The sequence below is a fragment of the Cibotium barometz genome, chromosome 64 (genome assembly GCF_041138505.1).
Source record: "Cibotium barometz isolate CiBa-2024 chromosome 64, ASM4113850v1, whole genome shotgun sequence".
Classification (NCBI taxonomy): domain Eukaryota; kingdom Viridiplantae; phylum Streptophyta; class Polypodiopsida; order Cyatheales; family Cibotiaceae; genus Cibotium; species Cibotium barometz.
In genome coordinates, this window is record NC_141109.1 from 10,793,357 (window position 1) to 10,865,445 (window position 72,089).

The 72,089-nt window shown below is 37.4% G+C and overlaps 1 protein-coding gene across 2 annotated transcripts; it reads right to left on the bottom strand.

Annotated features, from left to right (window-relative positions):
• Positions 1–49,569: 49,569 nt before the first annotated feature.
• Positions 49,570–52,318, bottom strand: LOC147603306 (uncharacterized). 2 transcript variants are annotated; one of them, XR_015265613.1, is made up of 3 exons: positions 51,094–52,296; positions 50,749–50,803; positions 49,570–49,815 (listed from the first exon to the last, which is right to left on the bottom strand). XR_015265613.1 is itself a non-coding variant. In XM_086796564.1 (2 exons), exon 1 carries the CDS (start codon positions 51,781–51,783, stop codon positions 51,142–51,144), a length of 642 nt encoding a protein of 213 aa, XP_086652690.1. In that variant the 5' UTR covers positions 51,784–52,318; the 3' UTR covers positions 49,570–49,815; positions 51,094–51,141. The 2 variants fall into 2 exon arrangements, 1 of the variants encoding a protein (XP_086652690.1); XM_086796564.1 differs by lacking the exon at positions 50,749–50,803 and having other exon boundaries at positions 51,094–52,318.
• Positions 52,319–72,089: the final 19,771 nt, after the last annotated feature.

A 72,089-nucleotide genomic window follows, 5' to 3' on the forward strand; every position in this document is an offset into this window, starting at 1 on the left:
CAGTAATACTATGCTTTCATTAAAAGATTGTTTTAAAGACAACTGAATCTGTGAAAAAGGCAATTTCGTATTGGGTGCATAAGTGGTGTGACTATTTGGAATTTTGCTTGAAGCGTGAGCTAGGGGGCCTGGGAACTCTTTTCCTTCGTACTCGGGGCAACACATAACCAAATTTCTAAATGGATCCTAAGGCTGGACTGATGGATCCCTAAAATAAGACTCAATTCTATTAAGTTGCGATAGTTGAAGTAAATCACGGATATTTCTTATTCTATGGAAAAGAATCAACGGCGGCTGTGCCTCTTAACGGGGAAAGAAGCGTTGGTCTCTATGATCCAAGTGCAAGTTCTTCCTTGACCCGCCTCCTTGACCCGGCCATGTAACATGCGGGTTTGATCGAAATGAAAAAGGGTAATTTAAGGCTCCTGACTACGTTAGAATAAGTTTTCCTGGAGGAATCACCTATGCCTTCTGGGCGAGGAAAGTTTTTCCGGGTTTGGTTTTGAAAGAACCGAGAGATTAGTCTCTTGTCCAGATATTCGTGGGGGTGAGGCCCCGAGTGGGAGACTCTAACTTATGCAAGAAGTGCTACTTCCGCTACCAGCACTCCAAAATTCAATGCATAGAGGGGGCATGGATCTTTTAGCATATATAGGATGCCAACTAAGGAGGCATGGGATACCTTCGTGAAATTGTGTGAAACTAACACCAAGGCACGAAAGATTCAGTTGAGGAATGAGCTTCATCAGTGGAGAAGAAAAACATGTCTATGAATGATTATGCCTTGAAGATCAAGGGCATTGTGTAATCCCTTGCATCTATTGGTGTTTCTGTTGTTGATGATGATAAGGTGGAAGTATGTGTGTACGTGGTATCACGCCACAATACAAGGCATTCAAGACGTCTATTTAGACTCGGGAGAACATTCCCAACTTACAGATTTGGTGTGAATTATGATCATTGACGAAAAGAGTTTGGGTGAAGACCAGTCTGCACAAAACAAAGGCAATTGAAATTATGGTCAACAACAATAGTTCCATGAATCACAACAACAACACACAGGTAGAAGAGGCTAGTTCAGAGGCAAGGAGTCAAAGAGGTCGTGGAAATTGGCAAAGGTAGCAAAATGATACACGAGGCTATTTTTACTGTGGCGAATCTGGGCATGTGTAGGCAGATTGCTATAGGAAGCAAAATGACATGAGAAGTGGAAAAGTGCAAAAAAATAATTATGTGTCCTCTAGCCGAAGTAATGAGGACAATGAAAGGTTGTTTGTTATGCGACATGTGCTTAATGTTGTGTCGAAAAATGATACATCTGCATGCAATGATGATGTATGGTATGTGGATTCATCAAACCACATGACCAGTATGATGAGTCATTTAACGATATGAAAAATCCTCAAATTGTTGAAAAAGGGGATGATACTACTCATCCAATTTCATTTTCAGAATTTCAGAGTGATGTGGCTGAAAAGCAAACAGGAAAGCATGTGAAGTCCCTAAGGTCAGGGAGAGTACTTCTCCAATGAGTTCTCTATTTTTTTTTGCAAAAGAATAGTATTCAGAGACAATTTACATGTAGATACACTCTGCAGCAAAATGGAGTTTCTAAGCGGAAAAACAAGCACATTGCAGAGGTAGCACGAGCATTGATGATAGAGAAGAATATGCCGCATAGCTATTGGATTGAAGCTGTTTCTATAACAGTTCATATCATGAACAAGACTCCTACTCTAACCATACATGATGTAATGACAGAGGAGAAGTTCAATGGAAAGAAACCTAATTTGTCTCACTTGGATGCATAGCTTATGTGCATGTGCGAGATGAGTTGTGTACGAAGTTGAATCCAAAGGTAGAAAAATGTGTGTTTATTGGATATTCCCTTGAGAAAAAGGGATATAGATGCTATTACCCTACTACATGTGAGTTGAGGGTAAGCAGAGATCTTGTGTTTGATGAAATGAGTAGCTGGTATTTTGTTGAAAAAGATGCTATTGGGGTTGATGTAACTGGAAATGTGATTCCACAGAATGTAAGTAAGCAATCATAGTCATTGAGGGGACCTGGAGAGGCCTCTTGTGTTGGGTCTGTTGTTTTTGATAGACCATGGAGTGGCAGGCTACATCAAACTACCAGTCCTGAGAATGCAGTTGGTAGATTACAAAAAGGCAAAGAGAAGGTTGGTGAGCCTCTTGGTGTGCCTGACATTTCTGTAGGGCATTCTTATGTTGATGGAGAATCTAGTGGCTTGGATTAGAGCCTTGATAATGAACTTGGGATTCGAGCTTTTAGAACACCTAGTGTAAGAAAGGCAAGAGAAGCTACAAAAATACCAGGTAATGACCATGGACAGCACAGGTTAGGGAGATTCAGAAAACCTCTTGACATACAATGGTTATGTTGCTTATCATTATGCATATATGGCTAAAGTTGTGCAAGATGTTGAACCCACATGTTTGAAGAAGATGTTGGGAATTTAGATTCGGAGAAAGCCATGGATGAAGAAATGGTTGCATTGGGGATGCAAAAACACCATTTTAGATAATTTGGGAAAATCTCATTTTCCACTAGATAGATAAATTGACCTTTTAAAAAGAAGTGTTAATTTGCATGTTTTTTAGCATGAATTGTCCTTATTTTAGCTAGTTTCACCTTCCTTGTTGCTTTTCACTATGTAAGCAAAAGGTGAAAACCCTCAACATAAGTACTACTCCATAACATTGTATGAAAATATCCACAATCATATTGTACAATGGATAAAATATATCTTTGCAAGCATAGTGGTATTAAAAAAAAAACTTCAGTGACTATAGATTGTGAATATTATTTTAATAAAAATCCCATACTTGTGCCTATAGGAGTATGGTATTTAAGAACATGGTTTAAAAATTCAACATTACAAACTCTTAGAACCACTAAAAGCATGTCATAGTAGACTCATTATAGGCCCCTATTAGATACCTCCATATTTCACGATTGTACAGAGATTTTGGGAGTTGTGCAATCAATATTTGTAGCTTTGGTTAATATTGTTCCTTGGGGGATTCACTATATGTAAACTCTTTATATCACGTGCATTCAAGGCCAAATTAAAAAACCCCATATCTATAAATTTTTCATAATTTAACCACACCCTTTTTCTATTCAATCTGTAAATACCTCCTTTAAATGGTACCCTTATGCATGTAAAAAATGTGTAAAAAAGGGATTCAATCTATTCAATCTGTAAATACCTCCTTTAAATGGTACCCTTATGTATGTAAAAAAGGGATTTAAAAAACCCCTTCTGTTGAACCCACATGCTACGCTTACATATTTATGAGTGACCTCCCCTGAGATATTGTTTTTGTGACCGGAAACCTTTTCGAAATTGTGGTTTGGTGACCGGAACTAAGGGTTCCAATTTCTTCCAAATTCTAGTGCTCCCCTATTTTTATTGTGGCGTGGGGCTAGTAGTTAGTTAAATACTCCTATTTTTTCAATGTGGATGCCTCTTTGTTGCTTTCAACATTTGACATCTAATGTCATTTGATGTAGTTGCTAGGGCTCCAAGATCATTGATGGATTGGAAAGATGCTTGTACCATTTTTTGAATCACTTGTTTGTAACTTTGGCAACCTTCGATTGTAGCTTGGGTAGACTCTAGCACTAACCTGATTTTGCTTGCTCTGCAATATCCATCTTTGTATCCCCATTGTCATCTTTTGCTATCAGTCTATTCTTGTAATCTTGCTTTTCTTTTTCAAATGCCCTCTCTTGCAACCTTCTCCATGCCCTTCTAGCTTTCTTTATTTTGTGCTCAATCAAAGTTTGCATCTTCTTCTTCATTGGAGTTTGCTTCAGCTTTGGACATCCTAAGTCGAAGTGTTTATGCTCTCAAGTGAAAGAGAAAAGTAAGAAGAGGTTTTGAACTTGCACTAAGTTAGCCTAGGCTTGTGATTTCTAAAATTTTCTAAGTCTAGAAATTTGCAAAAATTTTGGCAGAGTTTCCCTAGCAAATCATTCTTACTTGACAGTCCACGACCAGTGCCTCAAGTCCCTAAACTCCATAGTCCTTGACACTCTCTCTCTCTATGTGTCCAAGGCTACTATAAGTGCCCGCGACCTTGACTAAAGTGCTCACACATACATCTACCACGTGGCCTACATCATCGGTGGCTCAGAGGTGGTTTTACTTTGCTGGGGCAGGTTACATTGGGTTGTGGGGTCTCTCTCTCTCTCTCTCTCTCTCTCTCTCTCTCTCTCTCTCTCTCTCTGAGATTTTCACATGGCTCCTCACTCTTTGGAGCCTCACATCTTCTCTTTTCTTCAGTCTTCTTGTCGTAGCAGCTTCTCTCCACGCGTCCATCTTTTCTTTCAATCTTCTTGGGGCAGCTTCTCTTCTTGTGGCAGCTTCTCTTCTCATGTCCATGTCTTCCTTTAGATCTTCTTGGTGTGGATCTTCCTCTTGGAAGGAGATCTTCTTCTTCTTTCATGGCTGGGGCCATGAGCTTGTCCCCGTCAGGTCTTTTTGCTCCATGTGAGCAACATGTTTCAATGTTTTGCTGACAGTTCCTTTGGGTTTTTGATGTTTATCTTGTGTCATTATGCAATGCAAACCCAAATTTATGCGGGAGGTCTTACCTCTTGCCTTATTCTGGACAAGGGCAGTGTCTGTTCCCATTTTTACACTGATGCAATGTGCCCAATACATAATGCGTATAGCATTCATTCTTATGTACATTCCCAAATGCAACTCTGGCTATGAATAATCTTCAATTTAAGTGAGATTTATAGGCATTAACCAAGGGTTAAATGCAAAATGATGATTATCACAATTTTATCAACACAATTTTACCAGAAATTACATTAAATCAAGGGTAACCAATTTGTACGGAATGGTTGGAGTATCAAACCAACTCCGAATTGCAATCTGAAGTTATAGGGATCTGTATCAGATACCTAATGGTTAATTTGAACCCTCAATTGCACCAAAATACAGTGATTAGCATTGATTAATCACTGATTAGCAAATTAATTCACTGTTTTGTGTGCAGAAAACAGAGTATGCGGGGAGTCCAGATCTGGTGCCTTAGACTTCAAATGAGCTCAAATGCTTTCAAAGGCATCAATAGCAATGAGTCTAGTAGAGGATTAAGCCAAGAAACACAAGATTCGACCAAATATTGAAAGCTTAATCTCTGTTTTACCAAAGTCACCTGCAGATTTGATGAAGAGCTTGGATCTCACTGTAGACTTGATGAAATTGAATTCTGTCTTCACCAGCTTGTAGAGCATGCTTGAATACACCTTGGGCTAAGAGGAATTAGAGACATTTGAACTAAGCAAGCAGAAATCTCAATTCTCCTTCAAAAAAATGGCGCCTGCTAAAATCGTAAATCCGGCTGCATCCGTCTCGGCGGTTTGCTGCGTGGAGTTGATGGGCTTGAAGAGCCTTGAGATGGCTAGCTATGGCTAGAAGCACTAGGGCTAATTTTGACCCAAAGAGAATGGAGTCCTCCACTGGCTGGGGGTGAAGGAGAGAAGTGAAAAATAACTAAAAATTGGATTATTTTCTAATTATCTACTAATCTTGATTAATTAACTAATGGGCTCATAAACCTGATGGATTCTAGGCATGGCTCTGATACCATGTTGAAATTTGAGCATAATGATGAGCTATGGTGGATCAAACACTAGAATCAACATCATTAACAAAGTGATTAGTAAATAATTAAGATGTAATTAGTGGGTAATTAGCAAATAGATTAATGTAGGCATGGATACTCAAAAACCAACAAATTCTCATTAGGGCTATGCCTCAATTTATAGAGTTTACATCAAGCATCAAATCCCATTGATTTCTCCATGATTCACTCCCAGAATATCTCCACATTTTGCCTGATTCTCTCCACCTCTTCTCTTTTCCCTGAATATCTCCCAGAATAACTCCACACTTCCCAGAATATCTCCACACTTCCTAAATCTTCTCATGCTACCCTTTATTCTCTCCCAGTAGATTCTTCTCACCTTTTCACAGGTTCTTTCACATTTACATCTTCTCTTTTACAACCTCTATCCAAGAGCTTGTTCCCACACACACCCTATTCACTTGTATATTTCAACAGATAGGATCCATTTAGAAATTTGGTTATGTTTTACCTCGGGTACCAGGGAAAAGAGTTCCCAGGCCCCCTAGCTGACGCTTCAAACAGAATTCAAGATAGTCATACCACTTACACACCCAACATGAAATTGCCTTTTTCACAGATTCAACTGTCTTTAAAATAATCTTTTAATAAAACCATAGTATCACTGATCATAATCCTCCAAAATATCTAGCTTGAATTCCATTTTCCAATTATTCCTTCATCGGTGTACTTATGGCATCATTGGCAAACCAGAACACTCACCACCTGCTCACTCAGGGGTCTTTTCAATAGTTCCTAGCTCATAGTACCCGGAAATATAATCATATAAAAATCCAAATGGGCTCTCCGTTGAAGATCATCTAGATCAATCAACAAGATCCATATAAAAGGGTCATGAACTCATCGGTTTTGAAGACCAGCAAGGTCAATCAACCAGTTCCATATAAAAGGGTCATGAACTCATCCGTTTTGAAGACCAGCAAGGTCAATCAACCAGATCCATGCCCATGATCAAAAAACAACTCCAATCCATTTTTATTCCCCGCCGCATGTGTGGGTATCTTCGGCGACCCCAGAGCCCGAGCACCGTATGGTTAGCAGGCTCCTTCACAGGTCACCTAGCGCTTCACTCATAGGCCGCTTCCTTGGTCCCTCATCCACCATACCAGAAGCTCACCATTTTAATCAAACCGACGTTGATCAAGACCTCGGTCGACCTTGCCACATGAGATATCCTTCATTGTCTCTCCGTCAGCTATTGCAACCTTTTCACTTAGGTCACATGACCTTAATCGACAAGATAGTCAAAATGCTTTCCAGCATTCTTGACATAAAACAGTCTTTTAAAAACAGGTTTCGTAAATACAGTTTCCAACAAACTCTCATCTTTCCACATCGTTCCACATCATTTCTCATTATTCCACATTCTTCCTCATCAATTCACATCGCTTATTCCTCATCCACTCATATCTATCCCTCATCCATTCATATCTATTCCCATCGTCCTTCATCCATTCACATCATATTACATCTCATCACATTTATCCACATCTATCAACATCACATCACATTACCTCACATCCATTTGCATCCATTTAAATCCACATCACATCCATCCACATCACATCACATCCATTTACATCCACTCAGATCCACATCACATCTCATCGCATCCATTTACATCCACTCAGATCCACATCACATCTCATCGCATCCATCCATATCACATCACATCCATTTACATTCATTCAGATCCACATCACATCTCATCGCATCCATCCACATCACATCACATCCATTTACATTCATTCAGATCCACATCATATCTCATCGCATCCATCCACATCACATCACATCCATTTACATTCATTTAGATCTACATCACATCACATCACATCCATTTACATTCATTTAGATCTACATCACATCACATCTATTTACATCACATCCATCCACATCACAACACATCACATCACATTATATCTATTTACATCACATCCATCCATCCACATCACATCACATCACATCCATCCACATCCACATCACATCACATCACATCATATCTATTTACATCTATTCAGATCCTCACCACATCACATCTTTTTAGTACAGTTACTCTACTTTCGATACTGATAGAACTTTTCTAAGTTTCTGCCAATTGCTTGGCTTAGGTAAAGGCAACTTTTCCTCGATCCCATTAAAACTAAGTATCAGAGTATTGTTGAAGGTTTAAAAAGGAAAAATGAACTTTATCAAAAATTTATAGTAAAAACTTAGAAAGAGCATTTACGTATTGTGTTTTCATTCCTTAAGCTTCATTAATGAGGACTAAATCTAAACTTCCGTTTACTTATTGGATCCTTGATCCTCTCAGGATTCCAGATTCCCTTTTCGAATTAAGAATTATTCAAGTTTTCTCGATGGATATTTTCACATTCTTTCTCAAATTTCTCAAAATAAGATATACTCAATATTCTTCTTTTTGAATGAAAGATTCATGGGATTACAAAATCAATTCTACCCATATTTCTTAATAAAAATGATAATACTCAGAATTCCACTTTGGATAAATACTCATATTTTGAATCATGCCAAAAATTCCTCTTTTAACATTTAATTGTTTGGATCTCTAATATCATAGGAATTCCTCTTTTAACATTTAATTGTTTGGATCTCAAATATCATGGGAATTCCTCTTTTTACATCAAAATTCTTATGCATAAAAATAAATTTATCAAAAATTTCTCTTTTCTCTTAATTAAATAATTATGCATAAATACTAAAAAGTATTTTCTATGAATATGATAAAAATCATTCTTTTTGCATAAAATATCTAAACCTAAAATATGATAGGAATTCCTCTTTTAGCATTATGCATAAAAATAAGAGAGAGATATATATATATTTTTCTAAATTATTTGCCATAGCTTCGCTGCTATTACTGATAATTTTTAATTTTCTAATTGAATGAAAACTTGTAATGAAAATATGATAGAAACTCTTCTTTTAAGATTTAAATTAAATTATGTATACTTAGCATAATTATAACTATAATTATAAGCATAATTATGATTATTCTCCTTGATTAAACCAAATTAAACATTCCTCATTTCCAAAATTGTTAGTATAATCCTCTTCCCATTTAGAATGAGTTCAAGTAATTTTTTCCTACTCGTAATCAATCTAAAAAGAATTAACCTTTTACTAGTTTAAAATCATGAAAATATCAATTCTCATTCTCTAGCTCATCAAACCTAGAGTTTAGATTGAAACAAGAGATTATCATTGAAAAACATCCTTTTACTAAGGATCTAGCCAAAAAGATTATTAATCTTATCAAGAGAGAGATTTCCTTAAAGAAAATATTATAATAAAGCATAAATATTAACATAATTCTATTTAGACATTATGAATCTTTGGAAAGCGTGATTTGAAGAAAGAACCATTACTTTGAAAGCTTCTCAAGCTTTAGAGGGGTTGAGAAGAAGAAAATCGTTGAGATAATTGAATAAAACCCATACCTCTAAATTTGGCTAGATTCTTTAATTTGAAGTGAATCCCCCAATCAATCCTTTGGCCACCAAGAGGAGAAGAGCAATCTTCACTTGCTGAAGAGTAGAGAAGCCCCAAGCTCCCAAGAGAAGAGGCAAAATAAGGGATAATAGAAATATGCTTATTTTTAGGATAATACTGGCATGGTATAGCTCAAAGATTAAAATACAAAGGAATGAGGGTTTATTTATAGGTGAGGGAGGCCACTAACCAAGTCCAACTGGGTTCTAGAGCCTTCCAAGTTCAGTATGACCCGATTTGGACAAGATTTAGATCAATTTGCCTTCCTTTTTGATCTAGTTTTCTCCAGAAGAGAGAGGAGAGATAAAAATATTAAAATTTTTTGAATTAAAAAACCCAAACTTTCATGAAGAAAAAGGAGCCTACCTCAAGAGTCTCCCTCTCCTTACCAAGCTGTCAAAAATGCATCATTTCTCCAAAATATCTCATTTTTTACTAATATACCTTAGTTTTTACTAATAAACCTTGTACTCAGTCAACTCTTCATCTTACGTGAGCATTTACTCATTTTTGGGTATTTTCTCGGCCCAAAAATAATAAATTGTGGAACAAGTTAAAATGTGTAATGGAACATTTGTGCAAATGGGAAAATTGCTTAAAAATGAGTAAAAGCCTTTGAAAAAATAAATTTTGGTGGGAACCTTGAATTTTATAACGTTCACATGGCCAAAAATAAATAAAGGTAGACTTGTGCACATGTGCACACGTGCATGTGTATATGTGTATCCCTATGAAAAAACACTTAGATCTCAAAAGAAATTCAAAAAATCTAAGTCCATAATTAAATCTAGAATGTGGGGTTTACCCTAGGACCAAGATCATGGGATGAAATGTTGGAAATATGGTTGTAGGAATGCACACACACACACACACACAATGGAGAAGCTCAAGGGAGAATCTCAAGGGAGCACACAATGAGATGAAAGATAGATAATGAATGTGTGCTGTACAAAAGTATACCCCAAGATGAGTGCATACTAGCACAGGAAAAAAACCTCCTAAAGAGGGGAAAAGTGCCCCGACTGGTCCTACTATGTTCACGCACATCACTACCGAATACAGCTCCAAATCCCCCCTAGGAGTGATGATGTGAATTCGAGAAGAGTCTGAAGAAGGATCTCAAGGAAACCTTATGTCAAGAATGTTTGAGGAGGTTGAGTAGGATGTGTCCATTCATTCATTCCCTAGGGATGGATATGAGACGCACACGTGGAAGGAACCCTCACTTGCCAGAGAGCCTAGAGACATAGGCAATCTCATAGCTATACTACCCAGTTCTGTACAAATGACATTGTGGGACAACTGCTACGGAGTTCACCAACATTGTGGGCAAACATAAAAGAATGGGTAGAGGGCGGATTCATTAGGAACTCAATGGAGTCTTTTTGGGCCCTTTAATTTGCCATGAGATTATGGAAACGTTTAACTTTTTGACAAATAGGAGCCCGCCATGTAAGCAAAAACCAATGGTTTGTAAGAGAGGTGTAAGAGTGGTCAAAGGGTGCACTTTTTCCCCCAAAAAGGGGAGGGGGCAATTTTACAATTTTTGGACCTCCATAACTTCTACATACAAGCTCCGATTTGAGCGGAGATTACAGATCCGTGATCTACGCATCAAGAGCTTTCCATAGATATGTCACATGATATGGTTTTATCCGCTAGATTTTAAATTCCATTTTCCCCCCAAAATTCAAATTCGAATAAAGTAGCCGTTTTGAAGCTTCAAATTAGAAAACGTTTCTTCTTAAGAGAAAAGGTTTGACTCCCTTAAACTGCCAAATAAAAGGGCCCAAGAAGACTCCATTGAGTTCCTAATGAAAGCCATCAGCCACTATAGAGGAGATCGAGTCACCTCTAGTAGAAAGAAACTTAAAACATGCAGGGGAAAGAATGCTTAGATTCATCAAGATACCGTTTAATCAATTGGGACAGTATTACGAAAGTCACGACACTAATGCTACAATCCCAATTCATCATAAAATGGATACCAAGAATTGACTACAATGATTTTATATTTACGTGATCACATTTTTTTGATAATAACATGTGTTAACATGTTATTAACATGTTCATGTTCCCAAAAAAGCCGGTGGGAGGTTCCCTCGTAACCGGCTAAAATCCCGCCAGGATTTTTGCAATACCCGACGGTCCCGCCGGGATTTTTAAAACCCCGACGGGCCCGCCGGGGTCGTCATTTAGCCCGGCGGGCTACATTTTTGTATATATACGGGCCCGGGGGACCCTTTGGGAGTTCATTGCTGACAGTATACACAGGTAATGACAGTTGTGGGTGTGTGGGTGTGTGTGGGTGTGTGTGTGTTCGTGCGGGCAGCCGCCCATGGTCGCAATGCGCAGCAGGATGTGGGTGGTCCGCCACACGAGGTGTGTGTGTGTGTGTGTGTAAGGCCATTCTTCGGAATGGTGCTTATCGTGGGGCACATAGTCGGTAACGCGGCCGGTTTGTGTCCTATGGTATGGCATGCCGTAGCGGTACTAGTTGGTAATGCAGCAAGCATAGTATCGTTATGGTGATGTCACCTTCCCTTCCCTTCCCTTTGTCAAATGCGGGCATATGGTCGGTAACGCGGCCAGTGTATGTCCGTATCCTATTCGTATTCCCATAGATTCGGGCAGCATTTCGTCGTTAACGCGGCAAGTTGGTGTCGTCCGCTAGTGCATATATTGTTTTTTGCATATTGCGGCATTTGATCGTTCACGCGGTCGGAAAAATATCGTAAATTTGCTTGATGTGGCTTGTATTGTTTTTATTGTGTGTGATCCATGCAATACTTGGTTGGTAACGCGGCATGAGTATTTCATGGATCAAAGTTTACATCATATTGCCTTTAAGTTTAATTTCATGATGTCGTGACTCGTAAAAATGAATATCTCTCTCTCTCTCTCTTCCTCCCCCCCCTCTCTCTCTCTCTCATGATACACTTCACAACTCTCTCTCTCTCTCTCTCTCTCTCTCTCTCTCTCGATACACTTCACAACTCTCTCTCTCTCTCTCTCTCTCTCTCTCTCTCTCTCTCTCTCTCTCTCTCTCACGATAGGTGTGTAGATGAGGAGTTCTTTTTTTTTCTCTTAAAATATACATAATCCCTAATAAATTACCTTTTCTCCCTTTATTTTCTTAAAATATAAAACAATACTAAACATTATTTTCCTCTCTTTAGGAACTCACAAAACTATTAAAAATGTCATCTAATGTTCCCTCTCTCTCTATCTGTCACGACTCTCTCTCTCTTCCTCCCCCCCTCTCTCTCTCTCTCTCATGATACACTTCACAACTCTCTCTCTCTCTCTCTCTCTCTCTCTCTCTCTCTCTCTCTCTCTCTCTCTCTCTCTCGATACACTTCACAACTCTCTCTCTCTCTCTCTCTCTCTCTCTCTCTCTCTCTCTCTCTCTCTCTCTCTCGATACACTTCACAACTCTCTCTCTCTCTCTCTCTCTCTCTCTCTCTCTCTCTCTCTCTCTCTCTCTCTTTGTCACAATAGGTGTGTAGATGAGGAGTGCTTTTTTTTTCTCTTAAAATATACATAATCCCTAATAAATTACCTTTTCTCCCTCTATTTTCTTAAAATATAAAATAATACTAAACATTATTTTCCTCTCTTTAGGAACTCACAAAACTATTAAAAATGTCATCTAATGTTTCCTCTCTCTCTATCTGCACGACTCTCTCTCTCTCTCTCTTTCTCCCCCCTCTCTCTCTCTGTCTCTCATGATACACTTCACAACTCTCTCTCTCTCTCTCTCTCTCTCTCTCTCTCTCTCTCTCTCTCTCTCTCTCTCTCTGTGTGTCACGGTAGGTGTGTAGATGAGGAGTGCAACATGTATAAGACACTCCAAAATCTAACGATAGCTTTTATTATGTAAGTGTAGGTTTTTGGGTATGGCACTTTCTTGTCAAAAATAGACTTTTTAGATACATAGCAGATGTTTACAAAGTAAAATGACTGTAGTAGAAAGAGAGAGGAGCAGGCACACGAAAAGAAGATAGAGAGAGGGAGTTGGGTAAAGTGCGTGCCACTCACTCTAGCAAGATCCTCTTTTAAACACTTTTACAACTTGTCTTAATGTATACTATTAGTTGCATTAACTTTGGCTTTATCATCTCTCTCTCTCTAGTCACTCAATGTTGGCTCTCTCATCTGCACACCTATCGATACACACGACTCCACAACTCTCTCTCTCTCTCTCTCTCTCGATTCTAGTAATGAAGCTCATGTATGATGCTCTCTAGTGATTATGTATAGAAGCTTATGTCTGATGCACTTGTTTGATCATTGATAAGTAATGATACACTTGTTGCGATTGTCTCACATTCGATGAACATTGATAAGTAATGATGCACTTGTTGCGGTTGTCTCACGTTCGATAATGTATTGCATGATGTTGAGTTCAGTAATATTGTTTGATATTCCGTTTTTGTTTGATCATTGATAAGTAATGATACACTTGTTGCGGTTGTCTCACGTTTGATGATGTATTGCATGATGTTGATTTCAGTAATATTATTTGATATTCCGTTTTTGTTTGATCATTGATAAGTAATGATACACTTGTTGTGGTTCTCTCACGTTCGATGATGTATTGCTTGATGTTGATTTCAGTAATGTTGTTTGATATTCCGTTTTTGTTGTGTTCAGTGATATTTGCTTGATTTGCGAAGACGACCACCATACTTTCCCGTGAAGAGCATAAAATCGTTCTACGAGCAATTCGCATTGAAGCAATCATCGCAGTGTCACAATGTTCAGAAGACATCGTCAAAAAGATCAATGAGTCTGAGATACTCATGCAAGATCTATTAGAGCAGATATGGAAAAATGCACAGCGTCGACTTCAAAGCGGAGGCAACACTGAGTTGCTTGATAGATAAAAGATAGCAGACTTCAACCATCAACATATAACACGAACTATTTTGGGGAGCATGTGTGTAGCATGCAATGATCTTAGAGATGCTGCCCCGCCTGCTGAAGCTAATATGCATCGTCTACAGTTATGGGACGTTGTATGCAGAGTCACTCCCCAAAAGTGTGCGCATTGCCCAGGACGTCACTGCAACGTTCAGCCAGCCAGATGCGAGTGGGACGGGTGCCATTAATCGCACAATCTACAATTCTATGTGCACACACCTCATTGGCGTCCCGCACGAGGCTCTGGTCGAAGGGCGAACAATAGGCTCTGGTGTTTTTGGCACAGTAAAAGAGTATACTATTAGAGGTATATTATTTTTGCCAGAGCACATTACTTTTTGCGGAAAGCACTACAAAGGAGAAGGCAACGCCAAGTTTGAGAGCTTCTAGGCAGAGCAGGGCATGCAGGTTCTACACCCATCAATTGTTAGGTGTATTGCCTTCACAAAAGAATCTCCTTGGATCACTATTTTCCCATACTATAATGGCGGCTCGCTTGGTGATACTCTTCTGAAGGTCCCCTTCAGATTCAGTGAGTTCACCAGAGCAATTTTTCGTTTGGATCGAAGATGGAGAAAACCCCCGCCCGATAATATTCCTTTAAGTCATCTAGAACTTTCTAAAATAAAACAAATAGTAATAATCATGCCACATATTATGCATGCCCTGGTGGAAGGCCTAGCGGCAGCACATTTGGTAAGAATTGTACATACGGACCTACATACATTCAATGTAGTGTTGGATTTTACAAAAGAGTTGAAGCCACGCATAGGTATTATCGATTGGGGGTTACTGCTGAGAGTGCCCAAAAAATGGATGTCTCTCAATTTTGTATTTGAAGCAGACAAGAACCCTGAGAAGGTAGCAGAGGCGGTCTCTTACGCAGATAGAGAGCGAAATAAACGGCCATGGATAGCCCCAGAAATTTTTGATCCGTTTTTGGCAGATGCATACACTCCTGCATATCTTATGTTTTTGCTTTAGGGTATTTATTACAAATTTTATATGACTTTTGGCAGAAAGTACAAGAGTTGTGGATGGACAATAGTTCCTACGACAAAGTTACCATGGATACTATTATTCATAGAGTCAAAAATTGGATGTGTCTACCTAATCGCGACGAGCAAAAATCTGTTTTGCAAGTAGCGGAATTTTTTAGATCACTAAATACTGACCCGCTGACGAGGGCACAACGTCCTCTTGTAGAGCTATCGGTGTCATTCACCCCAATTTTGTAATTTAACAGTATCAGGAGATTTAGTTTCAAGAATGGCTCTTTGTTTGTCTCTCTTCAAAATTTGATATGTGCGCACTGTTTGAAATATTTTCTCATTGAGTCTTTGCAATCTCTCTCTCCTCTTGTGGTGTTTAAGTTTATGTTTCTCTTCAAAATTTGATGTGTGCGCATTGTTTGAAATATTCTTTGAGTCAAGTGGATATTTCTCATTGAGTCTTTCCAATTCATATCTCATCTCGTGGTGTTAAACTTTAAGTTTTTGAGGGTAATGGTCAATTTATCTTACGTTGATCTTTATAGTTCATTAAAATCCTAAAGTCATTTACATTCATGCAGATATGGCAGAAGCACAAGCATACGAACATCAAGAGTTAGCCAAGAAGGCATATGAGCGAATGAAGGCCCTTGCACATGGACTGACAACCCGCGAAGCTACGAGAACAGCATGCAGGTTGTTGAAATGGACAAATCCTACTTATGCCCAATGGAAAGACATAAATAAATGCGTAACCACAGAGATGATCAAGGAAATATGGCCATGTCCAGATGGCGAGATTAAGAAGGGAAGATGGAAGGTTTCGCGTTGCACTCATAATGATATCAAAATTAATGCCGAGCGCATTTTCTTGGAGGTGTACGGTTGTCCTCTCCATAACGCCAGCGCTCCACTCTATTTTGCTAAGATGCTATATGCACAATTTATCCTAGAAACTCCAGTGGACTTCGCCTCCAAAGAGGCCACTGTCAGCACCCACGACATACGTGAAGAGACAGTGACATTCACAAGGGAGGAACTTGCTCTCATGGTGGAGGGCGCTGGATTGGAGTTAAACAATGTCAAAGAAACCTTAGGGGCACAGCTAGGAGAGAAGGAGAAAGAAGCTGTACGATTATCTCAAGCGTCAACTCCTCCTCCGACCAATAGAGGGATTCAAGAGCAACTCACAAAGATCAGCCAAGATGTATAGACCCTCTCTTCGCGTATAGCTCCTGTGCGCCAAGGGAACCACATCTCTCATTTTTTGATACATCCTGATCTTGTGGGAGTTTCTACTGAGGCTACTAGTTCCTCCACCCCCCAATGTCCTATATGTTACAAAGTATTCGATGGGTGGAGCGGCCAGTATATACTGCCCTGTGGACACTACTACCACTTAATATGTTTAGTGAGGCACATGCAAAGTATTTCCACATGTGCATTGTGTAGTGTCCCAATAAATCAAGGTATTTATACAGTGTTTGGCATGGCTAGTGAATATAAACCACCAAGACCTTTAGATGCAACTCCTAGTGCAATTCGCAATTTATTTCAAGATGAAAGCTAAGAAAGACATAAATCCTACTTTTGTAATGATAATTTCTCCAAATACAATCATTTGTACAAGTATTTTTTATGAAATTAATGAAATGGCTTCTTCCTCTATGTCAGTATCTTGCTCCAAAATTCTTTCACCGTTTACTCTCTCGTCTGCTAAATTAAGCTCATCTAAGTCAATGTCCAAATTATCTCAAGGCTAGTGCACGATGTACGTCCAACATCAAAGTTCTCATCTACTACATCATCACAATCATACATCCATCTGGGCATATCTTCTTCATACTCTTCGCTTTCAATGTCTCGCAAGATCTTTTCATTGCAATACATGTAAACAAGTTTATCTGCTCGATCTACAATCGATCTGCAAGAAGTCGATTGCGAATAGTACTGTGAATATATTTGTACATGCTCCAGTTTCTTTCTGAGCCTGAGTTTGAAGAGCACTGACTTAGAACCTTCATCGCAAAGTTGCGCAATAAAGCATAGTGCTCACCACCATTCATCATCCACCACTTCCATGCAGGCTACTCTTTAGCCATTTGTTCAACAAGGGAGTTGGAAAATAAACCCTCTTTCAATCGAAATGAGGTTATCTCCTTTATGCACTTTACACGATCATCAACATTATCATAAAAAGTGTTTACCACTTTATAAAAATCTTGAACCACCTCAACGTTGGACATCAAATCCATATTTGAGTATTCAGGATCTAGCATGTAAGCAGCACTGTGTAGTGGTGAATGCGCTCCAATCCATCTAGCATGGAAGTACTTCCATCTAGCATGGAAGTACTTCAATAGGACTTTTCTTTGTCTACTGGAGAATGGTACACGCCATTGCTTTTCCACCACTGAATGCTCTAATTTCTCAGGACACTCCAAACTCCGCTGGACAGTCCACCATTGCATCCATGCTTTCTCGAGATTAGGCGCTCTTTGATCAAGATTTCGTATGGCATACAGAACAGGCATCATTACATGGTATGCATCCATCACACTGTTCCACCAACTTCTTCTCGTAAGCGCTGCCTTCAAGACTTTGATTTTCTCTTTCACCTTTTTAGGTTGAGTGCTCTCCCAGTCATGAAATGTCATGCATGTAAATGTTTTGCAAACTGCATCTTTATTTCGAAGAAGAGACTCAAAAGTGTAAAAGTGAGTGCAAAACCTAGTCTCCGCTGGAAGCTTTAACATAACTGACATGCGAGGTCGAAAAATATCTAACACTCTCTGTCTCTTGAGCATGAATCTCACAAGCTGGAGTAGTGTCGATGATTGAGGCAAACCATTTGGTATCATCACTTTTATACCAATCTTTTAATACAAGATTCAAACTATGAGTATTACAGCCTACGGGAAAAACATGTGGATAGTGCCGCTTTAGGATTTTGGATGCATTCTTGCAATTCTTTGCATTGTCCATGACGATTTGGACTACATTTTTGGCACCCACTTCCTCTATCACAGAGCCAATGACTTGAGCAATGTAAGCCCCAGTTTTGATTGAACCAGCAGAATCCACGACACGGATGAAAGTCTCACCTCTAGGTGAAATAACCATTATATTAATTAATGGTTTTCTTTGTACATTGGACCATCCATCACTTACTATACTACATCCAGAAAGCCCTCTATTGCTAAGAATTATTCTTTGTACACGTTCTTTTACTTGTGCATAACATTTCTCTAATAGATCATTTCGCATAGCATGGTACGTAGGCGGTGAAAACCCTGGTCCAAACTCACCAATTTTCTTCCATGCTCTCTTCCAATGCTCACTGTCCACCATCATCATAGCACTCCTAGAAAAGTAAATGGCTTCAGTAAGGGCGAGTTGTGCATCATCAAGCCGACCTTGACGTAGGCTTTCTTGCAATGAAGTTTAACGCATGGGTATATTTCCTACGTCAAAGTTCCGCTTGCAGGAAGATGCACTGGGTAGATTACTTTCTGGTTGCACATTGATGTTCAAAGTACAAGTAGGCGATGTAGCCGAAGTTTGATGATTAGAACAACAGTGTTCTTGCTGCCTTGATACATTAACGGTAGGAGTGTAATGTTTTCTTGCATCTTTCTTTTGAATTTCTTCTCTTATGCGTTTGGCCACTACAGGTGCAAAGGGGTGGGTACATGACTTTTTCTTCGCTCCGCCTAAAAAGTGTTCTCTTAGTCGAGGCGCCCCACCTGATTTTATTGCATGGCATAGCTTACACTCCCAATCTATGAATCGATCACCGACGTTAATTGCATATTGCCACTCTATCCTAGGTGCCTTTTTTTTCTACTATTTGAAATTTGGACTCTATTGGAGGTATCACTAGATCCAACATTGTCCTCCATCTCAAATAACCTATTTAAGTAAGCATATAACAATGAATACACAAATGAAAAAATAAAAAAGTCACTCACGTATTACAAAACATACATCAGCAGACAAACTACTTCGAAACTATCTTGACAAACACAAAAGATCATCACATAACATAAAACTACTTCGAAACTATCTTGCAAGGTCTGACTACAAAAACAATGAGGCTTTCAATCATAACTATGGACGAAACTCTCCATATATGAATGCTAACATTGGAAATAACAACTATGGTAATGCCCGCAATTAGAGTTTGTATGGTCACGGTCGAGTTGGGCAATGGGTAGAATTAGGATGTCAATTCAAAATCCTAGTGAGCCAGATATTGCGGTCAAAGCAGATGCAGTAGATATGCACGTCATCCACTTTGATGCTTATGAGAACATACCAGTGGAGGTGAAAGGAGAAAATGTGCCAACACCATTAAGCTTCGTAGGACCAAGATTTGACATGCTCATTCTGTCTACCTTCTCAGAGATTGCACCCACAGTTCTACTGTCTAGACCAATTTGACATCTCTACAACTTCATCGGGCGTGATCTTTCATGCACTTTGATTTCGGACATTACCATAGCTGTTGTTATTTCCAATGTCAGCATTCGTATATGGAGAATTTCATCCACAGTTCTAATATGTAGGGTAATTTGTACAATCAGTTTTTACAATGAGAAAGGATTTCATTAACGTGTTCACAAACTCAAAAGATCATCATATACGTAGTTTATTGTTTTAACTTTAGAAAATAAAGATATCCATGACAATTCATGCTAAATGCAAAGGATGACTGAAAGTTTTTAAACCATGAATTATTTTATTTGGATACTTACATAACCATAAATATTAATCCTTGCTAAACCTTTAGCATCACGACAAGATGAATGCATGAATGTGTATTCTAAGATTAAGATACATATAATTGATAGCATGCATACAATGCACATTGCACCCCCAATGAAGGATGATCATCATATACGTAGTTTATTGTTTTAACTTTAGAAAATAAAGATATCCATGACGATTCATGCTAAATGCAAAGGATGACTCAAAGTTTTTAGACCATGAATTATTTTATTTGGATACTTACATAACCATAAATATAAATCCTTGCTAAACCTTTAGCATCACGACAAGACAAATGCATAAATGTGTGTTCTAAGATTAAGATACATATAATTGATAGCATGCATACAATGCACATTGCACCCCCAACAATGAAGGATGCCTTTTGTACCCAATTAAGAATACTTTACACAATCAAAGATCTATGTTTGCCCAATACTCTAGTATAGGACAATAGACCTTCTCTAACATTCACAAAGAAAATCAAAGATCTATGCTTGCCCAATACTCTAGTATAGGACAATAGACCCTTGTCTACTCTAAACTATATCAAGTATCAAGAACCAATACAAGCCCCTAAGCAGGACTCTTGGCTCCATCAAACCATTCATAAAGCAGAATGAGGTAGATTACCTATGTAGCTCAAATGCAAAGCTAAATGACTCCAACTTTGTCCCTAAATCTCTGCAAGTATTAGCTACGAACCACACCCTGTCCCCAATTCAAAGAACTAAGGACGAGTGGCTCAATAGCCTTAGGAGTGCCTACAAGGAAATACGACAGCCCCTAAGATAAGGACGTTCTTCCCAAGAGGACACTTCTAGCAACTCGAGAGCTCTACAAGTACTTTGAGGAGAGATATCACGCCCCCAAAACAAGGACTATCTCCCCAAAAGTTGCATGATGGGTGTCGGGCAATGTTTATAAACATGACAGAACCCCACCGGGTTTCTTTTGTTTTCCCGGCGGCCCCGTCGGGAAAACTCAAGAAACCCCGCCGAGAAAACTCAAGAAACCCGGCGGGGTTACGAGACTAGTAGGTTTTGGCAGGTCATTGCTCAGGTCATGTGAATATACAATGTGATCACAAGTTTTAATATGTTAATAATAGGTTTTGTTAACATGATCACGAAATTGTGAAGACGTTAATGAAATCCCTGATTGGCTATCTTGGATGGTGGGGTGGGAGTTAGCATCATCACAAAATGATGTTGGAAAAATCTGTGGACTGAAAAACATGCTGAGTTTTGACCTGTGGGGGCTGATTTTCAGCATTCCTTTGAGTACCCAAATGCTCTACATCAATGTGTCTTGCATTGAATAATGTAAGGAGACCTATTTTTTTAGTTTACCTACATTGTTTTGCTGAGGTGTATAGGGCATAGTACATTAGTGTTTTATCCCATGATGAGCCATGTATGCATGAAACTCAAACATATACTCCCCCCTCGATCAGTATATAGGGTACCAATCTTACATGTAGAAACATTTTCAACCATAGCAACAAAGTGCTTAAAGCACATAAAAATCTTTGATTTTTGTTCCAATGGATATACCCAGGTATGTCTGGAATAATCATCAACAATGAGTTTGCCAAAATAGAGGTAGCCCCAATGGATGGTGTCCTCATAGTACCACATACATCACTATATATAAGCTGTAATTTTTGGACATCTCTAATTGAATTCACCATCTTTGGGAAATAATGCCTACTGCAGTTTTCCAAGAATACAACCCTCACAAGCATGTTTGATAGGGGTTTCAAGATGTGGTAGCTCAGACACCATGTTATGCTTATGTAAATGCAGCAAACTACCAAAGTTCAAGTGACCAAAGCGTGCATGTTACAACTTAGCATCACCCCCATTGCCTTTGTGGTGTGGCAGAAACTGTACATAAAACATGCTTTTGTCTTTTGTATACATCTTCTTGTAAAGGCCATGAGACAAAGTACCAAAAGTAACAATTGTATTGTCATCACTGTGATTATGAACAATACATCTGTTATCCTCAAACTAAACCACTAAGCTAGTCTTAGTAATGGCAAAGACATTTTCGTCTTGATCCCTAGTATATATAATACATCTGAGAGTATGATTGTTCCACTATTTTCAGCAGTGAGAGAACAATTTCACCAACCCCTTTTACATTATATGAGGAGTTTTTTGCACATGTAAGAATGTTTCCCTGCCTCCCCTCCACTCACTCTCATCCACCTAACCTCCTCATCCTCACACATCACCCCCCTATTCCCTCCCCTCCACACGTTTCCCCTAACATTTAAAATTTTCCATTTTTTATCTTGTCCAACCCAACCTCCCCTTCTAATTCACACACTAAACGCGTACAAAATTACACTTCACACCCACACACTGTAACACACAACTCACACACTTCATTCACAACTAACTCTCTCATCATCTCCTAGCTCCCACTAACTTACTAACACTCTTTTTACTTATATTTCATCGTGCACCTATGTATAAATATAAATATATATATATATATATATAAATATATATATATATATATATCACCCCCTCGTCAATTGTGAATTTTCTAAGAGGGGTCATATGTTTTTGTGCTCCACTTTACAACTTTTGGGCCAATTTTTTGCACATAGCATTCTCACATTTTTTCATGGATATTTGATCACTCATCATTGTATCTAGAACTCCACAGAGATATAAGTGGACCACTCACTCTTGCACTATGTGCACATTAACACAAGGGTGGCACCTACACATTGATCCCCCATCCGATAACTGTTTTCCATTCTTTTTTTGCGATAGCATAGATTACTACTTTATCACCTACCCATCCCCCACCATGACCACAACTACATCACCAATTTTATGCAAATCCTTTGACATTATGATAATATTTGGGATTCAGTTCCATTCTTGAGGGTGGCATGGGAGGTCATCATGGCCTTCCTTTTTACCTCTTACTACTCTAGGATCACATTGATTTTTTCTATCCACCAGAGCTTCACATGGAGGTGTTACACCATGACACACATCGTGTCCCCTCCAGAGCATGTGCTTTGACTATCGCACCCATCAGGTATCCAAATCATCTTACATCAATGGGGTTGAGTCAATAGCCACTTCACATTATCTTGGGCCAGTGTCTATGGGAATTATGCAGCAAATAGCCTCAACACTGACTATTTCCCATCCTTTTTCTTGCCCTTCTTATCAAGAAGACTTCTCCCCACTTGATGATACATTCTCAGTGAGGGGAAGCCTCTTGATACACTTTATGATTCCATGCCTTATTTGGAGTCATCAACTTCATATGCATTATCATTACACCTTATGGTTTATGGTACTTATAAATCCATGACCTTCAACACATGAAAATCCTTTGACATTATGAGAATATTTGGGATTCAAGTCCATTCTTGAGGGAGGTTTGTGTGCTTGAGGGTTTTCATCTTGCTTGGATGAGTATGGTAGAGTGCTATGGTCTTCTCTTGGTTTTTTTTCATGTGGGATGGTGAGAGTGTTCTATGTGTGAGAACCCTTAATCTTATCATTAGGATTGTTCATGAGAGAGAAGGTTGTGTGTGAAGGGATTTGTATAGTTATATTGCTCATTTATTTGTTCATTCCATTCATTAGCATGGTATAGGTAATGTAGGTTTTCTCTAACCCTCCCTCTCTCTTTTCATTTCTCTCCCCGAGGGCTTGTGTGAGAGGCAAGAATATGGGGCTTAGCATCCTTAACTTCTTCCATTGGTGTGCAAACACCCGGAGCACAAAAAGGCTATACAACAATTCTCCTTCTTCACATGTCACGTTTGCGGTAGGAATTTCATCAAGCTTGGGGCTTAAGCTTTAAAAAGTTTTAAAGCCTTAAAATTAAAAGGCTTAATAAAATCCTTAGTTAAAAGGCTTATAAATCCTTACAAAAAGGCATATTATTGGCCTTAAAAACGGCTTGCAAAAAAGCAAGCTTATAAATCCTTACAAAAAGGCATATTATTGGCCTTAAAAGCGGTTTGCAAAAAAGGGGGCTTAAAACCATAACAAAGGCCATAAAATAAAATTTTATGACTCTTTAGAAAAAATGCATTAGAGGAGTTACAACTATTTCATAGGAAAAAGAAAAATTCATGAAATTGGTTTGCTCACCCTGCCAAATGCAAGGACATGTCACAAAAGTTTGTCCACATAAAAAGTGAAGAACAAGGTTCCAACAAAGGGTGTATCCGACACTAAAGAATTCAAGTAAGAGAGTAATGCAACCGACACAATATCTAAAGGTGGAGGTATGTATAAATTCACATTTGCAAAAGAGTTTCATATTTGCTATTATATTGTAGATTGTTTAGTCTTTTCTAGTTCCATGGCAGTAGTATAAAAAGTCAACCTATGCATGAAGACTATAGCATCATCTGACACTATAAATTGAGATTATGAGCTAGTTCTTCACAATATGAAAGAATTGGTTAATTAATCAAGTTAAAATCCAACAAGTTCAAGATTATCACACTAAGAAAAATATTTAAATATAAGTTATCAAGACATGATCAATTTTCAAGACTAAGAAAAACTATTAAAAGTCAGGACAAGATAATAACAAGTTAGCCTGATGAAGTATTCCAAGTTCAGGATCTTAAGTGACCAATTTAAGTTTATAGGAATCACTTGAACACCAAGAAAATGATGACCAAGAAATTAACAAAAACTATTATATGCACATTATGATTATAAGATTAGATTAAGTATAAGTTTGGTCCAAGCAAATAAATAAGATGTTCTCAAGTTAAAAACTTGCTAAAGTTAAAAGTTTGTTGAATCCTTCAAATAATAAGTACAAGATTAGACAAATATCACGTTTTGGATCTATTTTAATACAAGAAGTTCCTCAACAAACATATATTAAGGTCAAGATTTAGTAAGACCATCTAAAGTTTGCAAGTATTGCTAAAAATTTAAGATCAATTCAAAGTAAATCATAATTATTTTGATGAAGAGAGATAATTTAATTTGTGAAGGAAAGCTATCTACCTACTGACCAATATTTTCTCAAGTTCTAGACTTAGATCTACTCAACTCCAACATTGAGAGCTATCAAGTACAAAATCTGTTCAAGATGATGGATTCACAAATATAAGATCTATTCTTAAGTCTAAGTTTTAAGATTTATTAACATATTCAAGTCATGAGAATATTCAAGTGTTCAAATTATCATTTTTGGTTAAGAAAATAAGTATCCCAAAGATATAATATTGCCTAAATAATAGTAAATGTGTAGAAACAGTATTAACACTTTTAGATTCTTAAATAATGGTGGCAAATATGCTAACTAAATTATTCAAGAAGTGATAATTTTTTTTTAGTTCAAAAACAAGATTATAACATCTAGACTTTAAAATTTATAAGCTTTGTAATAGATTGATAATTCAAGAATTAAAAACACTCAAAGAGAAAATATTTTTTTTTAATTAAGTACTGACATTCATTCCAAGGCAACCAAGGAATTTCAAATTTGAGTCAAAGACCATCTCAACCATTAAAACAAGATCTGAAATAAAGCGTACCATTCATCAAGGAAAATAACTCCAGTATTCAAGTAAGTCTATATTGATCTTTGATTTGATAAGACTTATTCATTTTAACAGATATTTTCTATATCTTTTACAACATTGGCATTGATTTATGAATTTTGAAATAGGAATTTAAATTAGTATTTATTAATAAGCCTTAAGATAAAGAAAAATTTATGTCAAAATGTAAGTTTGAGAGGGAACTAGCCACTCCATCTCAAACTTATGTTCTTAAGGAATGTTTGTATAGAGTCAATCTGGTGGTATGGGACACTAGTTCAATTTCATATAAATGGGCCATGCACATTTTCTTCTTTCATTAACATGTGTGGACATGTGGAATGCACCCTTGTGGTTTATACACTTAGACATATTTCATATACGTTCATAAAATTGGTTATATTTTGATAGTGTCACCACATTTATCATGAAGCCATCCAATCACACAATTGTGGATAGTTTCTTCCTACTAATAAGGAGAACTATTACAAAATTAACTTACTAATGTATTTTGAGGACACATTTTTATTTATTCATTGATGAGGATGCTCGTAGCTATCGATGGATTCCCATGTAATATGATGTTTTAGTATTTGGTATTATTGCATTTCCCTATTACTCCATGAAATACATTGGAATTGGTTGATATGACTTCAATTGATTGCTTAACTAATGTGGTTTATGTTTGTGACTTCTAGGTTATAAGTTGTGTGAGGATACCGATAGAGGTGTCCCACAATGCGAGGTTACCGATTGAGGTGTCATTGCACATGGATGGTGGTGCAAGGGTACTGATGGAGGAGTCACATAGATGGCAGATTGAGCGGTGTTGTGAAGACTGTGATCTTAATATTTAATAGAATATTTTGTGGCCAAGTTCTGGCACTTGACCATTTAATGTATACGCTATTTATATAGCCTAGACATTATTGTAATGTGTGTGTGTGCACAAGCTACCTTATTTTATTTATAAGTTTGTATATAGCTTAGAAGGTTTAATGACTAAAGCTATTTATATGGAAAAGGTCCAAATATAGATGTACACTTTATTTTTTTGTCTCAAAGCCTACTTTTGGGAATACATTTAAAAAATACCCATGTCAAGAAGAGGGCCACTCACATTGGGTGCGGGGAGATTATAGTAGTTAATGCTTTTGTCTTTGTTTCCTGAATAATTTTAGCTTGCTCTATGGATTTTGGTGAGATTTGTAGAAGTTTAATTTATGTTTTTGTTATTTTTTAAGAGATTCATAATACTTGGCTATAGCACATTCAAACAGGCTTTGGAATATGGACGATAAGATAGACAAGTGGTGGAAATAAAATCTTCGAAAGATTTGGTTCAATAAATTTCCATTAAAGCAAAGAGATTTCCTTTAGTGATGTTTGTTAGAGTGCTACATGATGTTAGTGAAACTGTTGCCAAAAGAATGAGAGCTTATGATTCTTGTATTAGATGCTCAAGTTGCAAATGAGATTGTGTCTCATGTTCTGTGGGCTTGTTTACATACCATATATTCCTTGCTTAGATTATCTCTTTCTTTGGATGCCAAATTTCCTGGATCTTACTTCTCCAAGAATTTCTAGATCTTGGAAGATATCACAAAAGACAAGGTGATTAAGTAGGTTTCCTTTCTTGGACATGCTTTTGGGCCCTTTAGACACTCTAGATTGATCGCAAATCATCTGATCTTTCATTCTACATAGATTAACAATTGCTTGTATTTTTGTCAGTCTTTGTGCCACTCTCTTTATGATTGACATAGACCATAAAGAGATGGATCAATTGGTAGTTAGACTTGTTTTTCCACTGTTTTCTATTTTCAAGAATTTTTCCTCATGTCTGAGGACTTCTTCTCTTATACACTGAAGTATTAGAACATTGCTTTTTATAGAAAAAAAGCATCAAGAATGAGCTGGATGATAAATAGTCCAAAAATCTTTAAAGAGTATTATAAGACTCTTACAAGTTCACATTAGAAAAGCATGAGATATACTAGTTAGACAGGGGATCCATTGATGAGATCACCACTGAAAGATCCCTGTCCCCTCCGCGCAGCGAATTCTGGGGTGCTAATAGCAGAAGTAGCACTTCTTGCACGGAGCAGGGTCCCTCACTCGGGGCCTCACCCAAGTATATCCGGACAAGAGACTAATCCCTCGGTTCTTCCAAAACCGAAACCGAAAAAACTTCCCTCGCCCGGAAAGCACGGGCGATTCCTCCGTGATATTTTTACTCTAACGCAGTCAAGAGCCTTAACTAACTGAACTGATCAGACCAAACCCGCAAGTCCCATAGTCAGATCATCAAGGAAAAGACTTGCACTTGGATCATAGAGACCAATGCTTTTTTCCTCATTGAGAGGAACATCCGTTGATTCTTTTTCATAAAATAATTTTTATCTAGGATTTACTTCATCTATCGTACCATAATAGAATTAAGTCTCATTTTAGGAATCCATCAGTCCAGCCTAGTCCCATGGGTTAGCCAACCACCCAACCACTGTAGTGATGGGATCCATTTAAGAATTTGGTTAGGTTTTGTCCCAGGTACCAGGGAAAAGAGTTCCCAGGCTCCCTAGTCAGATATTCATGCAAACTTAAAACTAGTCACACCACTTACACACCCAATATGAAATTGCCTTTTTCACAGATTCAGCTGTCTTTAAAATAATCTTTTAATGAAACTATAGTATCACTGATCATAATCCTCCAAAATATTTGGTTGAATCCTAATTTCCAATTTTTCCTTCATCGATGTACCTATGGCATCATTGGCAACCAGGACGTTCACCACATCAGGGGCCGTTTCGATAGTTCCTAGCTCATAGTACCCGGCAATATACTCACTTATAAAAATCAAAATGGAATCTCCGTTAAAGATCAGCAAGATCAACCAACAAATCCATATAAAAGAGCCATGGACTCATCCGTTTTGAGGACCAGCAAGGTCAATCAACCAGATCCATGCCTGAATTCAGAAAACAACTCTTACTTTTCCATCTCATCACATCTTTCCTCATTTATCCTCATCACATCTCATCCACTCGCATCTACCCATATTCACATCTCATCACACCTCATCCATTCACATCACATCTCATTCATTCACATCTATCCTGTTTCACATCACATCTCATTCATTCACATCTATCCTATTTCACATCACATCTATCCTGTTTCACATCACATCACATTCATTCACATCACATATCGTCCATTCACATCCCATATCACTCATTTGCATCTCGATTCACATGACATCTCATTCATTCACATCCCGTTTCACATCACATTACACCTTATCCATTCATTCACATCTATCTGATTCACATGTCATCACATCTCATTCATTCATATTTCGATTCACATCACATTACATCTCATCCATTCATTCATATCTATCTGATTCACATTACATCTATTCACATCACATCCCATCATCCATTCATTCACATCTATCTGATTCACATGTCATCACATCTCATTCATTCACATCTCGATTCACATTACATTACATCTCATCCACTCATTCACATCTATCTGATTCACATGTCATCACATCTCATGTCATTCACATCCCGATTCACATTACATTACATCTCATCCATTCATTCACATCTATCTGATTCACATCACATCTCATCACATCTATTCACATCACATCCCATCCATCCATTCATTCACATCTATTTGATTCACATGACATCTCATCACATCTATTCATATCACATCTCATCACATCTATTCACATCACTCCATTCATTCACATCTATCTGATTCACATGACATCTCATCACATCTATTCACATCACATCCCATCCATCCATTCATTCACATCTATCTGATTCACATGTCATCACATCTGTTCACTTAGGGACCGCTTCGTCGGCCCTCGTCCATCGTACCGGGGAAGCACACCATTTTTTAACCATACCGAGGCTGGTCAAGACCTGGGCAGCCTTTGCCGTCGCGTGAGCGATCCTTTGAACACTCCCCGCAAGAGCTGATTGCAACCAAACTTCCCTTAGAAAAACATATACCAAATGCTCCCTCCCTAGCATTCTGGCATAAGACAGTCCTTTAAGAAAACAAGGTTCTATGCAAGTTCCAGTTTGATTTTCTTTGAATACAAGGAGTATTTCTTGAATTTGTATCCCCAAAACTTCTTGATCGGAATTTTGAATTTTCATACCAGAATTTCTCGAATTCTATAACCAAAGGGTCTCAAATTTAGTTTCAGATTTGGCGAGAGTTTTGAGTGCATTTTTCTAAACTCGTCACACCTTCTTTCCTCGAAACTGACGAAAGAGTTTGGTCTTGGTCATAGTTTGATTCAAGGTTCGAGTCGGATAAGATTTTTCTTGAACTATCTTTCTCAAAAAGGTTTGATAATTTAGTAACTATTTTACTGAATTCCTTTCTTTGAATATTCACTTAACTGATTTCTAAATTAGTTATGAATTCCAATGAGAAATAAATTAATCATTTATCTAAATATTTTGATCTCGATAGATTTCTTGAATTTTCTTTTTACAATCTTTGTGAATATAAAACGATAGAAATTTCTCTCTTAGAGTATTTAATTATTCATTTATCAAATACTCATAGAATTTAAACATAGAATTTAAGAGAATTCTAAGTTTGATATAAAAATTCTTTATGCATCTATTTATGCATAAAAATCAACTTCAATGGGAATAATACTTTTATTTAAAAAAATCCTTTTATGTATCTATTTATGCATAAAATCAAATTTAATAAGAATAACACTTTTAAAATAAAAAAAAATTTCTTTATGCATAAAAATCAATTTTTATAAGAATAATTCTTTTATAATATTAAAACTTTTTTAATGCATCTTTGTATGCATAAAAATCAAATTTAATAAGAATAACACTTTTATAATAAAAAGAATTTCTTTATGCATCTATCTTTGCATGAAAATGAATTTTTATAAGAATAACGCTTTTATAATATTAAAAATTCCTTTATGCATCTTTCTATGCATAAAAATCAAATTTAATAAGAATAACACTTTTATAATAAAAAGAATTTCTTTATGCATCTATCTATGTATAAAAATCAATTTTTATAAGAATAACACTTTTATAATTAAGAAAATTCCTTTATGCATCTTTCTATGCATAAAAATCAAATTTAATAAGAATAACACTTTTATAATTAAAAAAATCATTTATGCATCTTTCTATGCATAGAATCAAATTTAATAAGAATAACACTTTTATAATAAAAAAATTTTCTTTATGTATCTTTCTATGCATTATACCTATTTTCAATTAATTCCAATTGCACATTGGAAAGTTCTTTTTGAATTTCTGTTTCAAGGAAAACCATTTCAGACACTAGGAGGATTTTTATATCCAAAAATATCTCAAGTTTGAATTACCTCTCTCTAGACATTTTCTCTCTCCAGGCCAAAACAGGGTAAAACAAGATATTTCTTTTATTTCAGAGAGGGGAATATTTATAGGATCAGAAGGGGAGGTTCTTATACTTGCACACCTCAAAAGCTGGAGGGAGGAATCTTACATCCTACCCCACTTAAAAAAACGCGAGATAATTCTCATCCAATCACATCTTTTTCCATTCATCACATCTTTCCTCATTTATCCTCATCACATCTCATCCACCCGCATCTACCCATATTCACATCCCATCACACCTCATCCATTCACATCACATCTCATTCATTCACATCTATCCTGTTTCACATCACATCACATATCATCCATTCACATCCCATATCATTCATTTACATCCCAATTCACATTACATCACATCTCATTCATTCACATCACATCACATCTCATCCATTTATTCACATCTACCTGATTCACATGTCATCACATCTCATTCATTCATATCCCAATTCACATCACATTACATCTCATCCATTCATTCACATCTATCTGATTCACATCACATCTCATCACATCTATTCACATCACATCCCATCCATCCATTCATTCACATCTATCTGATTCACATGTTATCACATCTCATTCATTCACATCCCGATTCACATCACGTTACATCTCATCCATTCATTCACATCTATCTAATTCACATGTCATCACATCTCATTCATTCACATCCTAATTCACATTACATTACATTACATCCTCATCCATTCATTCACATGTTATCTCATCCATTCATTCACATCTATCTAATTCACATGTCATCACATCTCATCCATTCATTCACATCCTGATTCACATTACATTACATCTCATCCATTCATTCACATCTATCTGATTCACATCACATCTATTCACATCACATCCCATCCATCCATTCATTCACATCACATCTCATCCATTCATTCACATCACATCCCATCCATCCATTCATTCACATCTATCTGATTCACATGTCATCACATCTATTCACTCAGGGACCGCTTCGTCGGCCCCCCTCACCCATCGTACCGGAAGCGCACCATTTTTCAACCATACCGAGGCTGGTCAAGACTTAAGCAGGCTTTGCTGCGTGAGCCGTCCTTTGAACACTCCACGCTGCAGCTGATTGCAACCGAACTTCCCTTTAGAAAAACATATACCAAATGCTCCCTCCAGCATTCTAGTGTAAGACCTCCAACATTCTAGTGTAAGACTGCCCTTTAAGAAAACAGGGTTTCTATGTAAGTTTTTAGTTTAATTTTCTTTTGAATACAAGGAGTATTTCTTGAATCGATATACCCAAAACTTCTTGATGATCGAAATTCTGAATTTTCATACCAGAATTCCTCGAATTCTATAACCTTGATCCACATATCCTTAGCTTCTTCCAAGGTCTTTTAGAGGTTTCTCCTTCTTCAGCTTGTCGAGTATCAGGCCTTCCTGTATCCTCTACTCCCCCACTTTGTGGAGTTTCTAAGATTGTTGTATTTTCTTCCACCTATTTACCTTTTTCTTTCTGCATTGAAGCTTCTATTCCTTTGTCCTGTTGTGAGGTTTCCTTAGAAAGTTCTCCAGCCCGGCTTTCTTCATGTGTTGGATATTCTATTGTGGGAGTTGATATAACATGTAGACCCTTCAGCAAGCATGTTTGTTGCTCCAAAGATAAAAGTCTTATGTAGTAAAGAATAGATTGGCTATTGTATTACCACTCTCTAGAAGATTTTCTCTCTCTAGGCCAAAACTGGTAGAAACAAGATCTTTTATATTTTTGAAGAGGGATTTGACTACAGGGGAAGATACTGGACATCCTAAGAGGCTGGGGAGGAATCTTACATTCTACCCCACTTAAAAAACGCGAGATGTCCTCATCTCGCAGGTGGAGTATGATCTCCTTCATCTCGCAGGTGGAGTATGATCTCCTTCATCTTCTTCTTCTTCTTCAATCACTTCCAGCGTTACTGCCTTGGAAGTGGACGGCCGATTTGGGAACAACTCTCTTTGACTTCCCCTATTCTGAGGTGGAGGTCTTGCATTACTTTGGATTGAAACTGCAGGTTGGATAGAGGGTCTACCTCTGGGATTTCCCTGATTTTGGTGGATAGAGAAAGCGATTCCTCCAGGATAATTTTTCTCTAACGTAGTCAAAAGTCTTAACTAACTGAACTGATCTGACCAAACCCGTAAGTTCCTTAGTCAGATTAAGGAAAAGATTAGTTCCTTAGTCAGATTAGGGAAAACTTCCTTTGCCCGGAACGGGCGATTCCTCCAGGATAATTTTTCTCTAACGTAGTCAAAAGTCTTAACTAACTGATCTAATCTGACCAAACCCGTAAGTTCCTTAGTCAGATTAGGGAAAAGATTACTTCCTTAGTTAGATTAAGTTCCTTAGTTAGATTAGGGAAAAGATTGTACTTGGATCATAGAGACGAACACTTTTTTCCTCCTTGAGAGGCACAACCGTTGATTCTTTTCCATAGAACAATTTTTGACCGGGATTTACTTTATCTAATGTACCATAACAGAATTGAGTCTCAGCTTAGGGAGCCAACTGCCCAACCACTGTAGTGATGGGATCTAATTAGGAATTTGGTTAGGTTTTGTCCTGGGTACCAAGGAAAAGAGTTCCCAGGTCCCCTAGCCGGATGTTCATGCAAACATAAAACTAGTCACACCACTTACACACCCAATATGAAATTGCCTTTTTTCTCAGCATCAGCTATCTTTAAAACAATCCTTTAATGAAACCATTATGTCACTGATCACAATCCTCAAAAATCTCTGGTTGAGACCTTATTTCCAATCATTCCTTCATCGGTATACTTATGGCATCATTGGCAAAGAGAACGCTCACCACCTGTTCACTCAGGGGCCTTTTCGATAGTTCCTAGCTCATAGTAACCGGTAATATATTCACATAACAAAATGGAATCTTCGTGGAAGATCAGCAAGATCAACCAACAGATCCATATAAAAGAGCCATGGACTCATCTGTTGAGGACCTCAATCAACCAGATCCATGCCCGGTTTTAGAAAACAACTCTTACTCCTTGTTCCAATATCTTCCACGATGCACGTGTGGGTATCTTCGGCGACCCAGAGCCCGAGCACCATATGGTCAGCACCCTCTAGGATCCTTCGCAGGTCACCTAGCGCTTCACTCATAGGCCGCTTCCTTGGTCCCTCATCCACCGTACCAGAAGCTCACCGTTTAAATCAAACCGAGGCTGGTCAAGACCTCGGTCGACTTTGTTACGCGAGACGTCCTCCATTGACTCTCCGTCACAGCAGTTGCAACTTTAACAGATAGATCTCCACGACCTCATTCACAAGACAGTCAAAATACTACCCCAGCATTCTTGACATAAAACAGTCATTTACAAACAGGTCACAATTACAGTTTCTATAATGAACTCTCGTCTTTCCACATTATCCCTTATCAATCCACATTACTTATTCCACATTCAATTCATATGTGTACTCATTCTCATCCAATCACATCATTTTCCATCTCATCACATCAGATTCATTCACATCATATATCATTTATTCACATCCCAATTCACATATCATCACATCTCAATTCACATGTCATTTATTCACATCCCAATTCACATGTCATTCACATCCCAATTCACATGTCATCACATCTCATCCATTCACTCATATCGACGTCTCATCATTTCTCATACACATTCGCATTCATTATTCCCCATACAAATCCACATCCATACATCCAATTCCACATCCGCATTCATACATCCAATTCATTATTCCCCATACACATCCACATCCATACGTCCAATTCCACATCCGCATTCATACATACACATCCATATCCACATCCATACATCCACATCCACATCCATACATCCATTTCCACATCCACATCCACATCCATACATCCATTTCCACATCCACATTCATACATCTACATCCACATTCCATATCTACATCCATACCCACATCCATACATCCACATTCACATTCACATCAATACATCCATATCCACATCCACATCCACATCCATACATCCACATTCATACATCCATATCCACATCCACATTCATACATCTACATCCACATTCCATATCTACATCCATACATCCACATCCATATCTACATCCATACATGCACGTTCACATTCACATCCATACATCCATATCCACATTCCACATTCATACATCCATATCCACATTCCACATTCATACATCCATATCCACATCCTCATTCATACATTTACACATCCAATTCCACATCCATACATCCATTTCCACATCCATATTCATACATCCACATCCACATTCATACATCCACATTCACATCCACATTCATACATCCACATCCACATCCATACTCATACATCCACATCCACATTCATACATCCACATTTATATTCATACATCCACATCCACATCCACATTCATACATCCACATCCACATCCATACATCCACTACATCAATCTGATTCCTATCACATCTCATCACATCTATTTATAGAATGTAAGAGAATTCTAACTTTTGATATAAAGATTCTTTACGCATCTAATTAGGCATAAAGATAACTTTAGTAGGAATAACACTTTTATAAAAATCCTTTTATGCATCTATTTAGGCATAAATTCAATTTTAAGGAAAATAACACTTTCGAATTAAAAATAAACTTTTTATGCATTTTACTATGCATAAATTCCATTTTAATGAGAATAACACTTTCAAAATAAAAAATAAATCTTTTAAGCATCTATCTATGCATAATTTCAATTTCAATGAAAATAACACTTTCGAAATAAAATAATTCTTTTATGCATCTTTCTATGCATAAAATCAAAATTGATAAGAATAACTCTTTTGGAATAAAAATAAAATTCTTTATGCATCTATTTATGCATAAAATCAAAATTGATGAAAATAACTCTTTTGAATTAAAAATAACTCTTTTGAATCAAAATTGATGAAAATAACTCTTTTGAATTAAAAATAAAATTCTTTATGCATCTATTTATGCATAAAATCAAAATTGATGAGAATAACACTTTTGGATTAAAATGAATTATTTATGCTTCTTTCCATGCATAAATCCAATGTAGTAGGAATTACACTTTTAGAATAAAAGAATTTCTCTTATTCATCTAATTTATGCATAAAATCCATTTATGATGAAAATCACACTTTTAATTAAAAAAATCTTTTATGCATACAAATCATTTATGATGAAAATCACTCTTTTAATATAAAATAATTTCTTTTATGCATCTATTTATGCATAAAAATCATTTATGATGAAAATCACACTTTTAATATTAAAAAAATATCTTTTATGCATATGTTTATGCATACAAATCATTTATGATGAAAATCACTCTTTTAATATAAAAGAATTTCTTTTATACATCTATTTATGCATAAAAATCATTTATGATAAAAATCACACTTTTAATATAAAAATATATATCTTTTATGCATATGTTTATGCATACAAATCATTTATGAAAATCACTCTTTTAATATAAAAGAATTTCTTTTATGCATCTATTTATGCATAAAAATCATTTATGATGAAAATCACACTTTTAATATAAAAAATATCTTTTATGCATATGTTTATGCATACAAATCATTTATGATGAAAATCACTCTTTTAATATAAAAGAATTTCTTTTATGCATCTATTTATGCATAAAAATTATTTATGATGAAAATCACACTTTTAATATAAAAAAATATCTTTTATGCATATGTTTATGCATACAAATCATTTATGATGAAAATCACTCTTTTAATATAAAAGAATTTCTTTTATGCATCTACTTATGCATAAAAATCATTTATGTGATGAAAATCACACTTTTAATATAAAAAAGTATCTTTTAAGCATATGTTTATGCATACAAATCATTTATGATGAAAATCACTCTTTTCATATAAAAGAATTTCTTTTATACATCTATTTATGCATAAAAATCAATTATGATGAAAATCACACTTTTAATATATAAAAAATATCTTTTATGCATATGTTTATGCATACAAATTATTTATGATGAAAATCACTCTTTTAATATAAAAGAATTTCTTTTATGCATCTATTTATGCATAAAAATCATTTATGATAAAAATCACACTTTCAATATAAAAAATATATTTCTTTTATGCATATGTTTATGCATACAAATCATTTATGATGAAAATCACTCTTTTAATATAAAAGAATTTATTTTATACATCTATTTATGCATAAAAATCATTTATGATAAAAATCACACTTTTAATATAAAAAAATATCTTTTATGCATATGTTTATGCATACAAATCATTTATGATGAAAAAAAACACTTATAATCAAAATAACAATTTCAATATACTTCCTTCTATGCATGGAATTTAATTCTAAAGAAAGTAACACTTTTTTAATAAAATATTTTTAGTATGCATTTTCTTATACCTAGGATGAAAATTAACACTTGAAGAATACATATACGATGGGAATTAGTCTTTTTGAATAAAAAAAGTAAATCTTATTTTTCACATAACCTCCTTTGTATGGCTGACCATTTTTTAATTTTTAATCCTCTAAAATTAATTGGAAGTTCACCCCATGAGTATTTAAATCATTCTAATGTAAACATTTTCTACTTATCAAAGCGAACCATTATGAAAAACTTGATTTTATCCATTAATCATTCATCTAGGAAAAAGAATGGTTGGATTTACACTCTGAGGTATGTGTCGTCCTAATAGCCCATACACTGACAGCCAAATTTTGCACATTGTCTAAAATTAGTGCATATGTTGTTCTCTGCATTGCACATGTCAGATTCATATGAGGTTTCAAAGTGTTTTTACTCACTGTGCAAGGAGATGCCACATATCAGTTTATTGGTCACATTGGAAATGTTCCCATTTTTAGCCAATCATCTAACACTTAAGTGTCCCTCCCTTGGATTATCCCCCACATATTTTTCTTCATGAGCGCATACATGATTTTTGACTGCCATGTGTGGAATCCAATACCACTAAACTTGATGATTTCATCGTGTGCCATGATGAGTAGGGGGTCTTACCAAGTCCCCGTCTATGCGGTGGTACTATGGTAGTGTCTACCCTTTACAGTGATTAGCAAATGAAGGACTTATGACCACTTGCCTTGATGTGGAAGATGCTCACATACATGCCATGTTCATTAGTGATTTGTAGGAAGATTCAACTTGGTAGCATACATATCAATGATGAGATGTATAGCACACATCAAAGACGGAATCCACTAGTGAAATATAGGCATTACAAGGCAACCTAAACCATGATTTCTCATGGGTTCATGGATGCAAATGGGTATTTGAGCGAGCCTTCCACAAAAAAATGCTTCAAAAAACTTAGACCACTTGCACTTAGTCTTGGGTTAATCCTTAAACCAAAGTGGTTAAGATTTTAATTAATTATACCCACAATACCTCCAAAGGTTGGCTATGGTAGCAGGACAGGCCTCAGATCTTTTGCTTGGTGTGGCCAGAAGAAAACCCTGCCATTGACACCACAATGTCTCACGATTGTGGGATCAAACATTACTTCAAGGATTACCCTTTGTTGCAATCAGTTTCTAACTCCACGGTCAAAGGCATGTCATCCCTCAACGTGTTAAGCGTTCAACATTGGGAAGATATCCACTGTCCCATTGAATGTAGTCACACAGATGTAGGCAAAACTCAAGAAGGCCAAAGAACCAAAGTAGTCCAACACCTTATCTTTCAAATGTGCCACATCCAAAAAGAAACAATGCTCCAAGAACATTGGCAAAGGTGAAGATCAGGTGGCCTATCAGCCTTTCTTTTCTCCCAAATGCAAATGCCCATTGGAACCTTATTACAAGGGAATCCACATTTATGGAATGACCTTAGGGATTGGATGGAATGGAAACTACAAGCTCCCATAATCTTAGTCCCATCATCCTCCTGAATTACTTCATGAGAAACACCCACAACCCAAAGGCAGTGCACACCAATAATTTGAGTAAATGCGGCGTTGGGTCACTACATTGAAAGTGATGACACAAACATAGTCGTACCTATTTCCTACGATTGCATACACCTGGATCACTACCACGTGTTCTCAACACTGCTTTGGCTCTTTGTACACTTGGTGTATAATAACAACAAGGATTCCAAACTCCTTATCAAGGCTCTAATCCAAGCCACTATCCTCATCAACAAATTAATGATTTATTAAAACATCACGCATTATGAAAGGTTGATCCACCTGCTCTTTTCCCTTAAATGATACATGTGAATTTTTTGATTTTTTAGCATGTATAGTACCACCAACAAATGACATGTCGAAATTCCTAGCATTATACCTCAACATTCTTGACCAAGGTCTAATAATAGATCCACTGCTAGAGGACTCCCTTGGTCCACTAAGCACATGTGATTGCTACTCTCCATTCACTTGCAACCACATTGTTGTTTCTTTGGAATCCTTCATTGGAGTATACAAGCTACTCATCTCATAAAAACAACATCCATGCTCACTCGCATATCGTGAGTAGTGGGGTTATAACATATATAACCTTTCTGCTCAAGGAAGTATCTAATAAAGATCTATACCCCCTTCTGCTTAAGGGGGTATCTAATAATAACATATATAACCTTTCTGCTTAAGGAAGTATGTAATAAAGATCTATACCCCCTTCTGCTCAAGGGGGTATCTAATAAAGATCTATAAACCTTCTACTCAAGGGGGTATCTATTAAAGATACATTTTTTAACCTGGGATCCAGTTTGCTTGTTGTATACATATTTGGTAGTGATGTGTGTGAACACACTAGGACCAACCTGGGGTATTTTCCCCCGTGCTACTGTATACCCATCTTGGGGTATACTTATCATCTTTGTAAAGCACACATTCATTATCTATCTATCATCTCATTGTGTACTCCTTTAAGCTTCTCCACTACTCTGTGTGTGTGTGTGTGTGTGTGTGTGTGCATGCGCGCATTCATACAATCCTATTTTCAACATTTGGTATTAGAGCATACGCTCCTTGCCCCTATTGTTATGCCTACCCTTCACCCAGAGTTGCGTATCTTCTTGAACCGGATCAAGGAGCCCTTCTAGGAGAAGAAAGAGGACCATGAAGTGTGCAATACTTTGTACTAAAGTTTTGCGATCAGCTTTGCACTCTTCTTTGTCAAATTATGGAGTAGTATTGTCAGATCTACTATAGACGGGTGTGTAGATATATGTGAAAGCATCATCAGACACTCACCACACCGAATCTTGTCTACGAGCTACACTTTAGCGACATCAATCTCTACATCTTTTATGATGAGTAAAATTTTTACTCACTTTTCTCTACATTTCTTTCAAAAACCTTGCAAGCCTCCATTGTTAGTGGTCTTATTAGCAGCCACCTTGGTTGCATCAAAGGATCACATATCACTTACAAGTTGCATGATTGATTACTTACAGACAGCCACCTTGGTCGCATCAAAGGATCACATAGCACTTACAAGCTGCATGATTACTTGCTTGGACATTATAAAAAGTGGCAGACCGTGATGTATTTTGAATGTTATCTGCTGCTGCTGAGGTTAAGCTTGATAGGACCAACTATATGTCGCCATGTAGTGGTAGCCAAAGGGCTATGGAATGTTGTGGTTGTTATTGAGAAATGTCCTATGGTTCCTCTGATGAACATGATGCAAAAGGCACATTTGCAAACACAAACTCAGTTTCACATGATACGTTACCACAAGAACAAACAAAGTGGGATGGAAGAGAGATACACGGCACATGCATTGATTGCTTTGTTAGTCAAGAGGAGTATCATTCCTCACATTCGGTCATGTAGGACTACAAAGTGGGATGGAAGAGAGATACACGGCACATGCATTGATTGCTTTGTTAGTCAAGAGGAGTATCATTCCTCACATTCGGTCATGTAGGACTACTAGATATACTTGGGATGCATTTGTGTCATTCTACCAGGTATATAATGAAGCATGTGTTTCTTATCTACGCAAGCAATTAGAGTTAGAGCATATGAATGAGGGAGACTCCATGGACAATTTCCTTACAAAAATCAAGGATTTTAAGAAGCAGTTAGCCAGTGTTGATGAAGTATATCTTGACAATTCATTGGTGCCTAGTGTCTTGAATGCATTGCCAGCCTTGTATCAAAGTTTTACTTCCACCATTAGACTCATGAATGAAAGGCAATCCAAATGCCTTGCAGTTTGAGGAGTTAGTTTTTGTGCTGTGAGAAATCCAGGTAAAACAGATATGTTAGGAGATCAAGATTTTTCTACCAATCAACAAAGAAGCAAAGGTAAATCCTTTCCTCAAGGTAGTTACAAGCTGAAATCATACTCATTGCGTAAGTGACAAGCCAAAGAAAAAGGAAAAATGCAACTATTGCAGGAAACCTGGTCACTACATTAATGAGTGTAGGAAGTGGCCAAAGAAGGAGAAAGAGAAAGACTAAAGTATGGCTATAGCTTATGAGTCAGCATCTAATGTAGAAAACAAAATGCATCTTTCTATGCATTAAAATCAAATTTAATAAGAATAACACTTTTGTAATAAAAAAAATTCCTTTATGCATCTTTCTATGCATAGATTCAAATTTAATAAGAATAACACTTTTATAATTAAAAAAATCCTTTATGCATCTTTCTATATGCATAAAAATCAAATTTAATAAGAATAACACTTTTGTAATAAAAACAATTCCTTTATGCATCTTTCTATGCATAGAAATCAAATCTAATAAGAATAACACTTTTATAACCAAAAAAAATTCCTTTATGCATCTTTCTATGCATAAAAATAAAATTTAATAAGAATAACACTTTATAATTGAAAAAAATCCTTTATGCATCTTTCTATGCATAGAAATCAAATTCAATAATAATAACACTTTTATAAAAAAATTCCATTATGCATCTTTCTATGCATAGAAATCAAATTTAATAAGAATAATACTTTTACAAAAAAAAATCATTATGCATCTTTCTATGCATAGAAATCAAATTTAAGAAGAATAACACTTTTGTAATAAAAAAATTCCTTTATGCATCTTTCTATGCATAGAAATCAAATTTAATAATTAATATCATTGATATCCATGCATATTCATAGGTGAATATGTACATGGAGTAGTTAGAATATTTCTTTAAGATGCAAAAATGGTGGGAATTACTCTTTTGGAATAACATAAAAATAGACTTTCTTTTTCACAAAATTATGGAAATTTTTGCCATAACCTCCTTTGTATGGCTGACCAGTTCTCATTTTTATCTTTCTCCACTTAACTGAATTAACCCAATTTAGAATTATAGAACTCTAATCTACACAATTTTCTAAATTCAAGAGAGTAAACAATAAGAAGAGTTTAATCAATCACTTAGTTAATTTTTTTAGGATTAAGAAAGGTTGGAATGTAAAGAAGAGAAGGGGGTGGCCTTTTCCAAAGGCATAGCATTTGAATTTAATTCAATCATTTGCAAAACATAAAAATCAAGAAAACCGTAGATTTTTCATTAAAATTCGTAAACAAAGTAAGAAAATTAGCTTACATGGAGCTTGTAAGCTCTCCTTTGGCTTGAGGGATTGAGGGTTCTACTCTTGTTTAAAGCAATAGTGGCCATTATATCCAAAAATATCTCAATTTTGAATTACCTCCCTCTAGACATTTTCTCTCTCCAGGCAAAAACAAGGTAAAACAGGATCTTTCTTTTATTTCAGAGAGGGGAATAATTATAAGATCAGAAGGGGAGGTTCTCACACCTGCACACCTCAAAAGCTGGAGGGAGGAATCTTACAACCACTTACCCTTGTTAGTTATACTACTGCAAACATCTTGGGCACTATAGGCCTAAGATCCAGTGACATGTAGCATAGGGTTATCATGTGGGCATAAGAGTCGTGTGAATATCATGTGTGGCTAGGAAGGTACACATTGAATGCTTGAGGTCACTATATACATATATATATAATGGTTGGGTGGTTAAACACAATCCACACTAGCATGGATCCATCGGCAGCATATGACAATAACACATCATCACTTAGATAATAAGTGTGAATAGTTAGTAGGTGACAAGTTTCATGAATGATGGCTATAAGGCTAAATACCCACCAATGATGTGTAACACAAGGGGCTTGCAAGCATACATTGTGTGTGGCTAGTAATTTAGATCCGTGAAAACGGCATCAGAGCTCTAAATTTCTAGGAAAATAGAATTAAAAGAAACTTGCAAGAATTTGATTAAACCAAATAACTCATCAAATACCACATGTTAAACATATGCAATATTTGAGTGAAAAACAAATAATACTTAGCTCACAAAGCATGACTCCAAGACTGGTGGGTGCAATCAACCCCCCTCATGTGTGTGGCCTCCCCCCCACACATGAGTATTTATGTGATACTTTATTCCAAATTAGGCCATAGCCTCCAAAAATATAAAAAGGTGCTTTTCTTGCATGACACTCTCTTATGCTCAAAATAGAGTGCCCATAAATTGAGGCTAGGGTTTAAATCATATCACACTTTACAAAATATTAAAGTTCAAGTCTATGCTTGATAAACTAAGGCTTTCCAAATAAATCAAAATGTGCAGAATTGCAATCTAAAGTTATAGGGATTTATATCAGATACCTAATGGTTAATTTGAACCCTCAATTGCACCAAAATATAGTGATTAGCATTGATTAATCACTGATTAGCAAATTAATCCTCTATTTATGTGCAAAAAACAGAGTATGCGGGGAGCCCAAATCTGAGGCCTTAGAGTTCAAATGAGCTCAAATCCTTTCAAGGCCATCAATATCAATTAGTCTAGTAGAGGATTAAGCCAAGAAACATAAGATTTGACCAAACATTGAATGCTTAATCTCTGTTTTACCAAAGTCACCTGCAAATTTGATGAAGAGCTTGGATCTCACTGTAGACTTGATCAAATCAAATTTTGACTTCACTAGCTTGTAGAGCATGCTTGAAAACCCCCAGGGCTAAGAGGAATTAGGCTAATTTGATTTGATGAAGTAGAAATCTTTGATTTGCTTTGTAGAAAAATGGTGCCCACTAATCAGCGAAAACCGGCTGCGTTTCTTGGTGGCGGTTTGTGCTTCTGATTCAACTGGCTGGAGCACCACTGAGTTGGCTATGTTGTTGGGCTAGAAGCATTTGGGCTAATTTGATGTGTGTAAGGAGATAGAGCTCCTCCACCAGCTGGGGGTACAGAAGGCTTCTTGAAAATAACTAAAAAATTGATTATTTTTTAATTATCTACTAATCTTGATTAACTAGATAATGGGCTCATGAACTTGATGGATTCTAGGCTTGGCTCTGATACCATGTTAAAATTACAGCAATGTGATGAGCTATGGTGGATCAAATGCTAGAATCAACATCATTAACAAAGTGATTAGATGATACTTAAGACCTGATTAGTGAGTAATTAACTAATAGCTTAATGTAGGCATGGATAATCAAAAACCAGCAAATTCTCATTAGGCTAATGCCTCAATTTATAGAGTTTACATCCAAGCATCTAATCCCACTGATTTCTCCTTGATTCACTCCACCTCTTTTGCTTGATTCTCTCCACCTCTCCCAGAATATCTCCACACTTCCTAAATCTTCTCATGCTACCCTTTATTCTCTCCCAGTAGATTCTTCTCACCTTTTCACAGGTTCTCTCACATTTACAGATTCTCTTTTACAGCCTCTAACCAAGGGCTTGTTCCCGCACACACCCTATTCACTTGTATATTTCAACACAAGGTAGAATGCTTTGCTTCATGTGAAGCAATTTGGTTGAGGAGGATCTTAGGAGACATGGGTGTTGCTCAAAAGGAAGTGTCAGTGTTGCTATGTGACAATTAGAATTGCATGGCTATTTCCAAGAACTCGGTGTTTCATGCTCGCACAAAACCCATTGAGATTCAATATCATTATGTACGTGAGATGGAGAGGTAGAACTAGTCTACTGCCTCAACAATAGAGAATTGTACAGATATCCTCACAAAGGCTCTTGGGAGAGATCTACTAGAGCGCCATCTACCCCTCAATGTCCACCCATTTTTGAACTACCTCTTCGGTCTAGCGCCAAGTCATTTTCTCAATGCTCCACCCTCATGATGCTTTTGTGGGTGGTAGATGTGCTCTACTTTGTAGGACCCTATTATGAGGAGTAGTCGTTGTGTGGTGAGCACCCAAGCACCTAACAGTTCCCAATTTAGACACTAGGTGGTGGCCAAGTGTGGCCAGATGGTTAGGAGATGGCTTATGTAGACTTGGCACTCTAATAAGTAGGATGCATGCTTGTGCGGATTAAGTGACCGCATTATGTGGGCACTGGCCGAGGACACACTATTCTTAGGTTGTGAGGAGTTTATACTTCATAGTTTATAGTACATATATCTTATTGGCGGATACATGTGGTCATGTTTAGGGTCCGACAAGACCGACCATACGAGGTACTATATATGGGACGATTTCTGGAACTCCATAATGATTGAATTCATTGTGTTCAAGCACTCTTGTAAGCAAGACATCCTCCATCCAGAGTCTGTCTAGATCATCATCAAAGCTACTTACCAAAGCACACGAGTGGGTGGACGTCATCAGTTTGTAATCGAATTTTTGCAAGCATTAATATTGTTTACTCTCCACTTCTTTCTGCAATTCAATGTTTTGTATTGTGTTGATCCAGCTTCCACTGTTGTGTGTTCTTACATGTGGACTACAAGAGGCAATCAAAAACCCCATACTGAGGATTGATGATATCTTATACAAACTCCATGGTTCCCTTGATCTTAAATGGTTGTTATTAGGGCAAGAGAGTAGAGGAACCTTTTCAAGACATCCTTTGGATTGCACGAGTATTTGGTACTACCTTGTGGACTAACCACCAACACTCTTGCCTCTTTCAATCACATTTCAACCGCATAATGGACCTATGTTCCAAGATCATAAAAGTTCATAGGTACCTTCTTTGATGACATTTTGACTTCCTTGTTGAAATCAGAGGAACCATGCTCATCTTGCCAAAAGAAGAGCTTCAAGATTTAGTACTTGGGGCACATTAAATACAAGGATGGGCATACAAATGGATCTAAAAGAGATTTAGTACTTGGGGCACATTAAATGCAAGGATGGCATACAAATGGATCTAAGAGAGATTAAGCCTATATAAGAGTGGCCAAAGATAAAATTTGCAACTCCTTGGGTTTATGTGAGGTTTATCAAAGCATTTCACCATTACATGATTCGACTAAGAACAAAGTTCACTTTAAATGGGCAATTGTGGAAAACAGAGCTTTCCAGAAACTTAAGGAAGCCATTGTTTCAAACCCTTTTATATTATCTCAAATTAATGTGGAACATGATGCATGCAAGGGTTCTATTGGGGATATTTTAAATCAAGAACCTCAAGCAATTGCCTTTGAAAGTAGACAAGTTCAAGCATCAAAGCTTGCCCTAGGTGTTGATGAGAAAGAGTTGCTAAAACTGGCTTTCAAAGTAGACAACTCCAAGCATCAAAGCTTGCCCCAAGTGTTTATGAGAAAGCAGTTGCTAAAAGTGATTCATGCTTTCACAACATGGAAGCACTATTTGTTGGGAGCTAAATTCACATCCAAAACAAAGAACCATAGTCTCAATTACTTTCTTACTTGAGCTAACTTGTCTGAGAAGCACATGAAGTGAGAAAATTTTGGTGTATATTTTCCAATCATGCATACTCACGGTAAAAAAATGTGGTTATTGATGCCTCATCCACAAGACCTCGAGTTGCAATAGTTTTGATTGCTTAACAAAAAGACTTTTTAGACATGTGAGATGCCTTTCACTTGGATGTTGATTTTGCACCTATACGGACAGACATACAAGTATTCTTCCTACACAATGTGTAAAGGATATTTTATGATGCAAATTGTCTGTGTGGTGAAGTGACCGCCATATGCAAGGCATAGGGGTATTTTAATAACTACTCAAGCTTTAAAAAGGTATTGTTTATGGCCAAGAACGTGAAAAGAATATAGATGCTTATATATGACAATGTTTGACAAGGTAAAATTTGATTAGCAAAGGGCTTTAGGTTTGCTTTAGCCTTGTTTATTCTCTCACTCAATCAAAAAGTATTGTCATGGACTTTACCATGGATTTTTCAAAAACACTTTATGGGGATGATGTCGTATAAACAATCATTGATGGGTTAAGCAAATGGACTCATTACACGATGATCCATCATGAAGCTAACCATATGGTGAGGATCTTTCTTGTGTAAGTGTTTAAGCATCATTGAATACTCTAGTCTATGTGGAAGACATGGATCCCTAGGCAACAAGTCTCTTTTGTATAGCTTTGCCTGATAAAATGTGCACAAAACTATTTTTTCCACTAGCACAACATCCACAAACGAATGGGCAAAATGATGTAAAGGCATAATAATGTTTAGGATAGGAGTGATCTAATAAATGTGGTTCAATATGTGCATTAACAGATGTTCACATGTGTTTTGACTATTTATTAAGGTTTTTGTGCCAAACATTATAGAGTGAATCCTACTAACATGTGGGGTTTGCCCATTTATTAAGGTTTTTATGAGTAAAACATTATAGTGCAAATCCTTTTATTGTGTTTAGGACCAAATTCACCAAGGCCATGCTAAAATGGAGGCAAGTAATCTTGGTCACCCCTCCAAAAAAAAAGGGAAGGTTATAAATCCATGTAATGGATTTCTGGAGTTTCGGCCTAGAGGGGTCAATTGCTCCGTAACAAATCACATTACAATTCATGAGATTTGAATTCATGATTGACCACAAGGACAAGAGCTCTAACCACTTGGGCTAAGCCCATTTGTTGCTGATCGGGAATAGGTGTCAGATTTACCATTTCCAACATTGTGTGTGAACTACAAGAAGATTTCCCCCAAGGAAAGACTTTCAATTTTTGGCAGGCCCATCCGAACAGCCCTAACATGGGCAAAGGTACGGCCGCAAGCTTGATTTTTGATGGGCACCCTTGCCCTTCAAAATCGATTGGCTCAGTAAAATATAGCAAGTTTTTTTGTATTTTAGTGCAATTTTTAAAGGCATGCAAAATTTTGCAGGTATTTTTACGCCCAAAATGCTCAAAAACGGGTGTCACACCCATCATGGACCGTGAGGGTTTGCCTAAACCACATGTCCACGTATTGCAGGGAAAGGAATTGACCACCTTTCCCAAATGCAAAAAAAATGAAGGAAATCAATGTATGTAGTAGGTTGTTCTGGCTGGCTTTCACCCCTTCGATTTGGGCAACTAATTCCCGTAGATCTTCTATACTGTCCTCCACTCACCCCCAGTTTGCAGGTCGTACAGTCACAGTTGTACTTGCAGGCATACAACTGTACAGAGCCTAATAGAACTACCCGATGCTGCCCGGGAGCGTGTAAGAGCTAGCCAGTGCTGGCCGTGAACTTGCTCGAGCCGCTCAATGCCACCTGCTTACCTACATGGGCTGTGAAGAGGGTTGTAGCCCACATTTTTTCTGTGAACCAAATAGAAGGATCTTTACAGAAAACTCAATGGGTTGCTCAACTCATTTACAAGCTTCTACAATTTCCGCTGGCTTGTGTATCATGGCGTCGACAAGGCATGCAACTACAAGGAAAATCTGAGTGCTGGTGTCCAATCTGGGCTATTCAACCCAGTAGGCTGCTTACCGAGCAGGTTGCTGAGTTGTGGGATCTATTAGCCTGGAAGACAGATGGCCTAAATACGAATCGGGATTGTGGATTCCGCATAGGCTTTACTTGGGGTCTGCTAGCCCGGATGGCAGATGGCCTAACTAGGATTGTAGATTTAACATTGACTATAGCCTTGGAGAACATATCAACGCCCTGCCAGTAGTGAGAGCTTTGGAGAACCTATTGGCCAAGTCGCCCAATAATGAAAGCGTTGAAGATCCTACTAGGCAGGGCAAGAAGAACCTAACAGGCAAGTTGTGCCCGATAGAGCTTTCTACATCGATTTGATTTGCACTTGTTTGAAATATCTTGGAAATCCAGTACCGCACATTGAGGATTGCCCAGTACACGTTAAGCTTTGTATACAATTTGCCCTTTTTGGTAAAAGAATAAATTGGGGGAAAGAGGAAGAGGGGGGGGGGGGGGGGGGGGGGGGGGGGGGGGGGGGGGGGGGAGGGACCATCTTCGGCCCTGAAACTCAGAGCACTCTTACCATTCATATGCTGCCACATTTCCGTGCATTTGTTAATTTTGCATTGCAGTGTTGATGAAGTAAACAATCAAGGGTCTCTCCATACAATGCACCCATTGCAATCCCACAGCCTTCGCCTCTTCACAGCAAGGACTTAAAGACAAGCCCATTCTTTCTTTCTAGAAGGTTTGGCTACTCATTTCTTGTGATGCATGTGCGTATGTGCCTCAACTGCTTGCAGCCTCACATGTCAGGTGAGTTCCACACAGACCACACATCCATATGATCACCACACGCTGATTGTCAAATGCAAGCTGCAACAAATAGTTGTGAGCATGCTGTTAACTTAAGATTAAGTCAATTACTTCATCATCCCTCTTTTCCAAAGAAATGAATTCCAAATGCTTACAAATTGTGGACCAAGACTTCCCCATGTCACACCACACCTATGGTCTACAGAGAAATATTTGAATGAGAGACAAATAGAACAAAAAATATTTGAATTAGAGACAAAGAAAAACCCTTGAGCAAATCAAGGTCATGGTAATTTTTTACACAGCACTGTGTCTGCTATTTACAATTATATAAAAGCCAGAATTATGTATATATCAACTAGAACTATGTTTGTAAGTAGATGTATATACAGCATGAGCCTGTGGAAGCGACTCATATACCAAACGAGCAATTAAAAAAAGAGTTGCTGCAGCTCCTCCTTGGCACTGTATGGATGCCTACAAAACAGGAGGCAGCAATCAGTAGTGTAAGATACTGCAATAACATCGACAATTTTTCAAAGGCCATCATATAAGAAGGATCTGTTAAAACTAGAAATTTGTGATTGAATTAAATTTTAATTCACAAGCCAAAAAAATAGCGAGAGGTGACATAGTCCACAAGAATGTTCACACATAGGCTAAACCCAAGGGGAGGGCCCCATCACAACTGCCCCTTGTCATTGGAAAGGGGATCTCGCTCATCCACCCCCAAAAGAGAACCTGTAAAGCAGGGAACAAGCGCAGGCAGCATGAGCATGCCTCTTCTGTTTTCTGCTGTACACGGTACTCCTTTAACCTATGTACCCATGCCCCTCAACACTACTTGCACCCCAAGCATTTGAACCCTAGACAATCACTAAGAGACACCAATAGGGAGGGTCAATCAAATTAGAGCAAGCACATAGCAACTAATCAATCACATAAATAACTTTCTATCCCTAATGTTGTGGAACACCCATGTGTCGTGCCATCATTGCACCCACCTATGCACACACCTACGGCTTCTAGCTTACATAAACACACGTTCCTCAATGATAGAGCTTACCCTTGATAACCATATACATCTTGAAATACTTGGAACCAACCATAGCCATCGTTAATTATACATGCCTCTATTTGGCTAGTTATACACACATGTGACATATTTTACCGATCGTATCCATCATGATCACATCCATCAAAAATCCAATGCATCATGCCAACACTTCAAACACACAATCACTTAGCCAACCACACATAGCAACACTGCATGCACCTCACACAAGCACCTACTGCTCAGTGGAGCTTATTCTTGCTTCACGTACATGTCTTGACATCTTGCACCATTTTTGAAACCAACCGCATCCATCATACATCAAACACACAAATCACTTAGCTGACCACACGTACCAGAGGTGTTGTACCAATCATGCACATCATCCACCAAAGATCCGCACCTACAGCCCTAGCGCATAATAAAAGCACCTAATCATGAACATCATAATCATATGAACCAAAGACCAGCATCTACAGCCTCTAGCTCCGCAGCTAACTGTGGTTCGTAGAGTTTAACATTGCTAACCATATGCATCTGGACAGCTTGCAGCATTCTTGAAATCAACCACATCCATCATACATCAACAAAGCATTCTGTACACTTATCTAACATGTCATACTAATCATACACATCATAATCACATCCATTGAAGGTCAAACACTAATTTATCCAAGATGAATCAAACCAGATAGAATTACTTGATTAGTTGAAGAATATTCGTGTGGGGGAAGAGGTCCTTCATAGCTTCACAGGGAATTCACAACAGCCTCTCCTTCCTTGATGCTGCATGGCTGTAATTTCAGGCATCGGAAATTCTTGCCCCCACCGCTGAGGCCATTCATCACTACCCAGCCAAAAAAACCCAGGGTTGCCACCAGTGAAACTCTCCACATAAGACCATGCTTGAATCCAGGCTGCTGCTGAACAAGGGTTTGTTTTACACCAAATTTAGGATTTGCCTCCTGAACATGATCTGGTCCCCACGGAAATGCTCTCCGAGGATCTCCAAAAGGATAAACCTTCATGTCATCGCCATCACCATCATCATCATCGACACCACCGTCGTCATCACCATCATCATCATCTTCTTCTTCTTCACTTCCTTCCTCCTCCTCTTCTTTTTCTTCATCATCTGGTGCCTGTTTCTCCTGCTCTTCCTGTGTGGTCTCTACAAGGTAGTCCCGTGGTCCTGTAAATGGTTCATCTTTCTCCTTTGCCACAACTGATTCTGCCTCCTCGAGCTTCGCTGGCTCCTCTTCACTAGGGCCTCTTTCCCATGGCTTCTTCTCTGCTGTGGTGAGGTCCAGCTCCCCATCTCGCACGGCGCTCAAGATAGTCCAGCCGAACTTCTCCTCCTCAACCAAGCGGACTGTGTTTCCCTGTTCCATTAGGGCAGGAACCTTTTCTTCAACCTCAGACAGAATCGGACCTAGGGTTTCAAAACCTCGGGATTCTGAATTTAGGGTTTTCCAATCTGGGGTTTCCAAAGCTACAAATTACAATCTAGGGTTTTATCTGCTCAAAATCTAGGGCTTCCGGATCAGAGGTTTCCAAAACTAGGGATTGAAATCTAGGTCAAAATCTTAGGGTTTTCAACACAGGAAGGGGATCAGACCTAGGGTTTTGCCAGATCGAACCTAGGGTTTTCAAGGGATGCTTTCACTGGATCTGATCAAAGCTTTAAGGTTTGATCTAAGGTAGCGTCGACAAATTGGATGCTGAGAAAATGGAGAGAACACACAACCCTTCTCTGTTGCTGTCTCCGGGTTAACCCTGATTTGAGCAGACTGTTTTCGTGCAGCACAATCTTAGAAACTTGTGCATACTCTTTCCAAATCGGATGGAAGTGGGTGGGAGACGAAGGCAGGCTGCAGCTAAGTATAGTGTGTAACCGTCCAGCTCCATGATTGCTATTATATGTATTGTTAATAGATGGTGGGATGCTTTGCTTGGACAAGAGAACAATTCAAACTTTCTCACCAAAGCATATTTTTTCTTAGGGCTCGGTCCCATGCACACCTTGCCACTCAAACATTCTGGTAACTATGCAACTTGGTTGCCAATCTCAACACCCTACCAACATGCCGAAATTGATCAATAAACTTTCTTGCTACTAATGCACGGAATCGTACGTAGCATACATATTGGCGTGTCGAACGACACCGCCCATTCCCCTTTTAGTTCTACGAATGTCGTCAATATTCTGTCTCACAACTAGTCTTCTTGATGGTTTGTTGACAAACGTTTGTGTTATCACAAAAGTCGATGAGGATTTTTTGTACTCCTAGACATGCAAGCAATCTCAAAGTATCAAATGACGCCAACTCCTCATCAGAGAATGAGGAGCTTACTTTTTTTGTGTGTGCCTGCTCTGTGTGTGTGTGTGTGTGTGTGTGTGTGTGAGAGAGAGAGAGAGAGAGAGAGAGAGAGAGCAATTAATGTCTAGTAACATGTGACATTGAATGAGCTACAAGAAAACTTTAATGGAAAGCTTCTCTATCTCGAGAAACTTCTTTACGTGCTACTCAAACTTTAGCAAGTTGAGAGAGAGAGAGAGAGAGAGAGAGAGAGAGAGAGAGAGAGAGTAATATATGAGTTACTTGTGTGTGTGTGTGTGTGTGTGTGTGTGTGTGTGTGTGTGTGTGAGAGAGAGAGAGAGAGAGAGAGAGAGAGAGGAACTTTTAAATTGAAAAACACATAAACTGAAAGTTATATATTAAATGTAGCTAATTAGGAATAGAAACATGTCCCCCTTAGTCTTGCTTTTTATAAAAGCATGCCAAAGTCACAGCCGACAACGCTCCATATGCAATAGCCATCTTTTTGTAGTGCTCCATTTGTAATGAAGATCTCTTTATGGTGATTTATTATAGCCTCCTTTTCTAGGGGGGAAAAAAAGATAGCCATCTTTTTGTAGTGATCCATTTGTAATGAAGATCTCTTTATGGTGATTTACTTAGGGGGGCAAAAAAGTCAACGTAGCAGTTTGCCATTGAAAACTCCACCCACACTTACACTAGTGGTTGAATTTAGAAGATGCTCATTATTTCAACAAGTGGTGTAATGGCCTAAAAACCCTTTATCGCCTTCTTTTGAAGATGGTTTTGAAAGGTCTTTCTCCACTATTGACACACTCATGTGCTCTTGTAGATTTTTGAACCATTTTCCCACACACGTGCTCTTGTGGATTTTTGAACCACTATGTCAGACCAAAACCTTCTAATTTAGGGGCATTACCTTAGAGGTTTACCCCCCCCCACACACACACACACTCACACTCACACCATAAGATGTGGGAATAAACCTCCTCACAATACCAAAAAAATGCCTCTAATTTAGATATTCTATTGAATCTACTATGATAAAAGATGTGTTTATGAGGATTTTGAAAGTATTCCCACATGTTTTTAAAGTATCCCTCCATTTTTAGAAAACCCATTACTTTATTCTAGTGTTAACTCTAAAAGACAAGTTTCCAAGCCTAGTGAGTGGTGACTCCCTTATTCTTCGATTACAAGAACTTATGAAATAGCCATATTTTATACATCTATAACTTCCTTTCACATTGAGTTTTATGAGTATTATTCTCTATTAGAATTGATTAACTAGGTCAAAGAAGTATGAACTTATGAAATAGCCATATTTTATACATCTATAACTTCCTTTCATTGCCTTTTTATATGTGCTAGCATTTTCTCAATGCTCTACCCTCGTGTTATGGAGTAGCCGTTGGGATGAGCACCTTGACACACCCAGCAGTTCATAATTTATGTTGAAATATCAAGCTCAACTAGCAAATATGGGTCACGTGCCATGATGAGAACTCCTCAAGATTATGGGTTATATGTCACCAATGGTTTACACGCTGTGTGACAGCCATTTTGGTTTGCTAGAGTTATGGCACAATTATAGCATCGGCTCATGTAGTCAGGTTCACATTATGGACCAACCTTTGTATGTTATAATAGGAGAACTCGTACTTTCCCTCATAGTGTGTACTCTTATCTTTATGTTATGGTTGTAGAGAAGAGAAGAGAATAGAAGAAAATTCAGCCATCTATCTCCCTTGTATGTTTGTCTACTCTTGTGTATGTGTGTTTTGCTTGCTTGAAGCTCAAGCTCATGCTCTCCCTTGGATTCTTCTCACGGTATCAGGGCGTCGGTTCGCGTGAAGCACTCAAGAGGCAAGCAAAAGAAGCAGTTCACGAGTAAGGGTAGCTCCATCTTTTTCCCTTTGATTTGGAAGCAAATCTCTATGGTCCATATAACTTTAGTGATTTTAGAATTTGGATTCGAGGCCATTTTAGGCCCCATTTTGGCTCTGCTAGTTTTCCACAAGCACTCTATGATGGTTCAGTGTAAAGTTGCAGGGCAAAAACTTGGTTGCAAGACAGTTTTATGCAGAGAATTTGAGATTTGTAGATTGTTGGTGGATGTATGTTTATGTGACTGTTCCATATACAATTGTAGTATAGTTGCAGTAGTATAACAAGTTTATAAGACTGTAGGAGAGGTGACTATGTTGGAGATTACAGGTTTTCTATAAGTATAGAAGTTTCTACAAGCATTGTGTTTGGTAAGTTTCTACAGGTAACCATGTTTGGTAGACTATCTACAAGCATTGTGTTTAGTAAGTTGTTGTAGGTAACCATGTCTGGTAGACTATCTACAAGCATTGTTTGGTAAGTTACTTGCGGGTAACCATGTATGGTACACTATCTCAGATTGTGAGTGAGAACAACTTCCAAGTAAGGAAGTTTAGGATGAGAAACTTCCTCATGGGAAAAGGATACTGGGAGTTTATTTCAAGTGACGAGAAAAAGCCAGAGCCTCCAAAAGAAAATTTTACTCCTTAATAGGCATAGGCTTTTAAGTCATGGCATGAGAGAGCCAACAAAGAGATGTATTGGCTATTTATTAGCATGTCGGATTGTATGATTAGTCATATACAGGATGCAACAACACTTAAGGATACATGGGATACCTTGGTTAAGTTGTATATAGCACAAGAACCAAGGCAAGAAAGATGCAATCAAAGCAAGAGCTTAATAATGTGTAGAGGAATAATATGAGTGTGACAATGATTACTCATTGAAAGTTAATGACTTACAGATGCCATTGGCTCTATTGGAACTCCTGTTGGACAAGCGACGACTTGGTGTCGGTCATATTGAATGGGCTTGGCTAAGAGTATGATCAACTTCTGAGACATCTATTTGAAGTCGAGAAAACTTCCCAAACTTTGAGGATCTTATAGCCCTTTTTATCACTAAAGAGATGAATGTCAGACACACGAGTAGGAAGAACATGCAAATTGCCAAAGTTGCCCTTGGATTGATCTGAATGAGAAAGGAATGTCTCATGTACTAGCAAAACTGCAATTTACATATGAAATTTGCCCTTGCATTAATGTGAACGAGAAAGGAATGTCTCATTATTTTTTGGTTGAATTAGTAGCAATAATTGTAATTTACATTATGAACAGAAACCCTTGCAATGGTTCATAGCGTGATGTCTCGACATAAGTTTACTAGCAAAATACTAGATTTGGCACACTTGAAAGTGTTTGGCTACATTACCTATGTACATGTGTTAGATAAAGTGAGAAGTGTTGAAAATAGGATTGCAGAAATACGCACACACGCACACACACACACAACACACAACAACACACACACAACACACATACGATGGAGAAGCTCAAAGAACCAGACTATGAGATGATAAATAGATAATGATTGTGTGATGTACAAAGATCATAAGTATACCGCAAGATGAGTGTATACTAGCATGGGGGAAAAGATCTCCTAAAGAGGGAAAAAGTGGCCCAATTGGTCCTAGTGTGTTTACACACAGCACTACCAAATATGGCTACAAATATCCCCTAGGAGTGATGATGTGAACAAGGGGTGAGCTAGCACTAAAAGTACAAAGATGTGCAGGCTCTTTGGACTATAAGCGGGAGCCCAGACTAATCCCCAAAGGAAAGTAAGTTCAAAGCTTTGCAAAAAGCTTCAAACTTCTTTCGTGAGAGAGACTTTGTGAATAAATCTGCCTACGGAGCATCTCTCCCTAACATAATGATATTGCACCTCAAAGTGCTTTGTGCGAGTATGAAAAATTGGATTCCTCTGCCATAGCGCTTTGACTATCAGTAAAGATGGTAGTGACTAAGGACTTGCCACCTATACCCAAATTAGTAATAAGGCGTCTAAGCCCAACACACTCAATTGTAGCTGTAATAAATGCTACCCTTTAATAGCTTCACAATTAGAAGTGGCCATAGTGGGTTGCTTCTTTTGCTGAGCCATGATATACATGAATCACTAAGGTGAAATGGACACTCGTATGTCGTAACATTCATCCCACTCTAAGTCTATAAATGCATGCAGTTGTGATTTACCTCCTTGGGAAAAACAACCCAAAGTGCTTGGTGCCCTTTAGGTAATAGAAAACTCGTTTGATAGACTGTCATACCTAGGCTATACATAAATCTGCTCAATATTGACCATAATCAAAAGGGTCACCTGCATCTTCAAGACTAAGTCGCAAACCAGGTTTCATAGGTATAGCAATAGGTTTGTAGTCTCCAAGATTGAACCTCTTCAACAATGCCTCTATGTATTGTGTCTGCAGCATAACAATGCCATCATGACGCTATTGAAACTCAATGCCCAAATAATAGTGCAACAGGCCAAGATATGACATTTCAAATGACCTCTGTAAATTAGCTATAAAAGCTAAAATATGATCATCATCAGGGCCTGTGAGCAGCATGTCATCAAGGTATAGCACGATGAACAAAAATTCATCTTTAATCCCCTTAATGTAGAGAGTACTATCAGTAGAAGTATTGCAAAAACCTTGTGCAACCAAGTATGCATGTATCTTCTCATACCTGGGAGCCTGCTTAAGACCATACAAAGCTTTTTTCAATTTACATACTTTTAATTCTTGATCTTTATGGACAAAACCATGAGGCTGAGATACATAGACCTCCTCATGCAAATCTCCATTCAAAAAAGCAGTTTTGATGACGTACATTCCAACCTTTATGTACTACAATGCAATGATACTCCGCATGGTAGTCATATGACGTGGGTGCAAAGGTCTCATCATAGTCAATTCCTTTTTCCTATGCATAACCCTTGCTTTGTATCACTCAACACTACCATCAGCTTTATGTTTAAGTTTGTAAAACCATTCCGTGTGCCAATGGCCTTCTTGCCACCATGAGGCAAATCAAACAACTCACTCATGCATTGTTCTAATTCCTTTACTTCATCAAAGGAGACAGGTTCCTCTTCATTATATAAACTGACAAGAAGAGCATGACCTACGTCAACATGAGATGCGTGATGAGAACCTACATGTGTTCTGCCTAGAAGTGGCCAATTTGCTATTATGTAGTGTTTGCACCAGCCATTTTGGCATACTTTTTGACTCCTCAATTTCCCTTCTTTCCTCATCAACTGCATTATCCACATTTACCTCATCAATACGCTCATTTGTGGGCTGAAAAACATGCTGATTTTATCCTTTGTGAGCTGATTTTCAGCATTCCCTTGAGTACCCAAATGCTCTACATCAATGTGTCCTGCATTAAACAATGGAAGGAGAGTGTCGAATATGTCCTGGGAACATACATTTTGCTGTTTTTTTACACGAAAGCAAGGACTGAATTGCATCTTCCACAAATACAACATCTGTCCTCACAAGAATCTGCTTAGTAATAGGATGATAAAGATGGTAACTTTACTTTCCAAACTATACTCCACAAAATACATTTAATAGCCTTATCGTCAAGCTTGCTATTAATTTGCTCAAGCACAAGTGCATAAGCAAGACAACCTTATCGTCAAGCTTGCTGTTAATTTGCTTATGCACAAGTGCATAAGCAAGACAACCAAAAACGCGTAAGTAAGCCACATAGGGCTTTTACCATTCCAAGCTTCAAAAGGCGCAATTATATGCAAAGCCTTTGTAGGACACATGTTCAAAACATATGCTACACATGACTGCTTCTAGCTAGAAACCATGAGGTAACTACAATGTGCCATCTCCATCAGAGACCTATTTTTGTATTCAGCTACACCCTTTTGCTAAAGTGTATAGGGCACAATACAATACTATTTTATCCCATGATTAGCCATGTATGCATATAACTCCTTAGATATATACTCCCCCCCTCGATCAGTACGCAGGGTTCCAATCTTACATGTAGAAACAATTTCAACCATAGCAACAAAGTTCTTAAAGCACATAAAAATCTCTTATTTCTATTTCAATGGATATATTCAAGCTAATTTTTGGATAGCTCTAACTAAACCATCTTTGGGAAATGATGCCCGTTGTATTTTTCCAAGAATACAGCCCTCATAAACATGTTTGATAGGGGCTTCAAATGTGGCAACTCAGACACCATGTTATGCTTATGCAAAAACAATAAAATCTCAAAGTTTAAGTGACAAAAGCGTGCATGCCACAACTTAGTATCACCCATTGCCTTTGTGGTAGAAACTGTACATACAGCACCTTTCATATGCATCTAGCCTATAAATGCCATGAGACAAAGTACCAGAAGCAATAATTGTATTGCTATCACTTCAATCATGAACAATACATATGTCATCTACAAGCTAAACCACTAAGCTAGCCTTAGTGACATGACCTTAATCCCCGGTACATGTGATACATCTGAGTACGTGATTGTTCCACCATTTGCAGTAAGAATACTTTTACCAACTTCTTTTACATAATATGAGGAGTCGTTTGCACATGTAATAGTACTTCCTTGTGGAGTAAATTCAAGTGATGAGAACAAATTACGATGAGAAGTAATGTGCTTAGCACCACTGTCAAAATACCAGACATGTATAGCCATGCATACATCCTTATGCAAAGGGTGAAAACTACATTGCAAAATGAAAGCCCAATCATCATGTGCATAGTTTGCAGATTTTTTGTTTTCTACATTAGATGCTGACTCATAAGCTATAGCCATACTTTAGTCTTTCTCTTTCTCCTTCTTTGGCCACTTCCTACACTCATTAATGTAGTGACCAGGTTTCCTGCAATAGTTGCATTTTTCCTTTTTCTTTGGCTTGTCACTTACGCAATGAGTATGATTTTAGCTTGTAACTACCTTGAGGAAAGGATTTACCTTTGCTTCTTTATTGATTGGTAGAAAAATCTTGATCTCCTAACATATCTGTTTTACCTGGATTTCTCACAGCACAAAATCTAACTCCTCAAACTTCAAGGCATTTGGATTGCCTTTCATTCATGAGTCTAATGGTGGAAGTAAAACTTTGATACAAGGCTGGCAATGCATTCAAGACACTAGGCACCAATGAACTGTCAAGATATACTTCATTAACACTGGCTAACTGCTTCTTAAAATCCTTGATTTTTGTAAGGAAATTGTCCATGGAGTCTCCCTCATTCATATGCTCTAACTCTAATTGCTTGCGTAGATAAGAAACACATGCTTCATTATATACCTGGTAGAATGACACAAATGCATCCCAAGTATATTTAGTAGTCCTACATGACTGAATGTGAGGAATGATACTCCTCTTGACTAACAAAGCAATCAATGCATGTGCCGTGTATCTCTCTTCCATCCCACTTTGTAGTCCTACATGACCAAATGTGAGGAATGATACTCCTCTTGACTAACAAAGCAATCAATGCATGTGCCGTGTATCTCTCTTCCATCCCACTTTGTTTGTTCTTGTGGTAACGTATCATGTGAAACTGAGTCTGTGTTTGCAAATGTGCCTTTTGCATCATGTTCATCAGAGGAACCATAGGACATTTCTCAATAACAACCACAACATTCCATAGCCCTTTGGCTACCACTACATGGCGACATATAGTTGGTCCTATCAAGCTTAACCTCAGCAGCAGGCAGATAACATTCAAAATACATCACGGTCTGCCACTTTTTATAATGTCCAAGCAAGTAATCATGCAGCTTGTAAGTGCTACGTGATCCTTTGATGCGACCAAGGTGGCTGTCTGTAAGTAATCAATCATGCAACTTGTAAGTGATATGTGATCCTTTGATGCAACCAAGGTGGCTGCTAATAAGACCACTAACAATGGAGGCTTGCAAGGTTTTTGAAAGAAATGTAGAGAAAAGTGAGTAAAAATTTTACTCATCATAAAAGATGTAGAGATCGATGTCGCTAAAGTGTAGCTCGTAGACAAGATTCGGTGTGGTGAGTGTCTGATGATGCTTTCACGTATATCTACACACCCGTCTATAGTAGATCTGACAATACTACTCCATAATTTGACAAAGAAGAGTGCAAAGCTGATCGCAAAACTTTAGTACAAAGTATTGCACACTTCATGGTCCTCTTTCTTCTCCTAGAAGGGCTCCTTGATCCGGTTCAAGAAGATACGCAACTCTGGGTGAAGGGTAGGCATAACAATAGGGGCAAGGAGCGTATGCTCTAATACCAAATGTTGGAAATAGGATTGTATGAATGCGCGCATGCACACACACACACACACACACACACACACACAGAGTAGTGGAGAAGCTTAAAGGAGTACACAATGAGATGATAGATAGATAATGAATGTGTGCTTTACAAAGATGATAAGTATACCCCAAGATGGGTATACAGTAGCACGGGGGAAAATACCCCAGGTTGGTCCTAGTGTGTTCACACACATCACTACCAAATATGTATACAAGAAGCAAACTGGATCCCAGGTTAAAAAATGTATCTTTAATAGATACCCCCTTGAGCAAAAGGTTTATAGATCTTTATTAGCTACCCCCTTGAGCAGAAGGGGGTATAGATCTTTATTACATACTTCCTTAAGCAGAAAGGTTATATATGTTATTATTAGATACCCCTTAAGCAGAAGGGGGTATAGATCTTTATTAGATACTTCCTTGAGCAGAAAGGTTATATATGTTATAACCCCACTACTCACGATATGCGAGTGAGCATGGATGTTGTTTTTATCAGATGAGTAGCTTGTATACTCCAATGAAGGATTCCAAAGAAACAACAATGTGGTTGCAAGTGAATGGAGAGTAGCAATCACATGTGCTTAGTGGACCAAGGGAGTCCTCTAGCAGTGGATCTATTATTAGACCTTGGTCAAGAATGTTGAGGTACAATGCTAGGAATTTCGACATGTCATTTGTTGAGGTACAATGCTAGGAATTTCGACATGTCATTTGTTGGTGGTACTACACATGCTAAAAAATCAAAAAATTCACATGTATCACTTAAGGGAAAAGAGCAGGTGGATCAACCTTTCATAATGCGTGATGTTTTAATAAATCATTAATTTGTTGATGGGGATAGTGGCTTGGATTAGAGCCTTGATAAGGAGTTTGGAATCCTTGTTGTTATTATACACCAAGTGTACAAAGAGCCAAAGTAGTGTTGAGAACACGTGGTAGTGATCCAGGTGTATGCAATCGTAGGAAATAGGTACGACTATGTTTGTGTCATCACTTTCAATGTAGTGACCCAACGCCGCATTTACTCAAATTATTGGTGTGCACTGCCTTTGGGTTGTGGGTGTTTCTCATGAAGTAATTCAGGAGGATGATGGGACTAAGATTCATTTAAGGAATCTTAGCTGTCCATCTCCTCTATGGGAGCTTGTAGTTTTCATTCCATCCAATCCCTAAGGTCATTCCATAAATGTGAATTCCCTTGTAATAAGGTTCCAATGGGCATTTGCATTTGGGAGAAAAGAAAGGCTGATAGGCCACCTGATCTTCACCTTTGCCAATGTTCTTGGAGCATTGTTTCTTTTTGGATGTGGCACATTTGAAAGATAAGGTGTTGGACTACTTTGGTTCTTTGGCCTTCTTGAGTTTTGCCTACATCTGTGTGACTACATTCAATGGGACAGTGGATATCTTCCCAATGTTGAACGCTTAACACGTTGAGGGATGACATGCCTTTGACCGTGGAGTTAGAAACTGATTGCAACAAAGGGTAATCCTTGAAGTAATGTTTGATCCCACAATCGTGAGACATTGTGGTGTCAATGGCAGGGTTTTCTTCTGGCCACACCAAGCAAAAGATCTGAGGCCTGTCCTGCTACCATAGCCAACCTTTGGAGGTATTGTGGGTATAATTAATTAAAATCTTAACCACTTTGGTTTAAGGATTAACCCAAGACTAAGTGCAAGTGGTCTAAGTTTTTTGAAGCATTTTTTTGTGGAAGGCTCGCTCAAATACCCATTTGCATCCATGAACCCATGAGAAATCATGGTTTAGGTTGCCTTGTAATGCCTATATTTCACTAGTGGATTCCGTCTTTGATGTGTGCTATACATCTCATTGATATGTATGCTACCAAGTTGAATCTTCCTACAAATCACTAATGAACATGGCATGTATGTGAGCATCTTCCACATCAAGGCAAGTGGTCATAAGTCCTTCATTTGCTAATCACTGTAAAGGGTAGACACTACCATAGTACCACCGCATAGACGGGGACTTGGTAAGACCCCCTACTCATCATGGCACACGATGAAATCATCAAGTTTAGTGGTATTGGATTCCACACATGGCAGTCAAAAATCATGTATGCGCTCATGAAGAAAAATATGTGGGGGATAATCCAAGGGAGGGACACTTAAGTGTTAGATGATTGGCTAAAAATGGGAACATTTCCAATGTGACCAATAAACTGATATGTGGCATCTCCTTGCACAGTGAGTAAAAACACTTTGAAACCTCATATGAATCTGACATGTGCAATGCAGAGAACAACATATGCACTAATTTTAGACAATATGCAAAATTTGGCTATCAGTGTATGGGCTATTAGGACGACACATACCTCAGAGTGTAAATCCAACCATTCTTTTTCCTAGATGAATGATTAATGGATAAAATCAAGTTTTTCATAATGTTTCGCTTTGATAAGTAGAAAATGTTTACATTAGAATGATTTAAATACTCATGGGGTGAACTTCCAATTAATTTTAGAGGATTAAAAATTGAAAAATGGTCAGCCATACAAAGGAGGTTATGGCGAAAGTTTCTAAAATTGTGAAAAATAAGTTTTACTTTTTTTATTCAAAAAGACTTATTCCCATCGTATATGTATTCTTCAAGTGTTAATTTTCATCCTAGGTATAAGAAAATGCATACTAAAAATATTTTATTAAAAAAGTGTTACTTTCTTTAGAATTAAATTCCATGCATAGAAGGAAGTATATTGAAATTGTTATTTTGATTATAAGTGTTTTTTTTTCATCATAAATGATTTGTATGCATAAACATATGCATAAAAGATATTTTTTTATATTAAAAGTGTGATTTTTATCATAAATGATTTTTATGCATAAATAGATGTATAAAATAAATTCTTTTATATTAAAAGAGTGATTTTCATCATAAATGATTTGTATGCATAAACATATGCATAAAAGATATATATTTTTTATATTGAAAGTGTGATTTTTATCATAAATGATTTTTATGCATAAATAGATGCATAAAAGAAATTCTTTTATATTAAAAGAGTGATTTTCATCATAAATGATTTGTATGCATAAACATATGCATAAAAGATATTTTTTATATATTAAAAGTGTGATTTTCATCATAATTGATTTTTATGCATAAATAGATGTATAAAAGAAATTCTTTTATATGAAAAGAGTGATTTTGATCATAAATGATTTGTATGCATAAACATATGCTTAAAAGATACTTTTTTATATTAAAAGTGTGATTTTCATCACATAAATGATTTTTATGCATAAGTAGATGCATAAAAGAAATTCTTTTATATTAAAAGAGTGATTTTCATCATAAATGATTTGTATGCATAAACATATGCATAAAAGATATTTTTTTATATTAAAAGTGGGATTTTCATCATAAATAATTTTTATGCATAAAAGAAATTCTTTTATATTAAAAGAGTGATTTTCATCATAAATGATTTGTATGCATAAACATATGCATAAAAGATATTTTTTTATATTAAAAGTGTGATTTTCATCATAAATGATTTTTATGCATAAATAGATGCATAAAAGAAATTCTTTTATATTAAAAGAGTGATTTTCATAAATGATTTGTATACATAAACATATGCATAAAAGATATATATTTTTATATTAAAAGTGTGATTTTCATCATAAATGATTTTTATGCATAAATAGATGTATAAAAGAAATTCTTTTATATTAAAAGAGTGATTTTCATCATAAATGATTTGTATGCATAAACATATGCATAAAAGATATTTTTTTAATATTAAAAGCGTGATTTTTATCATAAATGATTTTTATGCATAAATAGATGCATAAAAGAAATTCTTTTATATTAAAAGAGTGATTTTCATCATAAATGATTTGTATGCATAAAAGATTTTTTTAATTAAAAGTGTGATTTTCATCATAAATGGATTTTATGCATAAATTAGATGAATAAGAGAAATTCTTTTATTCTAAAAGTGTAATTCCTACTACATTGGATTTATGCATGGAAAGAAGCATAAATAATTCATTTTAATCCAAAAGTGTTATTCTCATCAATTTTGATTTTATGCATAAATAGATGCATAAAGAATTTTATTTTTAATTCAAAAGAGTTATTTTCATCAATTTTGATTCAAAAGAGTTATTTTTAATTCAAAAGAGTTATTTTCATCAATTTTGATTTTATGCATAAATAGATGCATAAAGAATTTTATTTTTATTCCAAAAGAGTTATTCTTATCAATTTTGATTTTATGCATAGAAAGATGCATAAAAGAATTATTTTATTTCGAAAGTGTTATTTTCATTGAAATTGAAATTATGCATAGATAGATGCTTAAAAGATTTATTTTTTATTTTGAAAGTGTTATTCTCATTAAAATGGAATTTATGCATAGTAAAATGCATAAAAAGTTTATTTTTAATTCGAAAGTGTTATTTTCCTTAAAATTGAATTTATGCCTAATAGATGCATAAAAGGATTTTTATAAAAGTGTTATTCCTACTAAAGTTATCTTTATGCCTAATTAGATGCGTAAAGAATCTTTATATCAAAAGTTAGAATTCTCTTACATTCTATAAATAGATGTGATGAGATGTGATAGGAATCAGATTGATGTAGTGGATGTATGGATGTGGATGTGGATGTGGATGTGGATGTGGATGTGGATGTGGATGTATGAATATAAATGTGGATGTATGAATGTGGATGTGAATGTGGATGTATGAATGTGGATGTGGATGTATGAATATGGATGTGGAAATGGATGTATGGATGTGGAATTGGATGTGTAAATGTATGAATGAGGATGTGGATATGGATGTATGAATGTGGAATGTGGATATGGATGTATGGATGTGAATGTGAACGTGCATGTATGGATGTAGATATGGATGTGGATGTATGGATGTAGATATGGAATGTGGATGTAGATGTATGAATGTGGATGTGGATATGGATGTATGAATGTGGATGTATGGATGTGGATGTGGATGTGGATGTGGATGTGGATATGGATGTATTTATGTGAATGTGAATGTATGGATGTGGGTGTGGATATGGATGTATTTATGTGAATGTGAATGTGGATGTATGGATGTGGGTATGGATGTAGATATGGAATGTGGATGTAGATGTATGAATGTGGATGTGGATATGGATGTATGAATGTGGATGTGGAAATGGATGTATGGATATGGATGTGGATGTGGATGTATGGATGTGGATATGGATGTGTATGTATGAATGTGGATGTGGAATTGGATGTATGGATGTGGATGTGTATGGGGAATAATGAATTGGACGTATGAATGCGGATGTGGAATTGGATGTATGAATGCGGATGTGGAATTGGATGTATGGATGTGGATGTGTATGGGGAATAATGAATGCGAATGTGTATGAGAAATGATGAGACGTCGATATGAGTGAATGGATGAGATGTGATGACATGTGAATTGGGATGTGAATGACATGTGAATTGGGATGTGAATAAATGACATGTGAATTGAGATGTGATGACATGTGAATTGGGATGTGAATAAATATGTGATGTGAATGAATCTGATGTGATGAGATGGAAAATGATGTGATTGGATGAGAATGAGTACACATATGAATTGAATGTGGAATAAGTAATGTGGATTGATAAGGGATAATGTGGAAAGACGAGAGTTCATTATAGAAACTGTAATTGTGACCTGTTTGTAAATGATTGTTTTATATCAAGAATGCTGGGGTAGCATTTTGACTGTCTTGTGAATGAGGTCGTGGAGATCTATCTGTTAAAGTTGCAACTGCTGTGACGGAGAGTCAATGAAGGACGTCTCGCGTAGCAAAGTCGACCGAGGTCTTGACTAGCCTCGGTTTGATTTAAACGGTGAGCTTCCGATACGGTGGATGAGGGACCAAGGAAGCGGCCTATGAGTGAAGCGCTAGGTGACCTGCGAAGGATCCTAGAGGGTGCTGACCATATGGTGCTCGGGCTCTGGGTCGCCGAAGATACCCACACGTGCATCGTGGAAGATATTGGAACAAGGAGTAAGAGTTGTTTTCTGAAACCGGGCATGGATCTGGTTGATTGAGGTCCTCAACAGATGAGTCCATGGCTCTTTTATATGGATCTGTTGGTTGATCTTGCTGATCTTCCACGAAGATTCCATTTTGTTATGTGAATATATTGCCCCGGTTACTATGAGCTAGGAACTATCGAAAAGGCCCCTGAGTGAACAGGTGGTGAGCGTTCTCTTTGCCAATGATGCCATAAGTACACCGATGAAGGAATGATTGGAAATAAGGTTCTCAACCAGAGATTTTTGAGGATTGTGATCAGTGACATAATGGTTTCATTAAAGGATTGTTTTAAAGATAGCTGATGCTGAGAAAAAAGGCAATTTCATATTGGGTGTGTAAGTGGTGTGACTAGTTTTATGTTTGCATGAACATCCGGCTAGGGGACCCTGGAACTCTTTTCCTTGGTACCCGGGACAAAACCTAACCAAATTCCTAATTGGATCCCATCACTACAGTGGTTGGGCGGTTGGCTCCCTAAGCTGAGACTCAATTCTGTTATGGTACATTAGATAAAGTAAATCCCGGTCAAAAATTGTTCTATGGAAAAGAATCAACGGTTGTGCCTCTCAAGGAGGAAAAAAGTGTTCGTCTCTATGATCCAAGTACAATCTTTTCCCTAATCTAACTAAGGAACTTAATCTAACTAAGGAACTAATCTTTTCCCTAATCTGACTAAGGAACTTACGGGTTTGGTCAGATCAGTTCAGTTAGTTAAGACTTTTGACTACGTTAGAGAAAAATTATCCTGGAGGAATCGCCCGTTCCGGGCAAAGGAAGTTTTTCTCTATCCACCAAAATTAGGGAAATCCCAGAGGTAGACCCTCTATCCAACCTGCAGTTTCAATCCAAAGTAATGCAAGACCTCCACCTCAGAATAGGGGAAGTCAAAGAGAGTTGTTCCCAAATCGGCCGTCCACTTCCAAGGCAGTAACGCTGGAAGTGATTGAAGAAGAAGAAGAAGGAGATGAAGGAGATCATACTCCACCTGCGAGATGAGGACATCTCGCGTTTTTTAAGTGGGGTAGAATGTAAGATTCCTCCCCAGCCTCTTAGGATGTCCAGTATCTTCCCCTGTAGTCAAATCCCTCTTCAAAAATATAAAAGATCTTGTTTCTACCAGTTTTGGCCTAGAGAGAGAAAATCTTCTAGAGAGTGTAATACAATAGCCAATCTATTCTTTACTACATAAGACTTTTATCTTTGGAGCAACAAACATGCTTGCTGAAGGGTCTACATGTTATACCAACTCCCACAATAGAATATCCAACACATGAAGAAAGCCGGGCTGGAGAACTTTCTAAGGAAACCTCACAACAGGACAAAGGAATAGAAGCTTCAATGCAGAAAGAAAAAGGTAAATTGGTGGAAGAAAATACAACAATCTTAGAAACTCCACAAAGTGGGGGAGTAGAGGATACAGGAAGGCCTGATACTCGACAAGCTGAAGAAGGAGAAACCTCTACAAGACCTTGGAAGAAGCTAAGGACCAGTGAACATGAGGTTGATAGGGTTGAAGAACAGGTAGTAACTCTACTGGGACTGGAAAGAGAGGATTCACAGGAGGATCCAGGTAAAAAGCTATTCAAGTTAACAAAATCCTTAGTAGAAACTGTATAAATATTTTATCCTTACAAGTAGAAACTAGAGAACAAATATAAAATTAATTACGAAGTTGAATTCATGGTGGGTAAGATCTAAACAACAAGATCAACTCATAGTTGACCTCTTGGCATAGCTTGAAGAATAAAAAAGAACATCTACCTTGTGGGCTACAAATTGCAATAAGCTTAATGGAGATAAGAAGTGACTCGAAAGAAGGAATACAGACTTGACAAGGGAAAAAGAGGCAACAAGTTAGGAACTAGCAGGTGTGAAAATTGAAAGTCGTTAGCTCCGGAAGGCAGCAAGCATCTCTTAACAACAATTGAGAGAGATAGAAGCCAAGTTAGCAGAGGAATCACTCAACACACAGAGGTTGATTGCTCGTTATTATGATGAAATAGAAAAACAACTTCGTGAGGCCAAAGAAAACTTCATCACACACTTTCAAAAACATGAAGAAGAGGAAAAGAAGGCCATACTGAGAAGTATTAAGAAGGCCATACTGAGAAGTATTAAGAAGCAGAAGGCACTTTCTTCCTAACTAGAGAGAGCACAAAAGAAATGCCTCAAATTCAAAGTAGAAGTAGAAGTAGAAGAAAAGAGAAGAGCTGGAGTCCTCTCAGTTACTAAGACTAGCAAAACTCAATAAAGGAGAATGCCCCCCAAGATTAGGACCAAGGTACACTGCTAGATACTATTGCAAGTCAATTGAATACACTAGCAGTCGCACCTAGAAACCTTGCACAAACCTAATCTTTTTTCACATTGATTTTGAGTCTGCCCTTATAGATAAACATATAGAGAGTGGATGGTCCAAAGAATGTCTAGACACAATGCACCTACAGTAATAATGGCCATTTTTCACAACAATGACCTCTAAGATCTAAAAAAATGCTAAAGACATCTTTGTAGTCCCCATTCCTCCTATAGTGCTTAACATCAGAGCATGGGTGAGAGTCTTGATGTATTCTTAGGAATTCATAGAAGATGAAGAGATAATCCCTTAGGTTTGCTAGCAAATCTATCATTTGATTCTCCTTATCCCAGGGATTATATAGCTAATAGCATAACTTGGATAACCACATATGAGCTCTATGAGGCAAGGGATTTTTACAAGAAGATTAGAAATAGCAAATCTTACCAACCTTTGGGGATATGGAAGTTATACCTTCTACTATGCGCTCACTTAGAAAATCTACTATGCACTCACTTAGAAAATCTAGACGCACAGGGTCCAAGGGAATTTGATTTTATTTACCTCAATTATCCCATACTAAAGGATGAGGAAGAAATAAAGTTAGCAAAAGGTATTCATTTTGATAACTTCCAGGATAAGCCTGAAAGCCAAGATGTGGATTAGGATAAGAAGAAGCAACTAAATAATTAACATATGCTTATAACATGTCTATCTTCTCAACCACTCTTGGCCAAAGCCCATGTGAAAGTCAACCAAGTAGACAAGACAAGCCTACTGACCAAAAAGAAGCAGATACACCACCTCAAGAAGAAATACATGTACCACTGGCTCAATACTTAGAAGATGAAAGGAAAAAATGGTCACATAATGCTCAATGGGTAGCATATGAGTTGGAGCAATTGTTTTGGAGATTGAAGGCCAGCAACCCAAAAAGCACTTCCTCCTTTGGAGTGTTTTTGTGGGGGTCTTGTTCATAATGTAAATTGAAGGCCAACCTAGAAGCAGCCTAAGAAGCACTTCCTCCTTTGGAGTCACACCATGCACTGTTTCTGTGGGGGTCCTATTCATAATGGAAATTGTAGTCACAAATGCTTCAGCCCAATAATGTTGAGGCATGTTCTTCTTAGCCCATCAATGCACGAGAAACCTCTACAATGTGCCTATTTTTCCTCTTAGCAACCTCTACAATGTGCCTATTCTTCCTCTCATCAATGCATGAGCAACCTCTATAATGTGCGAATTCTTCCTCTCAGCAAATACCAATTTGTTGTGGAGTGTACCTACATGTGAATTACCTCTAAATTCAATGCTTTCTCAAGTACTCATTGAACTCATTGGAGAAGTACTCTCCCCCTCCATACGACCTTAGGCAATTAACCTACAAACCTATTCGATTTTCAATAGTCTGAAATTATAAAAGTGAGGAAGCACTTCACTTTTCTCTTTCATGTAATAGACCCACATCTTCCTCGTGTGGTCATCAATGATGAAAGATCATCCAAGGAGATATCCACTAGTAGGTAGGTAGAGAGCAAGAAGGAAGGAAGGAAGCTATGGAGAGCTCAACCTTCACCTCATGCAACTAGCATGCAAAAGGGACTTGGTAGATAGCAAAGAGAGGGTGGAGAAAAAGAGAAATGAGAGCATTACCATCCCTACTTACATACGTCGACAATCAAACATCCAAGGAAGTAAGAACACAAGCTAACATGCATCCACAAGCTCAAATGAGAGAGAGAGATAAGAGGCAAGCTCAAATGAGACAAATGGGATTGTCCCTTTTTATGTTTCATAAAATGACTTATATATAAGAGCTCATAGTTACAATGGCTGGCTGCCCATTTACAATTGGGGGCCTAAAACTAGTCAGACTTTCTAGCTCTATGCACAACTATTCCTCATGACCGGCATTACACAAGCCATAAGCTCGATCATTCCATGTTTCTTATACAATCAGCGCATTTCAAGGTTACAAAAGATAGATTACAAAGAGTGTAGCCATGCAAAAGGTAATGTTAAAACCAGAGTGGTTAACAATTTAACATGTGATTAAGCTAAGCTAAGGTGGGTGATACCTAATAAAAATCATGATGAGCTAAGCAAATTAAGCTTTAGACTCAAGCACAATTAGGTTACAAGATTGAGACTTGTACTCATAAAGAGGCTTGAGAGTTTGCTTGATTCATTACTTGAAACGGACCCCTTTTATATGAAGAGAGTACAACAAAGCTATGATAGCTCATGTGGGATATCTTGGCTGGGTGATTTGGCACTCTAGCATCACTCATTTCAACAACCCCCCTTGATGCTAGATTGGGTACTTTGACACTTTCTCTCTCTCCCCTTATGCGAGGCTACTTTGGCCCTTATGCTACTTTGGAATTATAGCTACTTTGGTCATGAATTTCAGCTTGAGTGCATCATATGGCCTCAAAGGCTGATTACACCACACTTTTTGTAGAGACAAGAGGGGTGAAAAGTACAATGGTTCTTTCTCTAGAAGAGCGCATCGTCAGTTGGGGCGGCTTTGACCTCGATGTAGTTTTCCTGTTTCTTTTTGTGATAGAAATCTTATTCTAGGTGACCAATTTGTCCACAATAGTCACAGACAAGCTTTGCGACATTCATTCTTGGTAGTATGACAAGATTTCCACAGTGATAGCATCTTGGAAGTTGAGATGTTGATTGATTTGTCCTTTGAAATCTCCCACCCTTTGTATACAATGCTTTCTCACTTGAATGTGATTTGAATGATGGGTTTAGTTTATATGCAAGCAGGAGTGTTTACTAGCCGACAGTCTATGGGGAGGTTGTAATGCTAGCCGATAGCTAA

Bases quoted from the DNA above. Each gene is read 5' to 3' on its own strand.
- LOC147603306 (XM_086796564.1), bottom strand. From the start codon at position 51,783: ATGGAACAGGGAAACACAGTCCGCTTGGTTGAGGAGGAGAAGTTCGGC.